Below are 72089 nucleotides of genomic sequence, written 5' to 3'. Positions count from 1 at the left end.
CCTTTTTATTTTTCTCCCTCCTAGAGAAGGAAGAGTACCTTAGGGGATACGGATGTAGAAGAGTCTCCCCCTTAGAGAGCCTCCCACAAGATCTTCTCGAGCCATAGGAGGATCAAAGTGCAGCAAGCTTGGAGCAACCATGTGATCTCCCTCACACTCCTTCTCCCTCACTAAGCCCACCTTCTCCTTCCTCTCTCTTAGTCACACACCAAAAAAACAAAACTTTTTGATACTTAAAACAGGCACTACAAAACCTTAAAAATTTCAAATTAGTCGTTACTATCGTACAGTACGATCCAATATCATACAATATGATTAGTGCAAAATGGCCTTTGTCTTGGTACGAAGGTTTATGAACAGGCCAAATTTTTTGAATATAATCGTATTGTATGATATAAACTTGTACTGTACGATATGTGAAATCCTTCTATTCGTACAGAACGATTGTCGGGATGATGAAAACTCATCTCTATACATTATAGGGTATGACCTACTTCATACAGTATGATTAGTCAAAATTAAGGGATCATCCAATACGAAGTCTGGGATGATCAAAAATAGCCTCGATTGATCATACAGTACGAACGGTATCATACAATATGATAACCAATCAGAAATTAATCATTGATTTATCCACCAATCACGGGCTTATTTTAAGTAAGTATTCAAAATAACTCGTATAGTTCGAATTGAGTCATACAGTATGAATGATTATTAAACTTACTTAAATTTCTCTAGCGGCTAGGACTTTTAATTAGTAACACATCGTATAGTATGATATCCATCGTACAGTATGACTTGTTCATAGATAACCGTTTCAGCAAGATTAGATCATACAGTATAATATAAACTCGTATAGTATAACCATACTTAATTCTTTTTGTATGTGTGTATGGTAGCTCAGTCTTACATGCAATTTGTGGACAAACTCAAGAAAATAAAAAATAAAAATAAATGAAAAATTATAATGTTATAAACTCACACACTATTATAACCATACTTAAATCTTTTTGTTGTCATGAGTAACTTATAATCTCCCTAAAATGTTAGTACTCACATATAAGAGCAGAAATTAAAAGTATTCAATGATAGTTATTCCAACGAAATTATTTGTCATCATCAAAATCTTAGACTAGGGGTTATCGATTGCAATAATCTCCCCCTTTTTGATGATGTCAAATAATATTGGTTATAAGCAAATTTGCAAGGTATTTTTTAATTAATTAAAATATCATGAAATAAACAGGAAAAGAAAAATGCATTTCATTGAAGTTAAACATAAGTAAACATAAGCAAAAGCAAAAAACATAAGTAGGACATACAAACTATAACAGACTTCTCCCCCTTTTAACATCACCAAAAAGAGGAGTCACAAACAACACTAAGAAAGGAAGCACAAAACAAATATACTTCAGAAGGGAGGATCCTGATCACTTGGAGGTGTAGGTGGTTGTGATTGGAAATATTGGTGGATTGACTCAAATTGGTGATCAATTGAAGTGAAGCGTTTCCCAAACCATCACATGTCTTCCTTATGTTGCTGATATTGTTCTTGTATGTGAGTGTCAAGATGACTCTGGAGTTTGTCGAATCGTTCAACCAAGTCATCATGAGGGTAGGCTAGTGCAGGTCCTCGGGGTGGTGCATGCTGTCTTTGTGGAACAGGAGCAGCTTCTCCTTGTTCTTCATCAAAGTCTTGTTCTTCAGGCCCTTGCCCCCGATGAAATAGAATATAGAAAGAGGCATCCGTATAAAAAATTGGTAGATTATCAGGTTCACCGGGATAGGTAAATTGGTATTTGTTTTGAAGGATGTAACCTATAAGGTGGCCAAGGGCTAGATTTTATTTCCTATAGGTGGTAGGGATGCGAACAACGGTCATGTTTTGGATATAATCAATAATCAAATCCGCCTCATTAAATTTTGTGTTTGACATTATAAGGTAGGTAACGATTGATAAGATTGGGGACATGAGAATTTGGTCTCCCGTTTTAGGTATGATTGAAGTATGAAGGACGTGCTGAATAATTCAGGCATTTTGATTTAAGGATTGAACAAGAGGCTGGTGTTGATAGAAAGCTACATTCCTAAGGGCTATATTTGCAGCACTCCAATCAAAATCATTTGAGAGGAAGGAATGAGATATAGGGCCTTCGTTAGATAGCCCAATATATTGGGCGATGTCAGCCTTAGTGATTTCTACGCGTTATCGACAGACAAAATAGTGGAAGGTTAGGGTGTCGACAGTGTAGGTCATGTTGGTTAGGAATTCAAATAAGAGTTTTGAATTATACAGGAAGGCCAGGGTACGATGGAATTGGAAAGTGGTGGATGCAAAGAGGTTCATTACCTCAAAGTTTAAAGCAGCTTGATTCAACATTCGAGAGGGTGTAATTTTGCAGGCCTTGAATTTGTGAAAGGCCTCTTCATTTTTGGAGGTCAGAAAATGGTCGTTGGGATTGTGAGAGGAAGACGAGCTTCTAATGATGAGACGACCGTGCTTGCTAGAGCTTGACATTTCGTGAAGGCAGGTTATACTAAGTGAAGTGAAGGATGAATGAGTGAAACAAGCTTCATATATGTCCAATTTATAGAATTTTGGACATATCGTACAGTACGATCTGGGATAATACAGTACAATGGGGCAATATTGTTGTCTGAACAATTAGTTTAAAAAGGTGGTAAAATCGTATAGTACGATGCATATCGTACAATATGATCAGAAGGATTTCGATCGTCCTGATGTTCGTCGGTATGACCTTTGATGAAAAGTGTTATACAATACGAACAAGTATTCGTACATTACATGGCTATTATATCATACCAACCACCATTAAGTCGTCTTTATCCATTGAGCTAATGTGGATCGTATAGTATAAAGAGAAGGTATCGTACAGTATGATGAGCCATAAATGTCATACCAAATGGATTAAAGTCATCCCAATCTATTGCTGACGTGGCTCGTACAATATGAAGAGGAGCTATCGTATAATACGATATGCTATAATGTTATAACGAACGAATTGAATGACCATATATCTGTATCATATAGTATGATGGGGATCGTACAGTATGATCAACAGAAATGATGTTTGAGTCTGGGTTGTGATTTATGTAGTTTTTATAAATCGTATAGTACGGTAGTGGATCATACAGTATGATAAAGAAAATGGCAATCTTTGTTTTTTTGTGTAGTGAGTGTGTGATGATTAGGAACAACCTTAGAAGAATTATTTTTTTAAATTATGCATTAATGTCTATGACACCTAGTATTGTCCTCAAAGTGCTAAAGGTGTCATAGGCTAGTGGTTTCATGAAGATGTCTTCCAATTGATCTCCTATAGCTAGGTGATGTAATTCTATATCTCCTTTAGCAATATGATCTCTTATGAAATGGCGTCTAATGACTATAGGTTTTGTTCGAGAGTGTTGGATTGAATTTTTAGAAATACAAATTTCACTTGTTCTATCACACATGTTTGAGATGGTTCCTACAAGTAATCCAAGATCAAGAAGTTGTTGTTTCAACCATAGTACTTGTATAACTCAACTTCCTACTGCAATATATTCTGCCTCGGCCATGGAAAGGGCTGCCAAATTTTGCTTCCTACTGGACCAAGAAACTGAAGAATGTCCTATGAATTGGCAGGTACCATAGGTGTTTTTTTTATCTACCCTACATCCTGCAAAATCAGAATCTGAGTACCCTAATATTTCAAAGGAAGTGTTATTCCTAGGATACCAAATTCTTAAGTTCATGGTGCCTAGTAGATATCTAAGCATTCTCTTGATCGCAGTTAAGTGAGACTCTTTAGGATCAGCTTGAAAATTGGCACAAAGGCACACACTAAGCATTATATCCTATCTATTAGCAGTTAGGTAAAGGAGAGATATGATCATTCCTCTATATTTTTTATGGTCTATTGATTTTTTATTCGGGTCTTTGTCTAGTTGAATTATAGATCTCATTGGAGTGTTCATGGGCTTAGCATTATCTATTTCATATTTTTTCAGAACATCCTTAATGTATTTTGTTTGGCTAAGAAATGTTCCATTATCCATTTATTTTACACTAAAGCCAAGAAAGTAATTAAGCTCTCCCATCATGCTCATTTCAAACTCATTACTCATCATTTTTGAAAATTCATCACATAAATTTTTATCTGAATATCCAAATAGAATGTTATCCACATAAATTTGAATAAAGAGAATTTCATCTTTAACCTTTTGTATAAAGGGTGTAGTGTCCACAGTACCCTTTACAAATCCTCTATCCAGTAAGAATGAGCTAAGTCTTTCATACCAAGCTCTAGGTGCTTGCATTAACCCATATAGTGCCTTTTTTAATTTGAATAAATGGTTTGGAAATTGTGAACTTTTAAATCTGGGGGGTTGCTCAACATAAATATTCTCCTTGATCACCCCATTCAAAAAAGCACTCTTTATGTCCATTTGATATAGTTTAAAACTTTTAAAGCAAGAAAAAGCTAAGAGCACTCTTATGGCTTCTAGTCTAGCTACTAGGGTAAAGGTTTCTTCAAAGTCTATTCCCTCAATTTAGTTGCACCCCTTAGCTACTAGTCTAGCTTTATTTCTTATTATGGTTCCTGAGTCTTTCACCTTATTTTTAAAAATCCATTTTGTTCCAACTAGTCTCTGCTCTTTACATTTCTTGTCTAACTCCCAAACATCATTCCTGGTGAATTGGTTTAATTCTTCTTGCATTGCTAGGATAAAAAATTCATCTCCTAAAGCTTGATCTATACTTGTGGGTTTTATCATAGAGATGAATGTTGAATGACTAACTTCTTTTCGAAGTTCGTGCCTAGTTCTCACACCTTCTGATGGGTCTCCTAAAATTAATTCTTTAGGATGACTAGAAGAGTATCTCTATTCTAGGCAAATCTTCTTGACGTTCTACCCTTTCTCCTATAGCCATAGTTTTTACTCCTTGAATATCCTTTATATCATCTTCTTCATTTTTAGATTCAGAGGGCTTATCTGTTTCATCAAATACTATATGGGTGGACTCTTCTACTACTAGAGTTCTCTTATTAAAGATTATATACACCTTACCTATAAATGAATAACCTAAGAAGACACCCTCATCAGACTTGGAATCAAATTTTCCTAAGAGAAGTTTGTCGTTGATTAAGATAAAGCACTTGCAACCAAAAACATATAAGTGTGAAAGATTTGGTGTCCGCCCTTAAGGAGTTCACAAGGAGTTTTATTCAGCTTTGATCTAATGTTCACCTTATTTAAGATATAACAAGCCATGTTTACTGCTTCTACCCAAAAATATCTAGGAAGGGTGTACTCATCTAACATTGTCCTAGCAGCATCTACCAAGGTTTTATTCTTTCTTTTTGCTATTCCATTTTATTGTGGTGCTCTAAGGGATGAGAAAATTTGCTTTATTCCTATCTCTTGACAGAATGATTCAAACTTTTTATTTTGAAACTCTCCACCATGATCACTAAGGATTATTGAGATTTCACATCCTAATTTTTGTTGCATCCAAGTGGAGAATATCTTAAATTCCTCAAACGACACATTCTTATGTGTTAGGAATTTTATGCAAGTGAATCTAGTGAAGTCGTCTATAATCACAAATCCATAATTTTTTTCTACCTAGGCTAGCTGTGATAACGAGTCCAAATAAATCCATATGAAGGATTTCTAATGGTCTAGAGGTGATTACATCTTTGATTGAATGAAAGGATTATTTGATTTGTTTTCCTAGTTGGTAGGCATTGCATAGATGTTCCTTAGTGAAGTCTAACTTAGGTATGCATCTAATTAGGTGTTTTAGAGTGATGTTTCTAAGTATTTTCATACTAGCATGCCATGGTCTATTATGCCACAGCCACGAGTCATCTACTATTATTTTTAAGCAAAATGAATTTGAACTGTCAATGAAATCAAGATCTAACATGTAAATATTATTCATTTGTTTTCCTTCTAAAATAAATTTATTATTTAAATTAATCAGGCATTTGTCAAAAAGAAATTTTATGTCAAAACCTTTATCACATAATTGAATAATGCTTAGTAAGTTATGCTTTAAACCATCAACTAATAAAACATTTTTAATTAAAAAATTCTTAGCATTACCAACAATACCTGAGCCCACCACTTTCCTGGTGGTGTTGTCTCCCAATGTTACTTTGCCTCCGATCCTGGTCTCTAGTAAAATAAACTTCTTCATATCTCCAATCATATGTCGCGAGCAGCCACTATCCTGGTACCACATGCTCTCACTAGGTCTTTTGTGAGAGCACCCCTATAATTTCATTTAATGGTTAGATTTGGGAACCCAAGTGAGTTTGGATTCCTCCTTATGCTTACATGAATGAGATGTATGCATGCTATGTTGTGATGGATGCAATTTAGGTCTCCATACTAGGTGTGTCTTACAGTGAATCATGCATGTGCAAGCTATATGACCTAGCATGCCATAAGAGAAGCACCTAACATCAAGAAATTGGTTCACTTACCTATGTTGGTGGTGATGCCTCTTCCTAAAGTTGTGTGAAGCATGTAGTGCTAAGGGTTTGCTAGATTAGGCTAATGTGGGTGATGTCTTCTCTTTTTCTAGTTCCTTAATTTTTTCTTTAAATGTGTTATTTTAATATGTCAATCCATCAACTTCCCATTTCAACAGATGCTCATTGTGATCTAATTCCAAAGAAAGTTTGTCTAGTCTATCAAAATCCTTTTCTAGTTCAATATGCATTGTTTTCAAGGATTCATGTGCTTCTGTTAATTCAATATTCTTCTTATTTAATGCATCATACTCATCAAGCAGGGACATATGATCTCTATCTAAATAAAAAAAATTTAACTAAGTTAGTATGCTCGGTTTGTAAAGTACTAAAATTAATATTAAGACTAGCATGCATCTTTTTAACTTCCTATACGAGTCATAGATTTTCTCAGAAATAAGCAGTAAATCTTCATATGAAAGTTAACATACCTCATATTGATATGATTGATCAAGATTATCATTAGCCATTAGACACAAATTTATTACCTCCTCCTTTGCTTCTTCTTTTGATGATTTTGAGGCAGGGTCGGCCCAAAATGCTTTTTGTGCCTTCATCTTCCCCTTCTTATATTTAGCTTTATCCTCGGCTTTTTCCTTAAATGGTTGACTCTTTAAGTTGGGGCAAATAGCTCGAAGGTGACCGAATTTTCTGTACTCAAAATAAATTGTATCAGATGAAACTTTAGTAGTTCTGGAGCTTTTACCTTTATTATAATTGTTCTTTTGACGCCTTTGTTTTCTTTTCAAAAAGTTCTTGAACTACCGGTTCATCAAGGCTATATCATCTTCTTCTTCCGCTGCAGAACTATTACTTTTTGAGTTATTTACTTTCAATGCCACCATCTGCTCCTTTTTACCTACATCACTTTGCCTTTGACTCACTCCTTGCTCGTATGCAATGAGTGAACCAAGCAATTTATCAATAGAATAAACATTTAGATATTTAGATTCAGTGATAGTAGTAATTTTAGCATCATAGGAACTAAGTAAGCATCTAAGAATTTTATTAACTTTTTTAGAATTTGAATTTTCTTTACCTAATATATGCAAGGATGTCACAATTTGGGTGAACCTAGTGTACATGTCAGATATTATTTTGGTAGGTTTCATACGGAAGAGTTCATAATCAAGCAATAGAATGTTAAGTCTAGATGATTTAACTTTACTAGTTCCTTCGTACGTGATGCACAGTCCATCCCGAATCTCCTTACCAGTAGCACAGGTAGACACCTCATATAGTCCTCATATTTTAAAGCACAAAAGAAATAGTTTAAGCACTTTGCATTTAGCTGAGCCGAATCCATATCCTCATTACTCCATTCATTAAAAGGTACTTGAGTTTTCACTCCATTCACAAGTTAAATGGTGCAACGTAACCATCATTGACCAACATCCACATATGAAGTCTATAGACTATAAAAAGTAGACATTCTAATTTTCCAGAAATCAAACGGGATATTATCAAAAAGAGGTGGACGGGTTATTGAATAACCATATGCGGTAGTACGATTGCCAAAATGAGGCATGATTGATTTTCAAGGTTTTATAAAACATTATTTTTGAAACCCCGCTCTGATACCAATTGAAATTACGAGATGCGTCAAGGGGGGGGGGTGAATTAAAAATAATTGTTGCAATAAAAAATCCTAAATAGGAATTCTAATATTTTTTTGTGTTTTTAAAATTTTAAGCAGTAAAATTTAAATAATGCAAAAGCGAGTGCTTGATACACAATTTGAAACAACAAATTTCACAATAATTTTCACCAAGAAATTATAATGAAAATAAAGTGCAACTGAAAATAAAAAGCAGTAAGGGAAAAATCACACCAAAGATTTTATAGTGGTTTGGTCACTTGACCTACGTCCACTCCCCGGAGTCCTCCACTCCAGGAATTTTACTACTAAATAATAGTTCTTCTTTTGTCCCCTCAGCAAGCCGGAGAAACCCTTATAAACCTCACTTTCACAAACCCAGCGTAGTGAAGTGCAAAGCACTTTGTCACCCTCTTAGCGACGGCAGCGTACCTTCTCATTTTCTCCCTCCTGGAGAAGGCAGTGTACCTTGGAGGACACGGATGTAGAAGAGTCTCCCCCTCAGAGATCCTCCCACAAGATCTTCTAGGGCCACATGAGGAGCAAAGTGCAGCAAGCTTTGAGCAACCATGTGATCTCTCTTACACTCCTTCCTCACCAAGCCCACCTTCTCCTTCCTCTCTCAAACTAAAAAAAAAAAAAAACTTCTCAAGAGCTCTCTCCCAAGAATCCCTCTCTAATCATATTCCTCTCTCTTAGTCACACACCAAAAAAATAGAACTTTTTGATACTTAAAATGGGCTCCAAAAAACCCTAAAAATTTTAAATTAGCCATTACTATCATACAGTATGATCCAATATTATATAGTATGATTAGTACAAAATAGCCTTCATCCTGGTATGAAGGTTTATGAATAGGCCAAAAATTCTAAATACAATCATACGATATAAACTCATACTGTATGATATGTGAAATCCTTTTGTTCGTACAGGACGATTGCCAGGATGATGAAAACTCATCTTTGTACATCATAGGGTATTACCTAATTCATACAGTATGATTAGTCAAAATCAAGGGATCGTCCAGTACGAAGTTTGGGGCGATAAAAAATAGCCTTGGTTAATCGTACAGTATGATAACAAATCAGAAACTAATCCTTGATTTATCAACTAATCACGGGCTTATTTTAAGTAAGTATTCAAAATAACTCGTATAGTATGAATTGAGTCATACATTATGAAGGATTATTAAACTTACTTAAGTTTCACTGGTGACTAGGGTTTTTGATTAGTAACACATCGTACAGTATGATATCCATCATACAGTACAATATATATTGTACAGTACGACTTATTCACAGATTGTCATTTCAGCTAGATCAGATCGTACAGTACGATATAAACTAGTACAGTATGATCAACAGAGAAAGAGAAAAAAGATCTATATTTTTAAAACCCTCTCCCCCTGTGTGCGTGCATGGTTGCTTAGTCTTACATGCAATTTATGGCCAGACTCAAGAAAACAAAAGATAAAAATAAATGAAAAATTATAATGTTATAAACTCACAAACTACTTTACCCAGTCTTGTGTCATCTTATTGTCCTGAGTAACTTATGACCTCCCTGAAATGTTAGAACTCACAAACAAGAGCAAAAATTAAAAGTATTCATTGAATAGTAATTCAAATGACATTATTTGTCATCATCAAAATCTCAGACTAGGGATTATGAATTGCGACAATAAGTTTTTTGCATGTGCTAAAATGTTAAGTCCCCTTGAAATTAAAAGAGCATGACCAAGTGTGACTGTAATTTTAATTTGAGTAAATATACAACTGCTTGTGATGTGTTTTAATTATAATTTCCTAGGATAGACAAGCAAATTATCTTAATGTCTAATCTTTTAATTTTTCTATATGTAATTTAATATAATCATGTTATGAAAGTTTGATTTTGAGATGGGATGTTAATCATCCAGTTTGAAATCCAAAAAGAAGGGAACCATCCACTGGAGGAGAGTTCTTCTTCATTTAGATGTTCAAGCTAGGATAATTTGAAAATCCAAAGAGAAAAGAAATACCCCTAGGGAGGAGTTTCTTTACATTTGAATATTTGGATCTAACGAATCCAAGGAGCTTGCAAAAGGAAAGAAAAAGAAGAAGTGAAGATGTCAAGAACATCCCATTCTAAAAAATGACTTGCATCATTTTTAGGATTAGAATATAGGTTATTATCAGTGGTACCTGGGCCCTTTTAATTTCTATGGACCCTGAGTTATAATTAAGTGGCACTTGTCACATGGACTTTAAATTTATTTAATAATTTATTGATTGTTTACATTGCTTGTGCCTTAAAAATTACATACTTCTTTCAGTTTTTTTCTTGCATCTCACTTTTAATTTCGCTTAGAAATCCTAAGAGGCTCGTGAGGATATGCTAAAAACATTTTATACTCAAATTAAACAAAAAATATCATGCTTACATAAAAATTTAATCAATTTTAAGAAGTAAGCACAAGAATGGCTAGTGAGTTCACATGCATCATATTAAACTTTAACTTCCTAATTAGACATCTTCCCACCTGCGGGATCTTGCAAAACACTTAGCATTTTATGGTGTCATCTTATCAAGGGGATGTTGTGTATTCTCTAAGGAAAAATATATTTTTAAATTTTTAGAAATTTCTTCATATCATTTATGCATTTAAGGTCAATTAGTATAGATTGTCTTAAAAATAACTAAATTAATAAAATTTTAATTGCATTTTAAATCATAATAACTCTACATAAATAGAGGGGCCATTTAGGACATTCTTTAAACGTCGGCCTAAAATTTCTCAAAAACTTAAACAATATCCCTACCTATATTTCATAAAATATTGGATACATGAATTTAAAGTGCCTGAGTGGTTAGCTGGCTTCCCAATCTAGGCTAGGATTGTTGAGTCCAGTAATTAGGTTGTTAAGCCTAAGTAAATGTCCCAAGGCTACCAAGAGGGGGGTGAATTGGTAGTTTTTAAAATTTTAAACCCTCTTAATAATAAAGTTGAACCGAAATAAAATTTTCTTTTAAAATTGCATAAATATAACTCATTCAAATAGCAACTATTCAAACAAGGATAAGCCCAGATTTATACTACATTAGCTAGGTTCAGGCCACTATAGTTTAGTGTACAAAATAAACCTAGTATTTGGGATGGACCCAAAATTACAAGTCCCTAATTTCGAGAATAAAACCCCATTATTATAATAAAATGGCAATTTGAATTAAAATTCCTCTCTAATCTATAATTTAAAGCCCAATATGTAAGATAAACTGAGACAATTTTGAATTATTTCAAAATCCCAAAATGTCTCCTACTTCTTCTCAGTTGGCCTCCAGAATTAAGTGCTCAAATTTGATCCAATCCTTGTTTAAATTTCATCCTCACTCTCTTTGATATCACTCCTTGAGAATTCAAAAATAAAATTTGTACCATTATTTTATTGTAGAGTTTTTATAGGAAACTAATGTTTCTTATGATGTAATTAACTATAATAGTTTGTGCTCGTAGGAGATTTAAATACCCTAGGTCAATTTTAAAATTAAATTAATTCTCTTTGAAAAAAAATAAAATCAATGACAATCATAATCGTCATATTCATATGATAGGTAATAGACTGTACTTTCTTTCCTTAAAAAAGATATATCATTTATTATCATAATTTTGAATATGAAATAAATGATAATTTATCTAGATTATTATAGTCAAATACTTGATCAAACCTCATTTTGACCCTTCGAGGTCATATGTAGTTCTTCCCTAAATTTTAGTATGATAATCAGGACGTGCTCACAGTTTTGTTATATGAACCCATTAGGGAATGATATTTTTGCCTCTCGATTTGATATATTATTCATAATGATGAGTTTTACTTAAAACAAAAATTCTAGAAATTATAATTTTCCTAAATAAATTTAATTCCAATTTATTTTACATCTTTCTAAAACAAGCAAGCATCTTTAAAAAATACCTTTATACTCATCTCCTCAATGAGCTCTTTCCCCTTTGCTTAACCTCAAACAGAATGCAGAATAAGTATGAGCCAACATAACTCAATAGGTTACACCCACCACTCTAATTTTCAAATATTTCACTTATTATAAATTTAAATGAATTTAAAAATAACTAACTGTATAGTGCAAAACAATGGTTACAGTTATTAAAAATCTAAAAAATAATATAGAGAAAGTAAATAAATTAAGTACTCTATATTTTAGAATAGAAAAATAACAAATTTGCCTCATGCACTTATTCCTCCCATTAGAAATAGGCCTTTATGACACCCAATACTTAGCACATATATGATATTTAAAAATTTTAAGCCCTTTTGACTCATTGTGTATTTAGCACTAGAACTTCAACCAAACATTAAATCTCCTTAGAATCACACATTTTAAGCATGTAAGCGCATATAACATTATATTATAGTAAAAGAAATATAAATAAACCAAATGCAAAATTTCATAGAATGCTTTATTAGTAGTAAACAAAATTAACTAATAAACATAATTTCATAATTTTAAAATATCACCAGATTACCAGGGATTATTTTAAACCTTATTTTGAAGCATTTACCATTCCATAGTCTTACTTTTATGGATCAAAATTATTGCCTAAAACTATACATTTTTAAAATTACTTAGTGACAATTTATAGGAAATATAACAAAATGTCTAGAACCATTATATCTATAATATACTGAAAAACAAAAAGTTATACAGTGAAAGTTTTGTAGGCACCAAGTTATTATTATTTTTTATAAATAAAATTATAAATTAAATCAGAAAAAATCCAATATTCTCATATTTGTGAAAACTGAGATACATTTAACTTTCCAAAATCTAGACAATTTTAGAAGTAAGCTAACAATAAAATATGGACCAAAGGTGCCAATAACTTAACTTTCTCTCACTAAAATTGTCCTTCTCTCTCTCTAGCCAGCTAAAGGGGCAAGGTTTTAATATTTTTGATAAAATAAAGTGAAATGGATTTTTTTTATTTATAAGAATTTAATCTAGCATTGCAGTTCTACCCAAAATAAAATTAGAAAGAATTATCTATTTGTCTTTTTAATCATTTAATAGAGCTTCCATAAATCATTAATAAAAATCTATATATCTCGTGAAAGCATCTAAAATCATAAATATAATATTTTACTATATTCATTCTCTCAAAATTATATATTATAGTTAAGAGATTAGTAAAATTAATAATTTATCTATAGCTCATAACTATAAAAGAATAAAAGAAAATACAAAGGAAAATCAAAGAAAAACTTGAGGATTTCTAATAACCTCACTCCACCTAGCCTAATCCCTTACCTGACCTGAAATCATTAAAATCTATATAATGAGTTAAAAAAGCTCAATATTAACTCATATTTATTAAAGCTTCCAATGTAAGGCTTAAAGAATCAATATGCATGCTCAGTTCAGTCAATATAATCAATAACATTCAAGCTCATCAGTGATTAGTTACCATTCATAACGCGCAAAAGGATTAATAAAAAAAATCAATAAAATATTTTAATAAAAAGTATTGATCAATAGTTAATAAATGAATAAATAAATTCATAAAGTAATCATACAAAAATCATTAACAATTAGTAAAGAAATAAAAATATATAAATGTCAATATTATCACTCTTATCTATCTTATATTTTTCAATCATGTGTATCATATGCAGTGAATACATGTATTTGTACCCACCATTATCTATTTATCAATGTTATATATGAACATTATAGTCCTATTTATCAATAATATTAAGGTATACACGATTCAATATATGATTCAACAAAGCAATACATCCAGCTTTAATGTTGCATTTCATCCTTCCATTTATTCATTCATATCATAATATCATATTATTATCATTTTCATTTTCATTATAGGTGGCTTTCACTATTTATTAAGAGTCATCACTCTCTGCCAATTGGTATAAGCAATCATTAGTTATAGGTTACAACCAGGATAACACCACCGACCATATTTAAAAGAAAGCATATTGATCCACCCTCTTACACAGGATATTATTTTTTAAGAGCCAACTTGTATTAATTTATAGTGTTGATAGCCATCTTTACTTGCTTTCAAGAAATGCATCTTAATATATGAAATGCCCAGTTCTATAAAATGTAGGAAAATCTATATATCAGCTGATAACTTCAAAAATTATAACTTTCATTTTACCTGGTGTAATTTAATAATATTATAGTAAAACATATTCATAAAATATGTATCTATTGTATACAAAATGTTACTTGATAAAGTGTGATAAATTAGGAGAAAATATATTTTTATTGATTTAAGAGAGAATAATTCCATTAAACTCAAAATCATTGAAAACTAAAAAAGTGATTTAAGTGACTTATAATGATGAGAAGAAACCTCCAGATAAAATTAATGAGCAAAATTCCCTAAATGCCTTCTATCTTTTCTCTCTCACTCTCTCTCTCTCTCTCTCTCTCTCTCTCTCTCTCTCTCTCTCTCTCTCTATCGCTCTCTCTCTCTCTCTCTTTCTCTCTCTCTCTCTCTCTATCTCTCTCTCTTTGTCTCTCTTCCTTCCTCTCCCTCTCTCATTCTTCCTTACTAAGCAAGTCACAATGGTGAGGGGAGGAGGAGGCTTAACGATTCAATTTTTATAATTTAATATATGTAAAAACTTTGTTAGTGCCCTAGCACCGTAGTGCTCAGAATATACACCATAGTGCCAATTTTAGAATTATTATAGAATGTAGCATCGAGCACCATAGTGTGAATTTCCAGCACTTCTATGGTATCATCATATTTCCACAACACTCTAAAGCAAAACACTGATGCTCTGAGTTCAAATTGAAATTCAATTTTTAACAATTTTCCTATTATTAAGTTATTACAATAGCACTCACCATACAACACTATAGAATTCTCCATTATATAGCATAACATTGTAGTGCCCAACTCCAACACTGTAGTATTATTTTATTTTCTAAAAATCATTGGAGAGATCAATGATGTAGTGCTTCCAAGCTAACATTGCAATGCTCCCAAGAGAAAATTTTTTAATTTTTTATACACGCACATAGACCCAGTGACCTACTTCAAAATAGATTTAAATACACTCATATATACAAAATACTCATAGACACATGTAGAAGACATGAATGCAAAAGTTACACTTTATTTCTCTAACCATATCGGGATATAATAAGTGCATTTATACATGAATTTAGTAGGTGTTACACATCATATGAGGTTACAAAACTTGAAATCACTTAGCTATTTAAATAATCCCAACTTAAAAATAAAATTCTTTGTTAACAACCGTAAATAACAACTTCTAAAGCTTAGCCTAGTTATCACTAATTGAGGAAAGAAAATTTAAGATCCTTAGATATATAAGTTTTAAGGAGTAAGTTGGAAAGATAGATAACTTATCATCTTTAGCACTTTAGAGAATACATATTAGAAGAAAGTGAATAAGATAACCCAATTATATGAAACAAGAGTTACTCAATGTTATGTTTAAAATTATAGTGTTTTATTTTATAAATTTTTGCTTGAAATAGCGCCTAAATTATTATCTTGTGTTGGAAATCCTTAAGAAAGATGCCATATATAGAAGAATTAATGGAGCAACATGATGCCACACATCGTAGTTCCACAACATATGGACTAAAAAATAGATCAAAATAGAGATCTCAATGCCACAACACTTATAGAGAGAAAATGGAGGCTAAGATAGAGAGCTCAGTACCATAACACCTTGATTTTGAATGATACAATGCCAATTTTAATGCCACAACACCCTTGATTAGATGTTAATATGGAGAACATGACATAACGGTGCTGAAATAAATGTAGAGGCAAATTACCAATCAGAGTGCTACAATGCCAAACCACCTAAATGCCTTGGTGATGGTAATTATTGATGTTAGAGGATAAAGTGATGTGATAGTTCATTCATGGTGCAATTGAACCATAATTCATCAATGTCACAATGCTAGTTCACTAAGGAGCACCGCAACATCACATATAGCCTGCACTATGACACTTCAATCAATTATGAAGGTTACTTTTTGCTTTAAATATAAATAGATGAATAAATTTCTATGTGGGGAGGATGGGTTATTATCAGTTGTCCTATGTAATTTAGTAGAGTAGATTAGGGAGAGAGAAAGAGAGAGAGAGAGAGAGAGAGAGAGAGAGAGAGAGAGAGAGAGAGAGAGAGAGAGAGTGTGTGTGTGTGTGTGTGTGTGTACAAGTGGAAGGATAATTCTTGAGTGGAGGGGAACTTATATTCCTTACAAGGAAATCCTTATTCTATCTTTATTACCCTATTGTTTTAAACTTCCATGTTATTTATTAATAGAGTTTGTGACTGTTAGTTGTATTGCAATGAAGTTTAGTGGATAATTTCTTTTTTCTTGTAAAATTATGATGTGATGTGGTGATATGTTTAATGTATATTAGGTCTATGATATAAAATATACATGTTATTTTTTGTTCTTCTTGCTCAATATAGTTGTGGTATGACTATCCACAAATTTCAAACCTTGCATTATCTATTACCTCGATGGAGGCATAGTGAAAAAAGTAAAGAAGCTTGAAGAAAATTCATGAAAGTATAGACATATGACTTTTAGGGTTTTGGGATCTCTAAGTAGATGTGTATTTTTGAATGTGTGATTAAATAAAGGTTAATCATACATTTACTAGGTTATAATTAACTCAATAGAGGTTAGACTTATTTATACTCTAATCCATAATAAAAAAAATAATATAGCTATTTACATTACACATATTAAAACAAATTAATCATAATTTTAGATTTCATTATAAATTGGAAAAAATCTAAAAAGATCTTTGGTTTACTTCTTTGCCTTAGCAAAATTATTATGTGAAAGATAAATCTTGGGAGTAAAAGAATTGGTATTTAACTTTAAAAGATCGGCATAGTAATTCCTCGAGGGAATGATACTTTACTCAATTATTATATAACTTGAATTACTCGTGCACTTGTGTAGCACTGCATCAATATGATCAACTTTTTGGCACCATTGTTGGGGAATTGACACTTGATTTTGTTAAGTTAATATTAGTTTTAAGATCATGAATTTTAGGTTAGTGAAAGGGGATGAGATAATTAAGAAGTTGAGGTTGCAAATTATGATATGTTCGAGACTATATAGGTATTTTCTAGTTCATATTAAATCATGGATATTTTTTTGTATTTCTTGTTATAGTTTCCAACCATATTTATAGTGTATAAATTTTATTGTATATACATTTTGGTGATGAATCACAAAGAAAATAATTATGGATGATTTTATTATCTGTTGATTAGAAGTTAATTCATAGCTCTATAATTTATTTTAAATTAAAAAAATTAAAAAAGTCTCCAAACTTAGATCTTTGGCTTAGTCTATCACAATTCAACATTATTTGACATGTTATATCTTTGGGTCATATTAGGTTGGGTTGTTATAGTGGCTATACTTAGGAGTGATACTTAAGTTGTGATTAAATTATTGAAAATAATTAGTTTTTTTTTTCTACATTTAGATCACCTATAGTGTTTATCAGTGATGGAGGATGCCACTTTTACAATAAAAGAATTGAGACATATTAGCTAAATTGGGGATTTAATATATAATTGTTTTTTCTTATCAGCCCCTCACGGGCAAGATGAAATTTTAAATAGGGAGATCAATTATATTTTGGAGAAAATGATCAATGTAAACAATAAATATTAGGTTTTGATTGACAAATTAATTCATATTGATAATAGTAGACCATGACTAAAAGTGGATTGCAGAAATGGCTATCCCTAGGAATGATACTCCTATTGTGATTAAATTATCAAAAAAATATTTTTATAGATTTGTAACACCTAGAGTAATTATCAATAATGGAGGAAGACATTTTTGTAATAAAGGAATTGAGATATTAGTAGCTATGTTTGGATCCAATATAGAAATGCTACTGCTTATCAATCATCTACTAAATGGCTAGGCTAAAGTTTCTAACAGGGATATTATAAAATTTTTGGAGAAAATGGTCAATCAAAATAGGAAAGATCGAGCTTTGAAGTTGGATTGAGATATGGGATTCTATAACAACTTTCAAGACACCCATAGGAATGTTCCCCTATGGATTATTATATGGAAAAGCTTAACACTTACCCTTCAAATTAGATCAAAAGGAGTTTTGGGAAGTTAATTATATGAATTATAATCTTAAGGATGTAGGAAAAAAGGTTATTAAAGTTAAATGAATTGGAAGCTTACAAAAATGCTAAATTTTATAAGAAATAAATTAAGAAATGTCATGATCATAAGTTGATTAAGAAGGAATTTTCTCTTATATAGGGAGTGCTTTTATTTAACTTAAGATTGAAATAATTTTATGGGAAGTTGAAGTCTAGGGGGCCTAGACCATTTACTATAGTCAAGCTTTAATTTTATGGTGTAGTTGAAATTGAAGATAGAAAACTACCCAAATATTTAAAGTGAATAGTCAGAGAATTAAGCCTTGATTAGGAGGGGAGATACACTGCTTTAGGGTTTAGGGTTGGCTCTAAACTAAAGTTTGGCATAGTCATGCTGAAAACTATAAACCAAGCACTACTTGGGAGACAACCCAAGAAAGTATGTTTATGTTTGTGATTTCTATATGATTATGTGCTTAGGAATGTATGAATATTATTGTTTTGTATGTATCTTAGAAAACCCTATTAGATGAGACTCCTAAACAGTGTCGTGGCACCACTATTTTAGTCTCGCATCACCATAAACTTTAGCATTATAGTATTATTCATTTTAGCGTCGCAATGCTAGTCTTTCTATATTAATTGAATTTGATGAAGCACTATAATGTCACATTTTTAAGTAAAATAATGATAAAACACTTCTTATAGAAAGTGATAATGATCAATTCAAATGACTAACATTAGAAATCCTAAAGCAAGCTTGACAACACTATATGTCATAGCGTCACAATGCTATAATGACATTTGGAAGGATTTTTGTGAAAATTAAAAAGAGAACCTTGATTAGTTGATGCTAATTTGACTAAGATAGTGTAATAGCACAACCTTGTGCAGCACCGTGGTGGCTAATCTTATTATATACAAGGGTGTAGGGGATTTGGATGTTTTATTACACTTTGAAACTTCTTAAGCCCTTAGCATTCTCTCTCTCTCTCTCTCTCTCTCTCTCTCTCTCTCTCTCTCTCTCTCAATTAAATGGCACCCATGGTCAGTGGCTAAAAGAAGAAGAGGAATTCCTCATCTTTTGACTCCTAAAGTACATTAGTGTAGAAGTTAGAGAAAGGTACAATATTTTTATTATGCATAAAAATTTAATCCTTGAGGGAGGATTTGGGAGTCCAAGGGGAATGGTATAAATGATGATAGTACAACAAGGGTGGGAGCTATTTACTAAGGAGCTCATATTAGTCATTATCCCTATGGTTTAAGAATTCCTCTTTAACATGCAATGTGTTATGCCATCAATGTTTGTGCTATTAATAAAATATGTGGTTTCGAACTTGACTCATATTTTCTTGTATCTATGATTTAAAGTATGATTCATATTTCAATCTTGCTAAACTTCAACCTAAAAATTTACAACAAAGGAAATAATAATCAAGTGATTAATAACTACAAAATTTAGAAAATAATAATTGATTAAGTTAATAACAACTAATAATTTTATGAAAGCTAATAATTCATTATAATAAAGAGAAATTACTAAATCACCTAAGCACTTAGCTGATTTTCTTCAGATTAATCGACTAAAAGCTTATATAGCATGGAATATTTACTTTAGTCTTAAAAGCATAATTTAGGTGTGTACTTATTGAATAATAAACATTCCATAGACCTTAGCACACACTGATTTAAATAGAATAATCAAAAGGTATTCAAAATTATTAAGATGTACTTAGCAAAAGAAAAATAAAAAAGTTGATAAAGTAGATAAAAAAAAAAAGAAAAAAAAAGTGGTATTAAAAGTTGGAAGTTAAGTACTAACAAATCAAAAATTGGTGCCTATTCTTCTAGTATCACATGCTAAAGTCTTAAGATGTTCAACCCTAAGAAAAAGTAAAAGGATTGTGGTGAATTAGGAAACATGGATTATGTCTGTAAGAATAAATAAATATGAAATTCCTATAAGCTTGAACTCATTAAAACCTCTTGAAGTCAATTAAAACTCAAAAGTACACTTATAGGTTTTTTTTTTAAAAGATAAATTAATGGAAATAAAATATTAGACTATTATTGGTTACACTAAATTTATTTTTAACAAATTGTGCACTTGTTTAATTCATTGTTGTTATGTGTTAAGCTTCAAATTGAAAACTGTATGCTAAAAAAATGAATCATGGCATCATAACTTACAGTTGGTGAAACTTGTTTTGTGTAGAAATTTTCTAAAGAAACAATGTGAAAATTATTTTAGCCTTGCATGAAAGTGCCATCATTTTAGCACCACAATGTAATCAAATAGAGAGCCCAATCTTTGCAGGGCAAAAGAATCTAGTGCATCCGCACCTCATGAGACATATTTCAATACTAAGATAGAGAGCTTGGCATCATAGTGCTGAACATCTAGTGCCACAATGCCAAAAATCTAATGTCGTAATGCTCTGAAGAGTATATTTTGATGTTAAAGATAAAGAGCTTACATCGTAGTGCCATTGTTGCAGTACCACGTTGCCAATTTTCTTTAACACCATAACACCAAGTCTTCCCAACACCATAGTGGTGTGCAAGTATAATTACCTATACAAAGAGACATGTTGATTCATGAAGAATCATAGTAATCCATATAGAGTGGCACAATGCCAAATCTTCCCAGCATTGCAGTGCTACATTCATAATGGAACACTGCAATGTTGCACTTTGGTTATTGTGGTGTTGTAGTTAATTAGGGAATTATTTTATGCATGAAATGTAAATAAGGGAAATTTTCTCGTTAGAGAGACTTCTTTCTCATATTTTCCTACATTTAATAGAATTCAGGTAGTTAGAGTGACAGAGTGTGAAAGTAGAATTGGGTGCTGCCCTTAAGATGAAGGAAATACTTGATTATAACATAGAATTTATGGTTCTATCTTTCTAATTTTGTACTTTTTTTATTTAAAATTTAAATGAATGTTATGGATTCTATTTTATTTAAAATGTAATTTGGAGGCTAGAAATCTTTTAATTTTATGACTTGATTTTTGTGTTGTGTGCAATATAGATTAGGTCTACGCTCTTATATTGCAAAAAAATGTTTCATGTTTCCCCAAACTTTATTTAGTTATGTTTTGATCATTCACAAATGTGATTTATGTCATTGATGGAGGTGTAGTGGAATAAATAGAGAAGCTTGAACAAAATCTTAAAAACATAAACATGTACATTTTTAAGGTTTTGGGATCAATAAGGAGATGTTGTCCATATAGTCAAACGTGTGATTAGCATAGAGTACATATAATAATAACTTCATTAGGATTATGATGAGCTCAATAGAGATAAGGATTTATTACTGCTCCGATTCAAAATTGAATTTCGTAGACCACTTTTGTATGAATAGAAATATCAAATCAACCATAAATCTAGCTTTAATAAAATTAGAAAACCTTTTTAAAAGTAGTGTAGTTTTCTTTTACTATGTGATAATGCTTTTTGACATGTGGTAAGATAAATTTAGTGATTTACAAAAATTAGTACTTAACTTGATAAAAATAGCTAACTTCTTCCTCCTAGGAATGATATTTTTCTTACCAATTTATCACTTGAGATGGCATGTGTATTTTCATATCAGTCCATTAGCTAGTCACAATGTTTGTATTTGGAGATGATATGCTATTCTTAATGCAATATTTGATCACAAAAGTAGGAGCACCCAAATCAATGAGTAGGCAAACCTATGAGCAAGTTCCGAGGATGAGGAGCTTGATTTCTATAGAAGTTGTTAATGATTTGTGATTGCCAACAAGATGAGTTTAGTGGTAAACCAATCATGGTAGGGTAAGCTAAGGGCTCCATAAGTTGATGCTTTTCTCTTATTGAGTAAGGGGAAGATAATCGCTCTAAGAGAGAGCGAATGACTGAGGTCACTCAGAGGAGGAACGAGAGACGGAAGCAGTGATCCAAGTGAGTGGTGAGTTTTTATCCTGATGAGAAATCCACGGCTCACCCCATAGAGAGCGCTCTCCTTGGTAGGCCTTAGTGATAAGCACCTCATGATTACTCCAAGCGAGCTTCTATGAATTCTAGGGAAGTAGTGCCTCATTTTAGGAAAGTTTCGTCTATAGGCCCCCCTTGTGAAAGTACAAGGAGGTTGTTAGACCTCAATGAACTGTCCTTAAGGCTCACTAATATGGAAGTAATGCTATCACTTGATGTGAAAGCTAGTACACCTATCAAAAGTGACAAAGATGGTGATAATAATCTTATTAGTAGAACATAATATCAATCACAAATTTTTCAACCAAGATGTTATAATAGAAAATAAAATGCAAAAAAATAAATTACAGAAAATAAAATCAGAAAGAACACATTAAATTTTGTAGTGGTTCTGTCAAATCATGACCTACGTCCACACCCCCGAGTCACCCACTCTGGGTATTACTCTATCACTATAGTGCATCTCCTTTAGCCCCCACAACTAGGCTGAGAAGTCCTTACAAACTCTCTTCCACCAACTTGGTGCGGCAGAGGACCCTACTCCTTTCATAGGTAGAGAACCTTGACTTCTTTTCACCCTTCTAATGAGACAGAGAACCTGTACTCCTTTTCACCCTCCTAGCAAGGAAGAAAAACTTAAATCACTTTCACTTTCTCTAGTGCAACGGAGTAATCGGGTCCTTTGACATCAAAGAGATCTTCTACTTCCCAAAACTTCTCTCGAGACAAACCTTGAATCCGATGGTACTAAGATGCAAGCTTGCTAGAGCAACCTTGTGAAACCCCCTCCATACTCCCTAGAACCCCACAAGGATCTTCTCCCTCTCAAATTCCACCCTTTCCTCTCTCCCTTTTAAGACTCTTTCTTCAAGTTTTCTTCAAAAGAACGAAGACTCAATTAATGCCAAAGACACTTATGATATCTTTGGAGAAAGCTTAAATGGAGGGCTTCAAAAATCCTAAAAAATTATCTCATCTGTCAAATATCGTACAGTACGATCTTAGGATCATTCACTACGATGTGCAGATTTGACCTTTTAGTATTGTACGATCACTAATTAGTACATCATTAATAGTTTAATTTGCCCGTTAGTACTTTATAATCATCAGTGCAAATGACCTATCATATAGTACGATTAGTTCAACTAAAATATAGTTCGTCCATGATGAATTATGGTATGACCAAAATCATCTATGTTGATCATATAGTACGATCAAGTTCATATAATATGATCAGAATATCAGAATTAAATAGATTCGATTGACTAATCACAAAATTAAATTAGACAATATTTTAAACATGGTACAATATAATTTGATTTGTATAATATGATTAGAATAACTTTTCAAATTCAAATTTTACCTAATTTAATAGACGGTATGCTTTCTAATTATAACAGATTGTCCGGTATGATGTGGTGTTCGTATTGTACGATTAGTTATATTTAAAAAATATTTTTTCCAAGAAAAATAAATATTTTAATTAATTTTTGTAACACCAGGTCTTATAGTATGAACCATATCATACAGTATAATGTACAGAAAAATTAAAATAATTAAAATTAGCTTTGCACCCCTTGTGTGTGTGTGTGTGTATACGAGCACCAAGCTAACATACACCCTTATAGGATTTTTACTCAAGAAATTAAAAATAAATAAATAAAAAATTATAGACTTTTTCAGGATAACCAATTCTATCTCATCTTGAGCCCTGAATCTTCAAAGAACGGTGCATGGTGTAACTGAAATGATAATCCACATACAAAAAAATATGCTATACAAATACTATGTGAAATAAAGAGGTAATCAATAATATTTATAATCATCAAAATCATAAACTCAGAAGCCCGAGTTGCAACAGCTTGATGGGCCGATGGCTAGTTCCTCACCATAGCCTATTAGGTGCCTCAGGAGGAGGAGGGGGAGGAAGATTTTTAACATTCTCGAATTGAGCATCCTCACAAGAGAGAGATCACAAAGAAGAACCACTGGAGGAGAAAAAGAGAGATGTTATTTCATTCTCTGTAATCTAAAGCTCTAGCTTTCCAACTATTTATATGTGGCCTGGGTAATAAAGATTTCGTCTATATTCAAATAATCCATTATCTTCTCTATCTCTTTTTCTTCATTTCTATACTAACTATATTTTCCTCTCGTGCTCTCTACTTACCGATGGCATATGATATGGCCAGATACACCATCGGGCAAAATGGGATTCAACACTGTCGAACGCCACCCACCATCGCCGTTGGAGGCCCATTGCCTCTGGCCGCCACCACCACCGATCATCACAATCTCTTTACTTTACAATGCATTTATTTTACTTCAAAAAAAAAAAACCTCATGTATTCATTTTATATTCATCTAAATTACTCTAAAATATTCATTTTAGAATTTCTTTTATATTACATTTTTTCAGCCCACTTAATAGTCGTCGAGTAAAAACTGAAGTGTTTTCTATGAGAATGCTAAAAAAAATGTTTTTATTAAAACGCTTTCAACAAAACGTTTTTAGTTTAAAAATTAGAAATTAATTTTTCTGTTTTGCATTTTTTTTTTTCGCGCTCCTTCTTAAATATCATCATTAAATGCTAGTAATCAAACCTTTACCTAATTAATTTTAGGCTACAGCTTGAAGAGAGCGAGAAAGCTCCGAGCAGGACTGTAGCTACATTGTTACCCAAAATGGTTTGGAAGAGCGAGATAAGAAAGGTCATGGTGATGGTTTTACCGGTGCTTCTGTTGTGTTGGGAGCATAATGCATCGGTTTTGTGCTTGCTGGAGTTTACCAGAGAAGATTTCCCTTTGGATTTCGTTTTTGGAGCAGGAACCTCAGCATTCCAGGTTATCTTTTATCTTCTTTGGCTATTTTCCTTTTGAGGGCTGATAAGCGTAATGGATTCCAATCCATAAACTCTGTTGCTTGGCAAAATATACAAAAATTCTACTGGAAGAATACAACCTCATCATGCTTTCGAAAATGTACCGTAATCACATGAACCCTTTCCAATTGGTCCCATGGAAAAAAGTTTACCCTCCATAGAAACGTTTATATCTTACATTTTTTTTTGTTTGGAGGAATGCTAAATCGAGCCACTTCTATCGGTTTGTGACTTGAGTAGTTGCTTGTGGGGTAAGAAGTCTTAGTCGGAGAGATTTGCTGCGGCTTTATATGTTTGCTACGCCGCTGTTGTTTCCATCGGTTTTCCCGTTGTCCTGACTGCCCTGCTTGTTGCTTTCCCATGATGCTGTGTGCGAATGTTTTGAGTTCCCAACAGGTTTATTCTGGTTTATACCAAGCAGAAGGTTTTACTTTTTCCCCATTTTACTTCATGCAGATCAGTTTGGGTTCAAAGTACTTGAAATGTCTAGTTCAGAATTACTCAAGCACTTATAAGGTAGTGACAAACACCATGGGCCAACCCAACCCCTTTTTCCAGGACCTCATGGATTTCACTTATGTCCTGGTAAATTATTGGTGTATTCATATATGCCTATGAGGATAGTACACAGGTATCCAAAAGATCCTTGAATGGGACTTAGCTTAAACGATCACATTTCCTAGTAGTACTCGCCTTGAAGAAAAGAAGTTGGCGAACAAACTAGTGGGCACCATTTTGTTGAAAGGTGGTCACTCTCCCAGCATGGCCATCATAGGTAAATACCTCAACTGGTCATTCCAAGCAATTGCCACAACCCACTAGAATTGTCACTCATCCAGATCGCTTCGAGCTACAGATGTCACTCGTCATAGCAGGAGTTCTTCATCCACAGACATTCGTCATTGCTAGAGTCACTTGATAACCCTCGACATCATCATCCCAATTATAGGAATTTGAGCACCTCAAATGCTATAATTACAATTTCTTCTTCATTCAGATGGTCCTTAGTCTTCAACCTCTCGCTACCAAGGGAACTTGTCCTTTGCTTTTAGTGGTCAAAATTTCTCCTAAGATGAACTCGCCACCACTTCCAAAGGGTTCAATTCCATGGGACCGCCTCATACATTGAGGCATGATGACTTGCTCTTTATACTTGCACATGAAGACTAGCCTAGAGGACTTTCCTCGGGACCTAAAGTCATATTATAAGTAGAGATCCGTGTTGGGGGTGATTAGCTAAGCCATGTATACATGTTAGTCTATAATGAGTTACATCATATGTTGTACTTTGTACTATTTTAAGGTGTAATTTTTCATGCAGCCCTTAATACACAATAACTAAAGAATGAAGGGCATACTTGAGATATTTTTGGACCCTTGACATCTTCTTAAGTCTTTGTGGAAGTTTTGATTTTCTACTTTCTAGTTCTTTTCCTAGATTCCCCATTATTTTCTCATATAACCCACAACATATATGCTCTCCATACTAACTTGAAACCCACTCAGCTCCCCTAACTCTCACCTCAAGGTTGCTTGCAAGTAAGGTCAGGTGTTATTTATAGAAAAAAATCAAATCCAATATCCTTGAAGGTGCTGTAAATGTGGATCGATGCTCGTGACTAGAAGAGAAGCTCACCTTGAAGAGCAAAACAACCTCAAGCCTTTGGTAAACATTGAGAACCCCACGTACACCACTGATCGTGATTTGATGGAGATAGAGAAAAGACTCACAAAAAGGATCCAAGATGCATTAAGAAGAATACAAAGAAACACTCCAATAAAGAACACACTCAAAGGATCCTTTGGCCCAACAATTTGCTGCAGAAGTCCGAAAACAAGGGTGCTCACCTCAATGCCCAACGTAGTCCGCACTTGCACCTTTTTTAGTGATGAAGAATACTACCCGCCTCAGAAGATAAGGAGAACGGAACTCAGCTAACCAACACTTTTTTCTAGGCAGTTAGTCAAGACAAGACTACCTCCAAAATTAGAGATGCCTAATTTGGAAGCTTATTGGAGAAGGATCGGCCTCGTTGATCATGTTGCTTACTTTGTGTTGGCAACTTTGCTTGTTGACGTAGATAATGCTTTGAAGTGCTTGTTGTTTTTTACAGCCTTTAATGAGTCGGCCCTTAAGAGGTTCAGTCGCGTACTGTTAGGCTTGATCACTTCATAGGCTCAATTCAAAAGGATACTTGTTGCCTTGCTTGCGAGTTTCTAGAAACCACTAACAAGGTTTAAAATTGCGTAAATAAGCTTTGAGGTGTTTTTTGTCCGTGATGCGAGGCGTATGCCTCATGTACGAAGAATTGCGTAAATAAGAATTTAAGTATTTTAACAGATAAATAACAGTAAGAGTCTATCATAAAATAAAAATATCTAAATGAGAAGTTAAATTAGTGAAAAACAATAAAATAGATGTAATATATGCATCTCATAGTATAATTAAAAGTACAAAATCACAAATATAAATATATCAAAACTCCCAAAGTACAAATAAGAAAGAACATTTAAAATCCAATCATGTCCCATCATTAAATGGGTTTATAAGGGAGGCATCTTCATCTCTAATTATATCTATGAATGTTAAATCTTCATCATTTTCAATGTTACCCACTTTTCTCTTCCCTGTTCAATATGAATGATTAGTGTGTTGTTAATTGCATATATTTAAAATGTAATAGCATATAAAAAATTGTGAGATACCTTTGTTTGCTTGTTGTGCTATAGTACTAGTGGATGTGTGTGGTGTGGTACTAGTGGATGTGCCCGCTTGATTTTCTTCACCCCTCAAGACATTCACACTTAGTTCCTCTAGCTGCAGATCTGATAATGGTAAATCTATCTCATCATCTATGAACCACTCATTATCAGACGTCACATTATCACACACCAAAGGGTTCTCATCATCCTTCAACCTCTTGTTCCTCAACCTTTTATCTCTCAACCTCTTATTCTGTATAATATACATAAGGGAGTTCATTTTGAGTGTTGAAAGTCAATTTATTCTCTTCATTTGTACTTGAATATATGTGCTCCAGTTTTGCTCACACCCAGAGGAGGAACAAGTGAGGCCCAAAACTCTAATTGCAAAACACTATAACTCAGGGGTGGAATCACTAAATCCCTGATGTTCTTGTCCGGAAACAAGAGCCTCACCGGTGAGAGGCAGTGCCGGCGGGAGAGGCGGCGGAATCGTGCGGGAGAGCCGGATCGTGCGTCGTCTGCATGCTTCCTGCGCGACTTTGGTTCAGGTCTTTGGGTAAGCGGGTATAAGGAAGAAGAGAAGAGGGTTTTTTTTAAGTGAGTGGGCCCCCAAATTAGAGGCATACACCTCATATGAAATTGCGCAACAGGGCTATTGAGGCGCGCCTCAATCTACTTGAGGCGTACGCCTCGTGAAGCCTAAAAATTACTTAGGCTTTGAGGCTGATTTGGAGCAAATTGCGCAGAGGCGCGCCTCTTATTGCGCAATTTTAAACTATGATATTAGGCTAAGTTATGTATCAATGAGAGTTTGTAATGAGTCACATCTTTTGCTGCACTTTGTACTATTTTCCATTTTCTTATGTGTGGCTTTTCATATGGCCTTCAACTCCCTATAAACAAAGGGTAAAGGGGAATACTTTAGACTTTTTCGACCTTTTGAATCTTTATGGCTGTTCTGATTTTCGACTTTCCATTTTTTTCTCTAGATTCCCCATTATTCTCTCATAGAACTCGTAACATATATAATCTCCATGCTTACCTAAAACTTAATTGGCTCCCTCAACTCTCATCTCAAGATTTCTTACTAGTAAGATCAGGTGTCAGCCATAGACAAAATCGTGTCTAATAGTATCATCTAGTACCTTGTTGAAGCCTCCTGACATGAACTGAAATAGCATAGGAAGATTGGTTTTATGAGTTATTATTCTCATGATTATTAATGAATGAATGTATGCTTTTAGATAAAAGGTTTATTAACTTTTCAAGTTACTCCATAGTAGGCCAAGTACAGTTTAATCCTTGTTCAATTTACCCATCATACGGCAGTGCATGGAAATGCACCCAACAACGTTCTTCATGCTTCAGATTCGCATGTATTTTTGTCTTCTCATTTACATACTTTTAACTTGCAGAGATTTTTATAATGCATTGCACATTTTTTGCAGTATGAGGGTGCTTGGGCTGAGGATGGAAAGACCCCGAGTATCTGGGATACTTTCACACACGCAGGTGATTCTCCATTCTCCTTAATATCAAGGTTTTTATACTAATTATGAATAAACCGTAATTGCTAATGTACAAGTTATTGATACATTAGCATGCATGTTCATTTGAACTAAAAATTTAGTGGTATGGTGAAATGAAAAGAGTGGTCTATTCATATGGAATTGACATTTACCATAAAAAAGTTCAAAAAAAAAAAAAAAGAGAGAGAAAAACCTAAATTCTGTGGTAGTCTAGCTGAATGAATTGCTTTTCAGGGTTGGTTGGTGAAAGCATTACTGATGTGGCTTCTGATGGTTATCACAAATACAAGGTATGCTTTCCCTGCCATGAAATTTATATGAGGAATGCTTCTCACACTTACTCAAGCTAAGAGCTTCTAATAGACATAAGGGGTCTAGGGTTGGCTTCCTAAGGGTCCTGGATACTACCTAGGTTAAATTAGGGTTAACCTAGCTTGAGGATCTCAATGGTCCTCCTATAGGGAAGGACCCTATGGTTTTAAATTTTCTATGGTTAGCCAAATCTAAGTCAATAGAAATCCACTTACGAAGGTCTTATGAGGGAGACCCTACACTAATGAAACAAATTTAAGCACGAAGGATAATGTCAACCTTTCTAAAAAATGAGATAAACATTCAATTTTTTTCTTAGAAATTGCAACAAATGTAATAACAACCGTGCAAAATAAGGTGCTTGAGTTCTTTTTTAGGGTGCAGAGTATGCTTTAGTTACTACATGATTATTTTTCTTGCTATTTAATGGCAGTCATATTGTCTCATGCACTAACTTGATATCTCAAAATTTTGCAGGGAGACATCACTCTCATGAGTGATACTGGGCTTGAAGCTTATAGATTATCCATCTCTTGGCCAAGGCTCTTACCAAGTATGTTGTGGATGAATAACGCTGTAGACGGATTTTTGGTTTATATCACTGATTATAAATCCCATAATTACCTTCAATTTGCCTAAAAGTACATATTCAGCTGTTTAATTCTTTAAACTGTTTACATTAATGACCTTTTAGCTTCTTTTGAAAAGGTGAAATTAGTCCGGTACATGTCGCATTTCACTAAAATAATTTACTGTGTGCTTAATTAGGTGAACTGGCCTCATCATGAGCCTTTTCTCGGTCTTATTCCATCTATTTGTGGCCGGCTAATCTGTTGACAAAGCATGGAAACCATATTAGTTTTCTAAAATTTTCATTTAGAAACTTCTGATTTTGATAAATGGTATGATTAATTATATAAAAGTAACATTTTTGAATTGTTCATTACCTATGATAAATTATTTGCTCTTAAAATGACCAAAATATCCCTCTTTTTGAGTGTATGCATGAAAAACATATATTGCTGTTTGATTCTAATCTATAGATGAGTGTTTAGTCATTCATTTTTAATTTTAGAACCTGTTAAGATGAACTTGCAGATACGTATGCTGAAGTATTTTGTTTTAATGTATGATCATATTGTACAGAAGGGAGAGGACCAGTGAATCCTAAAGGATTGGAGTATTACAACAACGTCATCGATGAGCTAATCAAGCATGGTATGCTTTGATATTTTTGGCACTTTGAAAGTTTCTGTTACGCAAGATGCCAAGTTACATACGTTGAACTGTCAAACTCAATTTCTCTTGTGATGAGAAAGAACTTTGACTCAGTAAAATTTAGCCTTTTAAGCTAAACTTCCAGCTGTCAAAATTTCTTTTCAAAAATCTAGGTTCGTATTCACAGTAAATGAGAGATCATCATTAATTATTATAACGAAAAATCACCACTCTTTTTTTTTTATCTTCCTAAAGTTAGATCTTGACTGATTTTATCATTTATTGTCTTCAAATGAAACAGGTATCCAGCCTCATGTCACTCTGCATCATTTGGATATTCCTCAAGTGCTTCAAGATGAGTATGGGGGGTGGCTAAGCCGAAAATTCATGTAAATGTTCATGTTTTATACATTACTGTTTATTGATAAGAATGTGGCCGGTATTTCTAAGTACCTCAATACATTTCACAGTGATGATTTCAAGGAACTTGCTGATGTCTGCTTTAGAGAATTTGGTGATAGGGTTTCATACTGGACCACCATGAATGAGCCCAACATCAATGCAATGTCTTCCTTTGATTATGGATATTTCCCTCCCAATCGTTGTTCATTTCCATTTGGTGATAATTGTACTAGAGGCAATTCTACTGTGGAGCCATATATTGCTGCCCATAATATGATATTGGCCCATTCTGCAGTAGTTCAGCTTTACAGGCAAAAATATCAGGTTGGATTTTTATGCTAAAGAGTTTTCTTTTTCATTTATGACTAAATTTTCTCTTTTTCATTTTTTTTCCTCTTTTTCATTTATGACTAAAATTTTCCTTTTGAGTTATTCAATCATCAATTTTTTACTAGTCTTCATAAAATTTGTCTTAGTCCATGTTTGCGGTAATTGTCAACAACTGGCTTAATATAAAAACTGCTTTGTATATTGATATAAGCATCGTTATATATTGGTTATGACCTGATCCAATGTATTGATAGAGTACCAGAAAAGGGGAAGGAAAGAGAGGATATGATTCAAAGAGGGTAGTTTAGAGAGAGATAGACGGGGAATTAGTAGGTGGAGGTTGTGTAATAGGAGATTCAGGTGAGGAAGGAGAATTTTAGGAAATAAGCTTAAAGGAGGGAAGTTTTAGTCAATCTTTGGTCCTATTCATGTTTCTTTAATTGGTCACTTAGCACTGAGGTATAGCTAATAAGATCCAAACATAGGTAAATCAATTGAACCAACTATTACACGTTGATTGGGAGTAGTGGAAGCTATGTTGCACCGATATGGATACGGCGACACGGATACGACACGATACGGATACGGGACACGTCAATTCTTAAAAATACAGGATGCGGGTACGGCGCGGACACGGTATTATATTTTATAAACCATATATAAAAATAAAGAAAATAATCAAAGCATAATATTTGAAATTACAAAAAAATGAAAACAACATCATTTGTAGCCTTGTAGCTTATAATATCAAACTATAAGCAAGTATTAAATGTCTACTACAACAACAAAAGCATAAACATAAATTGTCTAGCACATGAAGTTTTAACTATTCAATAGAATGAAAGATATGATTAGCTTCTTCAGTGGTTTGTCTTTGAACTTCTATATCATCTTCAATAAATATCATAGCTTCTAATTCAGGCTCATCAAGTAAAAGATTAGTAATTTCTAATATTCTCATATCATCAAGAGACTCAAATCCATCTTGAAAATGAGAGAACCTTGCTCGCAGCCGCGAAAGTAAATATGACGCGTCTTTTTTTTTTCGGATTTCTTTTTGTTTTTCAACGGACACGCGTATCGGATACGCTTGTCCTTTTGAAATTAAATAGTATTTTAATTGGATGCAGCTTTGGTGTATCCGACAAGTATCAGTGGAGTATCGGAGGTGTATCTGTGTATCGGTGTATCAGATACAGCACGCCTTCATAAATAGGTGTATCGGTGCAACTTTGAGTGGAAGTAAAGTAAGCACTTGTTAGAAAAGAAAAATAAACAAAAGAAATGATGGAGATTCTTTCTCATTTTGGAAGTTTCAAGGGAAAGAAAATGTTCTCATCCGTCCTTTGATCTCGTGTTAACTTTGAGTTGAAAGAAAAGAAAAAAATGCAAATATAAATTCAATATTCATCAACAAATGTAGGGGTGAGTTTTCGACTCAGTCGATGGCTTAATCATAATGTAGCAATTATGAGGTGGAAATATGCCTACTTTTACTTAGAATATTCATAATAAATCACTTGTGGAGTCTAGTGGCAAGAGAACTATTCTTTCTCTTCTTGCTTGGGCTCCCTTCCTCCGCCCCTTCAATGAAGAATAAGAGGTCTATTTATAGTTTTTCGAGAGTGGCATGGCCAGTAAATAAGAGGAAGATCAAGGGTGAATTTGGAGTGGTTTGAATATACGACCGATGTTGAATCACTCAATCATGGACCATTCATTGGATATTTGAATGTCTTAATGATATCAGAATTTGATTATCTTGGGCTCGTTGGATTCATCTCGTCCAGCCACTCGATCGACTATAAACATGTAATGTTTGGAAATTGTTTGGTAATCCAATTTATGGTTTGACCCTTCCAAATATGCTTCAAGTTTTCGATTTTGACCCATTTGGGCTCGGAATGAGTTGAATTTGGTGACGTTGGGATTGTATTTTTGAGATGTCCAGTTCGACTGTAAGTTTGCTGAAATTGGAGTTCAAATTGTCTCCGATTTAATTTTTGAATTTTTTAACGTAATGTTAACACAAGCTAAGATATTAACTTTGAAGTAAATTTAAAATTCAATTTAAAATTTGATAAAAACAGAAAGTAAAAGAAAAAAAAACTTAAAACTTAAAATCAAACTAGAATCTTATTTAATTTAAATATTAATTAAATTAAAACTCAAATTTAATTAAATAACATTTAATTAGAAAAACATTTAAATAAATTTTAAACTTTTAAATCAAATTATTTTAGCAATCAATTTAAATAATTGAATAATTTTAAAATACATATAAAATTCAAACTAATAAATTGAACAATTAAATTTTAATTAAAACTTAAACTTTAATTAATTAATTCAATTTATTAATTAAAACAACTAAAATCAAACCGAAAGAAAATGCAAAATCAATGTTTTTCACTATCCAACCTATGCACATACTATGGCTGTCAAACGACAGCTCTCCAACTAAGCAGCTCTCACAATAACTCTCTTAGCAAAACAAACCCTCGAAACTACACTCTCAACAATAGCCTCAACAACATCTGCCTGTGTGCTCTTTGAACATTCTAAGCTCTCCAATCTGCTTCAAGTATCACGAGCACCTGAAAACAAGACAAAAGTTAACACATAATAAATAAAATTAATAATGGAAAGAGTAAAACTACTGCTAAAGCAAAACGCTACAAGTATAAAACAAACAGTACACTACTGAAAGCTAGAGTAGAGAACAACTACTAGTTAGTAAGTGTCAAAATAGCAATGACTGCATGCTAGCACTGAAGCAAGGCTGGCAAAACAAGACGCTGATGCTAGTGTCAAAATGACAAAGTGTGTAAAGATATGTTCTCACTAATCTAAGCCCTATAGATCACTTCTAATAGAAGCTGTAAATCCTACGGTAACTATTTCATTAAGTATATCCATTACGTGAAGTGATAAATACCTGAAATTCTCCTGGTCACTTTCAATAAAAGCCGTAAGTTTGACTTTGAAGGGAAAATGTCAAGTTAATAACATAATCTTAGACCCCTCTAATGGGCATACTAGTCTATGGAGCTAGGTTGTAAGCCCCACTATATGGGCATCTTAGCCTATAAGGTTAAGTTGTAATACCAGCCATTAGGGCTACATTCAAATGAAAGCCGTAATCCCCTACCCTAATCCAATCACACGGCTACTTTTAAATGAAAGTCATAAGCTTCGATCCAAATCCAAATTACGGGCAAATGCTAAACGGGGTTGTAAAACCTTATTCAAATTTAAATTATGGGCAACTTCTAACTATAGTCATAAGTCCCTAACCAAAGTAAATAACGAATATATATCCACTTCAGTTTACTTGGGATTCCTAAGAGGAGGTAATTCATGGTTGCTAATCAGATTCCTTGGACACTATGATCAATGGTCGCTAGTGTTGGTAGACTGAACCCTACAGTATTCCCAGGATGATGGAACCATGGGATCTTGATCAGGTCTACCTTCATCCCCCATAACCAGGGTTTAGAACATTCACACACTGTTGCACACACATCTGCACTTCATGCACATAATAAACATAATTTCATCCTTAATTGAGAGTGCACTACTACGCGTTAGAATGGGTAATTAACTATGAGGACTTGCGCTTATAGGAAGTAGGACTCAGATCTAATAAACCCTAACACTATTCTCATAGAAATCTGGTTAATTTAAAACTCAATCTACCTCAGAAAAATAAGGACCTTAAACTTGTGAAAGCGAGGTTCACGCCTTCTTTTTCTGAGCGGAACAAATATGTTTAAGTGGCTCTTTGATTGCAAGTATTTCAAATACATTTACATTTGAAATGTAGTATAAATTAAATATATTGTTTTTAAATATGTAAGGTTATTTGATTAGTTGTAAAATAAATCAAGTCGGAACAACTTCAAACCCTAATAATAAGAGATAGAGATGCATGTTTGTTGGTTGATAGTGAATTGGTTCGGTGCAAGCAGGTTCATTTTTTTTTCTTTCTATTACATTTATAGTGCTTTCACTAGGGTTCGAGTAGGGTTTGGAGAAGGATAGATATGGAAGTATAATGCAAGTGCTGAGGTGTTGTTATAGTGATTAAGGAGGCCCTCTGCACAAATGGGCTTGTGGATGCCTTTCTTGAGAGTCGTGGAAATATCTAGGAATAGGACGGAATATGTTTTTTCTTTTAGAAGAATAAGTAGCATTGCTGTCGTTACAAATTTTATTAATTATGATTCTCTCTTTTATTTCTGCCGATTTCATAAAGAAAGAAAATCTTCCTTTCTCTTGAAACTCCAGTTTTCACTTCTTTGCAACTCATAACTCTAATTTAAAATGAAAAAAGGAATACTTATTAATTCATCTCTTTTCCCTCCCATTTTTTCCAAATTAGATGTTAAATTACACAATCATGATGGAAGAGAATGAATTGAAAGGAAGTTCAACAACGTGGAAAGCCATATCGATGCGTAATCAATAAAGTCTATTATTTTGCTGATAATATGTACCATATGAGCTTGTGATCAATGTTTCAATGCTTTTGTCTAAGTCACAAATTGATGGCTTTGCATGATACTTGTAGAATAATCTTCAATAGTTAGATCAACCAATTATGTAAATTAATATCATATTGTTCTACATTTAGAATGACCTTGACATCTTCATTTTGTTTTTGAATTAGGCCATCCAAAAAGGTCAGATTGGCATCAACATCTACAGTATTTGGTTCACCCCGCTGACAAGCTCCATCGAAGATGCTTTTGCAACAACGACCGCACTCGACTTCATACTAGGATGGTGAGTTATTGTTTGGAATCTATTTGTATTTGTTTTTGTATATATACATGCTTGCCCACATACATGTAATTTTCTCTACAAAATTATGCGAATTTTATTTTTAAATTTGCATGATTAACTGCATACATATCCATACACCTTTTCGAAAATCCGATTTTTCTTGCAAAAAATTTCAGTGACAAAAAAGTCAAAAATTGTTGCGTGTTGGATTGGTTTTGTTGAGGATGATGCTTGCATTTAAATTGTTTGATTGATAGGGGAAGGAGGCTTTTATTAGAAGAACTACAAAGATGCTTAGGTGAGTAAGGGAAGCGTGACTAATATTAAATGCACTCCAAAGCCGTGTAGGAAGAATTGAGAGAGAGAGAGAGAGAATTCCTTGACTATATTGTATTCCTCATCAATAATAATTTTTTTAAGTATCATCTAGTTATAAGAACTTTTTTATGGGAAGTAATAACAACAAAGGAAAACCAAAGTGTAGGAAGCGCTAGATACACCAATGGAAAACTTGTTTTTAGTCAAAACCTTATGCATATAGGTGAGGGCTAATCATATAAAATTTCAACCCCAACATATTTTACATCCATCTGGTCTAATACTAAACCCAATACTCTCAAGCTTAAGAATCTCCCTCTAACGTGGAAGCTCTCCACATTGGCATCACTACCCACTAACAAATGTTTTTAACACCATCAAGTTTCATGCACTAAGGCCACTCTACCATATGGATCTATCGTAGAAGTCACCTACCCTTTAACTAGCTTAATTATGGTAGAAGGTGGTTGAACTGTATGGGAGATACAAATAATATGAACTAGTCAATTCTAACAAAAACATAAGTGTTGACCTCCATATATTCATCAAATTAGCACGAATGAAGACGACAGTTTAGCAGGTGACACGTTACTAAAGTGCTCAAACAACCTCTAATTATCAAACGAACTGCACTATTGCGATCAGAACGTCAAATTCATTTAAGGGAGGTGATGAGTGTAAATAATGTTATTTTTATGCATTAATTTGTCAGTGAAAACGTGTTATTTTAGTTGTATGATGGAAAATGCAAAAAAGGAGTAAAATTTTTAAGTATGGTACAGCGCCGCGACATCGGACACAATACCGTCGCAGCGCCATCATTGACACTGCCGGGGCGCCCAAATATGGACATAGAAATGCCCAATCTCTATTTGACAACACCGTAACGTCGGAGAAGTTAGCACTACAAAGCCCAATTTTTTCTGTATAACGCCACTAAGTCAGAGGAGTGCCACGTGGATGTTGCAGCGCTCAAACGTCAGTAGCTCCATAGTGTTACAGTCATAACTATTCAGGCCACGATTTGCCAGCAAAGCAACTTGTCGATTCATTAAATAGTGGGCCCATGTCAGCAAGCTGCCACAGCGAAGAAACCCCTTCAGTGTTGCGATGTTAGTTCATTTTTTGGGCACCACAACACAACTATCTCGAGCGCCACTGCGCCAAAATCCGTTTTCTATATTTTTCTATAAATAGTATGTCTGTAATGTTAGTAGGGGATTTCAGTCACTTAGTAAAATTCAGACTTCAGAGTCTCTGTAAAATTTTCATAGGAGTGACCACTAAGGGAATTCAAGGAGCCCTAGATTCACATCTTTAGAGTATTTGATCAGTGTTTGTGAATGTAATTTTGTAAGTTCAAAGAGGAGTGTAGAGGAGAACGTTGAACCATATGGTGACATCTTTTCATTTGTGCTTTCTTTCTTGTATGTTATTAATGAAACGAGTTTGCTCCAATTGTTCTCATGGCTGGCTAATTCCCAAAATTTTGGATTGATGGTATAAATTAAATAGGGAATACTAATCGTTTCTCTTAATCTTTAAATTAATGATACAATGTTTTTATTATACCAGGTCTTCTTTTAATGCACATAGTAGCCATATGTATAGTTAATATCTGATGTAATGTGAAGTCTAAGAATAGGAAAGCAGACACAACCAAGTATGTTTGATTGGTATGATGCAAGCATAGGCATAGTCCTTGTCATCTATCAAATTTAAACAGATGGATTATCATGAGGGGATGATTAACAGTACATGCTTTACTTACTCTTCTAAGATTTTCATAGGATGACAGACTATAGGAGTTTAAAATGTTATTAAGAGTGGAATGCATTAAACCCGTCCTTTGTCTCTTTGTGCTTGACTTTGCGAACAATGATGCTTATACTCTGAATAATATCACATTTATTAAGAAAATTAGTAGAAAACATATTAATTTTATATTTTATCAATCCAAAAGATTTTATTCATATAAGTGTATTTTTTACTATGTTATTGATTTTACTGAAGTGATTGAATCTCCACTAAACCTTCTTTTTATTGAGTTGTGGTTGAAGCAGACAATATTAGTATTTGCAGGAAACATTCTTCCTCGTGGGATTGATACTCTACTCTATTATTATATTACTTGATTCGGTAGGTATACTTGTGTATAGTAAGTGGGATTTTTATAATTTTGTATATTAAAGAAAACCTAAGTATTGTTTAAGAATTGAGAGAGTTTTAAATCATATTCACAATTCTTTAGGTTACTCCACTGCCCCCATCAGGAGGACATCTCGCAGCCGAATCGAGAAAAAAAGATCAAAATCAGCAACTAACACCCAAACATTATGCGCGACGCTGCCCAAATCATGTCCGATAACAAATACTAAATAGATGATTCGGTTGGTGAAATAGCAGTTATACGTTGAACCATTTAATCCTTACACTACAAAAAACACGCTATTACCGGCGGTTCTGTTACCAGTGTATCAAATCCGTAGGTAACAGAGTAAATCTTCCGGAAATTCTACCTTTCAGGCGAAATACAGGCTAAAACTAGTTCGATGGTAATTCGCGCATCAGAAAATCGAAACCGATGGTATGTTTCATCCAGAAATGATTCCGGCGGCGTTTCCGACGCAAAAATTTTAGAAATAATCGTTTTCTGAGGTAGTGAATTCCTGCGATTATTCCTCCTGTATTTCCGGCAGATAACTTACGCCGGTAAAACCGGCGGAGAATCTGCCGCCTTTAGTCGTCGCACTATTATCGACGGAATGCCGGTGGTATATCCGCCGGTACTTCCAGCGAAATCATACGTCGGAAATGACGATCCACTTTTGTCGTATCGTTTGTCTGGTGGTCGTTCCGGCAAATAATATTTTGCCGGAAATATGTAGCAGAAAGAAAAACAAATTATCACTTGACTTCTAAAACTGATTTCCACAAACCTGCATAGTAAAAAATGTAATACAATATATATTAAAATATATACTCAACAACAAACACATCCAGCTCTAATCAAAGAACATCATCAAACATACACTCGTTAACAAAAACAAGAATAATATCATTAGTAAACATCAACAAATATCTAACAATAAACAAGTTCATATGTCCATAAAATAATCAAGTAAACATGTCCACAAATACACAATTACAGATGTCCACGTCATTAAAATAAATAACATCTACTCTGATTCAGTCTCCTCCTCTCCCTCCTCTCTTGATGCTGTCCTCCCACTCATCTGCTCCCTTATCTTTAGCATTTCCTCTAAAAATTGAGTTTGTTGCATCTGCATCTGCTGTTGCATCTCCATTTGCTGTTGTATCTGCATCTGCCAGTCAGTTTGTGATTTCCTTACCTGCTCTAGCTTGACTGTAAGGGAAACTATCTGTTGGGTATATAAATACTCTTGATTGATCATCTTTATAGAATGACATGCATCTATACACAACAATATATCTTTGTATATGTCAAAGCAAGCTTGGAAATCAACTTCTTAGTCCGATATAAATTTGTAGGAATAATATTATCTGTCGGGTTGGTATCTTTAAGCAGTCTAATGAATTGATTAAAACATTCACGGGGTACATTATATTCTACCTTGATGCTTAATATTTTAACAGTAATTGATAACTCTGAGTGAGTAGTGCACCCCTTTCATATTGGTTGTTAGGAAGAATGCAACAAATCATAAAAAATTTGTGTCTCCTTATTAGGCGACTCTTATGTATATTGTTCAAATTATGCTCCAGTTGCATCATGAACTAAATCCTCAAAATCAGGTCGGATATTTTCTTCCTCAGCTAAATTATAACTTGTCGACGGGCCTCATTGAGAATCGAATTGTGGTTCATACTCACCATGAAAAGTCCAATATCAATATTCTGGCATGAAGCCTCGACGATATAGATCAACAATTATGTCATTTGGGTTTAGGTGCACCTGATTTTTATGTTTAAAACATGGGCAACGAAGCTTTCCATCTGAGATGAAGCTGGGCAATTGAGAAGCTATATGAATGAAAAAATTCACCCCTTTATTGAAATCATCCGTTAATGTCTTTCGGTCTTGCGCCAATCGATTATACATCCAACTTCTTTGAGTTCTGATACCCAGAATATAACCTACATATAATATGAATATATAAAATAATGTTTTAACACTGTAATCTTATCAGCCACTGTTGCCACTCAAATCTTTTCACATATATACTTATTTCACACTATCTCTAAAAGTGAAACGACTAATCCACCTGAGCTTCCTCATCTCTACAACACTTAACTTAAATTTATGCTTCCCTATTAATGGCCAACATTATGCGCCATAAAACATTGCAGGTCTCCTCATCATCTTATAAAATTTTCCCTTAAGTTTGAGGGGTACTTTTCTATCTCACAACAAGCTTGATGCATTCCTCCACTTCAACCATCCAACTTGAATTCTACTACTAATATCCCCAACTATTTCACCATCACTTTGAACAATAGACCAAAGATATCTAAAACACGTATTTTTATTAATGACTTGATTGCCCAAAGTAACAATCCCACCACTAGAACTATTATTACTAAAATTACACTTCATGTATTAGATTTTAGATCTACTCAAACAAAAACTTTTAGACTCTAAGGATGACCTCCATAATTCAAGTTTTTCTTAAACTCCCTCTCCAATCTTATCAACAAGAAGAATATCATCAATAAAAGGCATATACTAAGATACATCCTCTTGCAAATGTCTAGTAACAACATCCATGACTAAAAGAAAAAAAAAATGAGCTTAGGGTTGTTTGGTATCAGATTTACAACGGGATTTAAGTCGGATTTATGCTAAATCTAGCCAAACGGTCTGTGCGCACATTAAATCTGGGTAAATCCCGGATTTAAGGCGGATTTAAGGATTTACGGCTTAAATCCCGGATTTACTAAATCCCTCGTTTCGGCGGATTTATGGGATTTGACCGAAGAAGCGTGTGAAAGGGAGAAAGTTACCTTCACAACCAGCGAGCTCTCATTTTTGCTTCCGATAAAAATGTCCTAACTTCCAATCCGACAGTAAGGGAAAGTAGTCGAAGGAGTGAAGTCGAACAGCCACGAAGGAGCCGAAGAAGCGACGAATGCAATCTCTATACCTCTTGCGGAATAACAAACCCGAATAACAACGACGAAAAGAGAAGATGAAAGGAAAACCCTAGAGAGGGTAAGATAGGTGAAGGCGAGGGTTCGATCGGATGCGAGATGAATGATAAGTCAGACGGCAGACGGGTCGTAATAAGGACTATGCCGACGTATTTTCTGGCAGCTTAACCGCGGTTATTTTACTGGCGGAAACTATGTCGGTATCATTTTTTTGAGTTTAAGTAGTCCGACAAAATTTGCGCCGATAATGCCGTCGGATATTACTGGCGGATAAAGTGTCGGAATCCTTTAATATACCGGCGAATAGCCGGTGGAATATGCACCAATTTCTTAGGGGCGGAAATTGTGTCGGACATTTCTCCATTAATTTACCGGCATTAATTTCGTCGATATTGCCGCCGGTATTACCGACATAAAACTTTCCGCTGGAACGTTTGACGGTAATAACGATTTTCCTGTAGTGTTATTCTATTCTATTTTAGGCATGCTCAAGGTTACGTTACAATGAATTTTCAGTTCAGAGAAGTTCCATAAGAAGGAAAGGAAATCATGTTAGTTATAATTCAGCAGTGCTGAATAACCACTGTAGCATAATTCGACACGGTATCGAAGAGAGAATTTCGGCACAGTGCATTGAAGGGTGGATTGACTTATGCAATGCAGGAGAGTTCGGCTGTGCAGGTATTAACAGTATAGTTGAATGAAAATTATTTGAAAACTGTCACGAAGATTTGGATGTGATTAATTTAGAACTATGTGATGAATTATTATTTGATGTAAGTGTGCAAAATAATTGAGGAAACAGTGAAGGAAGATTAACAGGGTAGGTTGGACGAAAATTATTTCAGTGAAAAAATATTAAGAGGGAAAGTTTAGAGGAGGTACGAATTATAATGTTTGTTGTTATCTTTTATATTACTTAAATTCAGTAAAGTTTCTAAAGATGATAATCCAATCGTATTGGAGGATTCATAAGATATATACAGAAAGAAGGTTTTAGGATAGTTTATCAAAGAAAAATGTTGTGTGGTGTGGAATTAGAAGAGGTAGTTAATCATAAAGGTAAGTAATATAATTATCTTAAAAATATAATTAGTTTTATTTATAAACATGGAGAGCTAGTTTTGAATGCATTAAAAGGAAAAATGATATTAAGTTGTTCAATATCTAGAAAAGGATTATACAGTCAAATTTTCAAGTATGAATAATCATTTATATAATTTAATCATGTGAGTTTAAAATAAAGTTTATTATGTTCATTTAAATATTTTCGTAATTGATAATATTTTGAAAAGAGATCCGTCTCCTTACATATTGTATGCATATTCTTTTTATGCAGATTATAATAGAGATCATTATGAAAACATGTAACAATACAAGTACGAATTATGAATATATGAAGTTTAGTGAATATCAATTTAAGGGGCTGTTTGGTTGTCTGAAAAAGAAATGCAGTGTAAAATAAATACAATGTAAAGTAAATGTAATGCATTTCGAATATTTTGCTCTGTTTGGCTGTCTGCAAAAGAAACGCAGGAGTTTTATTTCCCTTGTTTGGTGAGGTATATCCAGATAAAGTAAAATTAACTTTTTTTAATTATTTTTTATAGGGAAGAGAACTACCTTCGATTTAAATTTGACTTAAAAATATTAAATTTGACTTATATTTAAATATAAATTTTAATTTAAATTTAAATATATTTGGAAAGTTTAAAAAAATATATTTAAACTTTGACTTAAAAAGATTTCTTTAAAATTTTTTTAAATCTACACTAAAAAAATCATATATATCCTGAACTCCGGCCATCCTCTCGCAAGCACTCCGGCAAGCCACCGCCGCCTCGCCTTCTCTAATCCTCAGCTCCGCCGGACACCTCTGGTTCAAATCCACCACACACCCAGTCGCTGCACACCTCCCCTTCCCCCCTTCGACGATCATCGCCAAGTTGAATCCATCAACAAGGCTAACATCGTAGAAATCAATATTGTTTCGCTCTCCTCACCCTCCGCCACCGTTGCTGTCTTCACGATCTGGTCGTGCGCCGCCTCGTCATATCTCGGTAGAGCATTCTCCCCTGACAGTCCCACTCCGGCTCCCATCGCCGCAGCAGCCACCTGCCTCACCAGCTCGTCCGGCCGGCACATCGCCTCTTCGGGCTGTTCAAAATTCTTCATTTCCACACAGGTGAAGTTCAGCACCGCGCCGTGTCGCCCAAGCATCTCGGCGATGGGCTTGTGGTGGAATCGTGTGTTGTAGTACCCGGCGGTGAGCTCTGGAGCATGGGACCTCGTGCCGTAGTGCCAGTGGATGCCGGCGACCTTTACGGAAATCTTAACGCCAGTGCCGGCGAAAATAGCAGTGGCGGCTGAGAGAACCCGTTCGCCGTGGTCGAGAAGAAGGCCGGAGTACCAGGAGAGAAGAACGAAGGAGAATAGTACTATGAGTGTTTAGCTCTGTGTTTTTGGGAGCAGACGAGGCACGTTTTTGGAGAGATTTGAGGAGTTGATAGAGGCGGAGGCGGATCCGATGAAAATGTCGAACTTCCGATCTGACAGGCGAAGGGAACTTCGTCGAAGGAGCGAAGTCGAACAAGATTGGAACGTCGTCGAATGATCGAAGTCGAAGAAGAACGAAGGAGCCTCTCGTGCAATGAAGCCGAACAGCAGGACGACGACGACGATGCCAACATTTCTTCCGATGAATTTAAAACCCGCTCATATTGGACGGGTTTCTAATTCGCTCAAAACAGACTCCCTAATACACGCCTAATACTTCAGATGATTTCCTTTTATTCCGCTCAAAATTAACCAAACAACCAAATTTAATAAATACATGTAATTGTTTTAATTTACACGCCTAATTCAGGCAACCAAACAGCCCCTAAGTAAAATTTGACTATAAAATGATGTACAACTTACAATTGTAGATTAGACAAAAGGGTTCCCATGCATGCACTGTATTGTATGTGGGGCAAAATGGACCCCTAAAGAGTCAAAAGGGACCTCTATATTGTTTAATGTCGATAATGTCAGTTCTACATTGGATCCATTAAACATACTGATGAAAATTTAGCCAAATCTCTAAAATGCTAATATTGATATTTTGTATAGACTTCAAAAGAATTAAAGGTTAATGCTAAATGTGATTTTATATTATTTTATAAATAATGTTAAGTTGTTTAATTTATGATTTCAATGTTGTGAATTTAATAATGCAATTTAATTATTATTTAATTTGCAAAACTTATTGAGCCTCATAGCTCACAAGTTCTTTTTGTTATTACAGGAAAATGTCAATACATAATAAGTTGCAAGTTATTTTGTTTTCTACGCTAGTATTTACCTCTATTTATAAATATACAACTGAAGTATGTAGGCAGTTTAGTTGTGTACTGTTTTGAATTTCTTAGTGGCTTTGTAAATCTTTATGTTGTGAAATTTGGATTTATTAGATTCTTCCGTTTATGTAGTAAATGTAATGTTGTTGGATGTTTATATAAATATTCAAGTGATGAAAAGTATCATATATTCAGATGATGAAAAATGTTATGTTTATTTTCATGACACTTTATAATATTGATTAGGGGTATTATGGGGTGTTACATAACGTAATTAGGGTAAATGATTTTTATTGTTGTTGTCTAGTTTCAAGTGATTTAGGTATCTACGGATATAGTGCGATTAGTTGGATCTTATTTGAGGTTAAAACACTATTGCGAGTCCAGAAGTCATTAATTTGGGACAACCGAGTAAAAGCGGGCACCAATTCATCCCTTTCGATGCCTCTAGATGCTTGTTTTTTATTTTGCCTAAATTATATATATATATATAGGTTCGTCCCCTGTTGCTGGGTGTTGGTTCCAGTCCCCTGTATTGCTTCTTTGGGTTCCTCCTTGGCTGTTTTCCCGTGGCTGCTTCTACCCAGTTCCTATGCTATCTTTTGGGTGTTGTTTTGGCATGAATGCAGAGCTGTTTGGGTGCTGTTTTGCTTTGATTTCTGGACAGAATTCTGGATTGAATTTTGGCCTTCTATATTCCATAATTTATTGGGATTAATTAGTGGTATGATGGCTGTTTGGCCCTTTTCTTTACCTATATATAAGAGATATTTGTGGTTGTTTTAGAGAGTTTTTAGAGATGATATATGGCTGATTTTTGGACATGAAAACCTGAGAGTTTTTGGAAAAGCTTGAGAGCTTGTTTCACTTCTTCTTCTTCTACTTGTTGGGAAGGCTTGCGAGCTTCTCCACTCTTCGTCTTGGACTTCTAACCCCTTTCTTCTATTTGCAAGTTCGACGCCACCTGTATGCTTTTTCTCAAAGAAATGCAACTTTAGGAATGTTTGTTTATGTTTGTGTTTGTAAGCATCAAGAGTTGTAAGGTGTCGTTTTGTCTTTATCTTATAAAAGTTAAAATTTGTCTAATTTTTAGTATTTCATGTAATTTTACATTTCCTAGGAAGCGTATGTTTTTGCTTGCAAAAATTTGGGGCTTTTCCAAATTTTTTCTTGCATCAATTTGGTATCAGAGCAGGTTTGTCGAGTGACTCTTGATGAGTCATAATAGTTGTTGTGTGAGTCTTGTTATCAAGTGATTTAAATTTTGGTTAGTCTTCTTTTAGAAAAAAAATGAAAAAAGATAAAAACAGTGATCCAGTGGTGGATGGAAGTTAGTAAGAAAATCTCGAAGAAAATGTTCCAATGGATTGGTGGATTCCGACGCAAGGAGATTCAACAGATCCACTGCAAAATGAACTATACAAGCTTCAGTGGAAGATGCATTTGAGTACGGAGTAGTACATGAAGAAGAAACGACTTCTACAAGAACAATTCATGCTAGAGCGAGAGAATATCCTGAAGAAATATGAGGATGAAATTCATGAGCTTGAAGTGTCTCCTTTGCCTCGTCAAAAGAAACCTAAAACAACCTCATCGGGAGATGAGCTTTTCCAACCGGAGGAGAATTGACGTAGGCAAGGGGGGTGTCAAAATAAGTTGGGTTTTAAGTATTGGGAGCCACTTGGTTCTAGCTCATAAATGCTTAGTTTCTGCTTAAGTCAGCTCATTAATGAGCTTCTACTATTTTATCAGCTCATTAATGCAATTAATTATATTCATTTCCCCTTACTTTGGCTCTTTGGTTTCCCCCTCATTGGTTCTTCCCCCCATGGCCGGTTCTCTTCCCCTTTTTTGTGCTCCCTCGGTTTCTTCCTGGTGCTGTTCCCGTGGCTGGTTCGTCCCCTTTTGCTGGGTGCTAGTTCCAGTCCCATGTATTGCTTCTTCTGGTTCCTCCCTGGTTGTTTTCCCGTGGCTGCTTCTACCCGGTTCCTATGTTGTCTTTTGGGTGCTGTTTTGGCATGAATATAGGGCTGTTTGGGTGCTGGTTTGGTGTGATTTCTGGACAGAATTCTGGATTGACTTTTGGCCTTCTATATTCCATGATTTATTGGGATTAATTAGTGGTATGATGGCTGTTTGGCTCCCCTTTCTTTACCTACATATAAAAGATGTTTGCTGTTGTTTCTAAGAGTTTTTAGAGATAATATATGGCTGATTTTTTGACATGAAAACCTGAGGGTTTTTGGAAAAGCTTGAGAGCTTTTTCCACTTCTTCTTCTTCTACTTCTTGGGAAGGCTTGCGAGCTTCTCCACTCTTCGCCTTGGACTTCTAACCCCTTTCTTCTATCCGCAAGTTCGACGCACCCGTATCATTCTTCTCAAAGAAATGCAACTTTAGGAATCTTTGTTTATGTTTATTTTCATAAGTTTGTAAGAGTCGTTTTTATCTTATAAAAGTTGAAATTTGTCTAATTCTTAGTATTTCATGTAGTTTTCTATTTCCTAGGAAGCATATGTTTTTGCTTTTAAAAATTTGGGGCTTTTTCAAATTTTTGCTTGCATCATATATGGTCTCCAGCAGGAGAGAAATTAGAGTTCTCCCTCTTCCTCTTACTCCCTCTCTCTGTTGTTTTTCTATTTATAAAGCTCCATCTGTTTTCTATCCCCTTCTGTGGGCTTGAGTGCATGTCCATGCATTCTTTAACTATATCAGTATTTATATGTAGTAGGTTGGTATTGTGGTTCCAGGATTTTGAACCCGCTGGTGTTTGGAGACTACCCTGAGATAATGAAGAAAAATGCTGGCTCAAGGCTCCCATCTTTCACTAGTTTTGAATCCCAACAAGTGAAGGGCTCGTATGACTTCATTGGTCTTAACTATTACTACGCATTGTATGCGACTTATGACCCCAATATTTCCAAGGCAGATCTTCGAGATATAACTCTAGACATGTTTGCTAAATTCACTGGTATGCTTGTACTTGAGTTTTGTTTTAATTTATTTATATTGTTGTTTGGAGATAACCCTATATTTTAAAAGTTGGCATGCAATTCTTTTGCAGACATGAAGGATGGTACACCCATAAGCAGGGTGAGATTTCATGAACCTGCCAATTTAACTTGAGCTACTTTTTCTTTATTTTAGATTGTTATCTTATTATGGGATTCTAATATTTGTGTGTAAAACCAGATTCTTCCGCCCAGTCACCCCACAAAAGATTTTCATAGCCTTTGGAAATTGCTATATTATCTCAAAAACACGTATAACAACCCTTCCATCTACATCCATGAGAATGGTAAGTCAATATTTAACCCATGGGGTTGTAGTTTGAAGATTTTGCAATTTTGTTATTATTATTTATTTTTTGAAATAAAATAAAATATATTTGATATCTTATAAATGTGTTGTTTTTGTTTATTTATGCAATGATGTCGGTAATTGATGAAGCGATTATGACAGTGGTGGCATCTGATGATGATAAATATTTTTAAAGCGTTCAAAACAAGTAAAAGTTATTTTAAGTGTTTTTAATAATAAAAAAATCAAAAAAAGTTATGGATGAAAGAGTTGCTTAAAATTAGAAGATAAATATTAAAATGTATATAGCATTTAAATATAATTAGAAAATAATATTGGGTACAATTTTTTTCAGTATTTGTTTGTTTCCAATACTATTTAAACATTCCCTATTTTGAGATTTTTATTAAAATTTTGACCAATTTTCTTTTTATTCTAACAGAAAACTATATCAAGATAATACAGTTGCTTTCCATTATATAGATATTGACAAATGATTAAGGTTTTGTTTGAGATTGCTTAAATCTTTTTAAAGTAGCTTTTTAGTAAAAAAGTTTTTGAACTAAAAGTTTTTTTACTAAAAAGCTGCTTTAAAGAATAGTAAGAAAGTTGTCCTAAAAAAGCCTAAGAATGGTATATAACCACCAAATTTAAAGAAAGTCTGATTACCATGATAACGGTTGAATTATGTTTAGTGTAATGGTATGAATTTTCTTTCAGATTAAACCAGTGTTTAAGCTTTTACTTTTGTCATTCCTATTGCTGCTTGATTGTTATTTATGTTATTTAGGGTTTGGTTTTGGAGTTGTCGACACAATTAATGACTTAGGAAGGATATCCTTTTTAAGCGGTTTCATTGGAAGCGTGCTTGATTCTATAAGGTAATCTTGCAAGCCATTGATCTTAAATAATAGGATCCTTATTAAATATCATGTAAACTATTATTTTGTCTCCATTGCTTGCAGGGATGGATCGGATGTGAGGGGATACTTTATTTGGGCCTTTTTGGATGTTTATGAATGGATAACTGGGCTTACAGAAAGATTTGGGCTCTACCATGTAAATTTTGAGGACACTGAACTTGAGAGAACACCTAGGCTTTCAGCCGACTGGTACCGAAACTTCCTTAAAGATGGAGGAAAAATCATGATAGAAAAACTTTGCCAGCAAAGGGCAAAAGCTCAGTCGTCACAGTAAACAGTTATTTTCTAATGTTTTGAATCATTCTGTAACGTTCAGGAATTGTCATAATTTTTCAAACTTATCATTTTGCTCAGAGAGACTGTTTAATTTGCTTCGGATAAGAGAATTCTGATATATTGAATGTTGTTGAACTTGCTCAAAAATGCTCCAGAAATTTTTGGAAGCTAGTGGCAATTTCCATGAGAATATTTTGGGAAGTCTTTAGCTTTTATTCAGTCATTTGTAAATTTATGGATTGCCAGCATACGGTTCTTAAGAAGTCTTTTAACCCATGTAAAAATCCTGGTTTGTTTTTCTATCATCAAATGATTCTATAAAAGCATTAACAATTCACCATTGGACTCTCTTTTGATAATTTCAAAATTAAGGTTTTGTTTGAGATAGATTTTTATATTGCTTCTTAAAACAGAGTGTTAGTATAAAAAATTTAATTTTTGTATTAAAATTATGTTTTAAAAAGCAATAAAAAAGTAACCCCAAACAAATCCAAGGCTTAGGCTTCGTTCGGGACGGCTTTCTTATTGCTTCTTAAAGTAGCTTTCTAGTACAAAATTTTAAATTTTAATATTAAGAAGTTGGTTTAAGAAGCAGAAAAAAATAGTCACAAATAAGCCCTTATGGATAGCTTTTGGCTATTATTTTTTTTATTGCTTTCATATCTCCTTGATAATTTTATAATTATGCTTGTTCATTATAGGGCATTTTTGTGAAGGCGGTCTTTTAATAATATTTTTCTACTATACAAGAATCTAGTCACAAAAAATTCATTTCCTTTTATTTATCCACAAAAGTATACGTTACTGATTCTTGAAATTAGTCCTCGGGAACACAGAAAAATAGTGGGAAATACAAAAATGCCAAAACTATTTAAAAATCTAATACAAAAAAAAAAACACATATACACCAGCCTGACTTGGAAAAATAGCCTTATGTCTCTCATTGAAAAATAAATAAACATACAGTGCAGAAAAGAAAGTAATAGGACTCTATCCCTTATGTCTCTCGTTCAGAATTCCAAATCCTTATGCCTCCCATTCAGAACTCTTAGCCCTCTCGCCTTTCAGTACTCTCAACAATATTATAATTTTCACAATAGAATTCTACAGATATATATGTATATATGTATAACAAAACTCCAAACATAACTCTTGATGAACTCCTTAAATGAAGACAAAATATCATCAAGAGATGTTTAATATATAAATCATGCCACATAATATTACAGCTTAGCAATTAAACATATATATTAAAAAAATTAAAATAATTAAAAAAATAAATAAGGCTATTTACAAAATTTTAGAGACTTGCCCTCTCGGGAAAATTTTAGCGGTTAAACCCAATTAGGGGTGCAAACGAGTCGAGTCGAGCTCCCCAAGTCGAGCTCGACTTCCAGGTACCGAGCTCAAGCTCGACCTCTAACTCGAGTCGAGCTCAATATCCGAGCTTGAGCATGACTCATTTCATTGTCGAGCAGCTCACTTGTTGAGCTTAATTCGAGCTCAAAACGTCGTTGTGTAACGGAAAGGGATGGATTCAGATTACGGAATTCCTAGCGAGCTCGCGTCCCTGTCTTGCTGACATCCGTCGTCGTCGCGTCCGTTATCGTCCCAAGATCACTCATCATCGTCGTGTTCGCTGTCTCGTACTTTGTTGTCGTGTTTGCTATCGATTTCGCTTATGTCATCGTCATCGCATTTGCTGTCGAGGTCGGGTGTTGTCGTCTGTCGTCGTGTTCCCAGTCGAGGTCGGGTCCGTAGTTGCGTTAGCTATCGAGGTTGGGTTCATCGTCATCCGTTGTCACGTTCCCAATCGAGGTCGGGTCTCTCATCATTCGTCGACACATTCGCTGGCGAGGTCGCGTCCGTTTTCGTGTTCACAGTCGAGCTACTCGTAGAGTCGACGAGTCGAGTCTGACGCCTGTTCGAGCTCGATCTTGATAAGCCTTCGAGCTCGATAAGCTCGACTCGTCGAGCCTGTTACCGAGTCGAGTCCGAGCCGACTTGCGAGTCGGCTTGAATCTTCTGCACTCCTAGGGCTAAGCATCCATTTTAATTTTTCTTGAACGATTTATAAAAAATTAAAAGAGATATATGAAAAATTGCAATTTTATCCCAAGAATTTTATAAATATAATAATCAGTAAAGCTGAAAATTTAATAAATAATAATTTGAATATATTTATTTATTATTAAAAAATAATTTTGAGTTTATAGGAGATGAATACAATTGAATAGAGTTTTTTTGTTGGACTAATATAAGTTTCACGCTCAAAAAAATTGTTCGTGTTTTTTTTATTTATTTAATGAATGAATTGAACACCAACTTAGATGAAAGCATTGAGGCTGGATTGGTGGTTTTTGGCGGTGCGAAAACCCTAAGAACATCTCCAAGCGAACGGTTGTTTGTCGTTCTTCCATCGTTCCAACCGAGCGGCATTTCTTACACGATTTTCATCGCGGATGAATAGTGCGACGCCAATATTGGTGTTGCACTGTTCATCTTCACCATTTTTTGTGTCTACCGAACTTGCTGAAGAAACGCGCGAAAGAAGCGAACAACCGTTACGGGGCTCCAACTCGAGGTCAAACTCGAGTCTATCTCAAAATCTGAGCTCGAGCTTGACTCATTTCACTGTCGAGCAGCTCGTTGAGCTCAATTCGAGCTCAAAACATCATTTTGTAACGGAAAGGGATGGATTCAGATTACGGAATTCCTCGCGAGCTCGTGTCCCTATCGTGCCGACGTCCGTCGTCCTCGCGTCCGTTATTGTCTTGAGGTCACTCATCATCGGCATGTTCGCTGTCTCGTAGTTTGTTGTTGTGTTTGCTGTCGAGCTTTCTTATGTCGTCGTCGTCGCATTTGCTGTCGAGGTCGGGTGTCGTTGTCTGTCGTCGTGCTCCCAGTCAAGGCCGGGTCCGTAGTCGCGTTAGCTATCGAGGTCGGGTTCATCGTCGTTCGTCATCACGTTCCAAGTTGAGGTCTGGTCTGTCATTGTCCGTCAACGCATTCGCTGGCGAGGTCGCGTCCGTTGTCGTGTTCCTATTCGAGCTACTCGCCGAGCCTGTTACCGAGTCGAGTCCGAGCTGGCTTGACTCGGTTGCACCCCTAAACCCAATACAATATAACAAAATTTCACTAACTTGGAATTATACCAAATTATTAAAGATTGTGCATAATTATATTTCAGAGGTTTAGTTGTTATACAATCTTATTTTTTAATGCCTAAATATTTTTCTATAATTTTATAAAAATAAGTGTTTCAAAATTAAATACCCCACATAAATTTCAAAGAAAAAAAAACCTAAATGACCAGAATTATATTCTCTATAACATATCAGATGTTATATTGTAAAAGTTTTTCTGTTAAAAGTTATTTTAGTTTAAGCACTAGAAATTCATATTTTAAATTAGAAAAAACACAAAATTATTAAAAAATAAGATATGCAAATGCAACATAGATTGAGACAACTTTTAAAGCTAGGTTGTCAACTGAAAACGGCCTGAAAAGGCTCAAAACAGACTTTGTCTCTCTAGGAATCTCTCCCTTTCTCTCACTAGGCAACAACTTAAATGAAATGCATTGAATGGAATAATGGATTTGGATATTTTAAATATTAAAATTCGGTCTAGCACCGCGGAGCTCACTACAGCTCTCCCTCAAAGAGCCCACAGCACCGCGCCACCTCCATTGCCACCTTGCTAAATTAATTTACATTTTTTTTGAGAGCACCGGCACCGAAGCGCCACCAACCCATGCGACACAGTGCTTTAGAGGAAAATTTTAGATTTTCTCAAGCGTTCAAATAGACTATTGGGACCCATTTTTCAATCTCATGCAAACTCTCACATGCACCCAAAAAATTCTTAGACATATGCACAAAGGTTCAAATGCAAAAATTCTATAGATTACCTTGAATCTGATGGGTCATAAAGGGTTGACTGGTTCATCGACTTTACAGGTGCCACATATTCAAACTAAAGCCAAAATGAGAAGTCATTTTATATTAGAATTGGAGGAAATGCTAATGAGCCATATAAATAAAGAGTTAGCTGTAATACAATATTTATTATTTGTAGTTTTTACAATAGAGTACTGCTAGGATAAGTGATCTCCTAAAAAGTTATTGAGTGTTGGCATATTGAGTGTTTGCATTCATAGAGATGATGAAGAGAAATTTGATGCATTAATGATGCTTGAGCTATTTGTCACTTCTTGGATGGAAATTAATGCCATATAAAAATTAACTAGATGATTTTAATAAGTGAAAATTCTAAGGGTGTAAGTCTTCATATGTATATCTTAGGGTTTTTTGGTTATGTTAGATAAAGTTAGATAAATTATAAGGTTTAAGGATAATTAACATATGATAAGTTGCTTAAAATTGTTCAATGCTTATCATCACATTTACTTGGGAATTTATTTGGATTAATGTTCTATTTATTATTTTATTTTTCCATTTAATTATGTATGTAAAATAAGCTTAAATTATTTTATTTTATAATGATATTTACTTGGCTAATCATTATAATAATGAATATCTACATATATTAACAACTTCAAATGATTCTATGTAGTTCATTATTTATATTGAATAATTATATAAATAATCACCTAATTAGAGATAGTAAGCTTAATTTGAATATCAATAAATTTCTTTAATAGTGGTAGCCTTGTAGGTAAAATGCAACCTACCTCTCGCTGGACAACTTTAAGAATCTCTCTCTCTCTCTCTCTCTCTCTCTCTCTCTCTCTCTCTCTGTATATAATTATTTTTAAAATATATATATATATATATATATATATATATATATATATATATATATATCACTGTAGATGTTGTACATATCAGTGTAGAGATTGTTTACAATCATATAGGAGAGTATGTAGATGCGCGTATTCGAGTTGCATTCATTCGAAAGGGAGTTCGTTGGTGTTGAGCGTCTTTAGCCTAATGAAGGAGGTTTTTGTGTTTATTACTTAGGGTAGTGGATTTGTAATATGAGTGTTGAATTTAGTTTTGATATCATTGGTGTAAAATGATATAATTGGTATAGCTGGTGTTTTTTTTTTTTTGCAAATAAAAATTTTATTCCATAATAAGTAAAAGGTAGTACAAGAAGCATTGAAAATAAAAGTACATCCGATTAGGCCTTGAAATCATAAGAAGAACAAGAAATGACAGATAAGGAAGTAAGAGGTGATCCAAAAGCGGATTCAGGTTAGCAGCTCCCCGCAGTCATGCTCGGACCATCCATTGGTGACAAACACAGAGGAACTGCAACCATGGCAACCATCAAGCAATGACTTACCACCAAGGTTGCCAACAAGTAATGGCCAACAAGGTGAAAAGAAGAAAGCTACCTAATCATAGTCCAAAGTGCACGAAAAGCTCATTGCAACTGAAACGAAGATGGCAATCCAAAAGTTATTTCTTCTTAGCTTTACTTTTTCATTTTTTACCCCCATCAACGAGAATAAATTCATCATCCACATTGTCACCCATATCATCCACAACAACCTCACAAGAAGTGGAATAATCCTCCTCCAAATCTAGCCAATCATTTTAAACCAAAACCAACTTATTTGAGAACCAATTCAGATGAGCATTTAATTCAACACTAGACATCACAATAATAGGAATGTCCACACAATTTACAGAGCTATTCGAGCCAGGCAAACCCGAGAAAGTCATAGCCACAACAAAAGGAATACCAACCCTAGAACTAGATCCTGAATTTGCCTCAACCTCTGCACAAGAATATCCTTTAGAAAGATCCTTACCACTATTATTAACATCACAAGCACCTAACACTAAGTCAGGCAACACCTGACCAATCAGTTCAACTGCCAAGATATGAACCAGATTATCAACAGCAAATATCGGATTAGCATTAGGACTACCCGTAACCTTAGACATAGGTAAGGAAGAGGAAGGTAAAGGATCAACAGGTAATTCACAGCAGATAGGGGCGTTAGAGAGGCAAGCAGAACCATGACAGAACCATTATCCAGACAATTAAAAGAAGGGGAGAGCGGAGCAACAGGAGGAATAATACCCCCAACATAGAGGTCAACCCTAGCCTCCACAATAGCATCAGAAATCGATCGATTTTTCTTAACAGGTAAGGCAGTCGCAATAGGTTCCCCACTAAGAGCAGAAGAGATACAATTATTGGAGTCAAGATTAACCTTATCGATATGCTTATGAAGCAGGGCACCACATTCTGAATTGGTGTGACCAATAGACTTACAATTACCACAGTATTTGGGGAGATCCTCCATTTCAACTAACTAAACATAACCAAGCTTATCCAGGCCAAGATAGATGCGGTCCAGAAAATGTTTGGTAATGTAAAGCTCCACAAGCACATGCACCACAGATGAACGAGAGCCAACTGCAGTAACAAAGTTGGTTTCGAGGGGTTTATCGAACAAAGACCCCGGGCCATGGAGAATGCGGGAAGAGAAAAAATGAGGGCTCAAATTAGGAAAACATATCCATATAGGAATAACAGGGCATTCAATATTCACATCAAAATAAGGAAACCATTTGTAAGCTTTATATAGCAGCTAAACAAAAAATAAGAATGATGAGTGAAAACCATGTTGTAATCTAAATCATTGCTCAACTTGATCAAAACATGCTTAGCACTAAGCAATGTAATAGAAGAACTGCCATTCAATTTGAGATTAATTTTTTTTTTTTGAATAGCGACAATGGAAGGTCGATGATTCGGAAAAAAATAACTAAGGAAAACTCGAATGGTGCCGCTAAAGCGAGCACTTCATCATCAAAATTCAAAAGAGAAGACAAGCCACGATGAGTGACGGCTTTAAGGTCAAGAAAAGAAGGTGAAAGCGAATTAGTCTAAATTGCTTCAACACAAGACTGCGAAGAGGATTTACCACCAAGGAAAATAGGATCGTTCACACGATTAACCGCCATAATCATAAGAAGACCAAAAAACAAAACCAACAAAAGAGCTCAGTAAAAGAAGAAATACTAGAAGAAACTGGAGACTGGTGGCCAAATGAGGCCGGGGGGGCCGGCGGCCCCAAGAGAAGGAACCCTACCAGAGCGCTCGGGGAGAACAGAGAAAACATCTAACTCTAGTTTAGCTTGTGTTATTGTACAAATTTATCTAGTTTAGTCTTACAAGTTATATTACATACATATCTACCTTAATTTTATAACTTTACACCTTATTACATTTTCAAACCCAAGTAATCTTGTGTTGTATTTTTCTTTCTTCATACATATTTAGTATTATAATTAAACTTACATAGCTTTTAGTTTGCAAGTGTTATGTGGGATTTGAATTAGTAAAATTTGAGAGAAATTTAAAAATACACATCATACACTTGATTCAGCTCCTTGATGTGCCCTTAACTATAATTCTCTCAATCAGATACTTAACAAAATAATTCGTAAAAAAAATTGTCCTTCAAATTCATACTTGCACTCATAAAAATGTTTAGAAACTTGCTTATCATATTTGCTTCCATTTTTCTCATGTGACTTCTCATTTGTTTTAGCTGTTCTAGAGAAGTATGACATTTGGAATCTCCTTATTGCATTTATACAAGCATGTAATTCATAATGGATATCATATTATAGAGAAGGACTAAGACTTATACTAGGCTATATGATAAGTGCCACAACATAAGCATAATGTTGCAAGAACAAGTGAGAAGTTTCATGTCTATTGTATACTTGCATATACCTTCACAGGTTCCTAGGAAGTAATTAGTGGCTTGTGATGATGGAACTCGCATTTAGCTAAACCACAAGTGAACTCACCTATGCTCAATAGACGTTACTCACCCATGCCTATATAAAAAGGCCTTTTTTTTCATAGGGGTTGATTAAGGATCATTATGGGGCAAGTAACTTGCCACCACCATGAAAGAGTTTAGTCTTCAAGGCCACTCAAACTCATCAAGAGCAACTAACCTCATGGTATTCTTATGATAATAGTTTGGTGGTGATCTAGTGGTAGTGGCCAGTTAATGATCTGATGACAGTAGTTAGTAAATGGTTCTATGGAAATAGTTAGACGGTGTCAATTGATCAGTAGTTTGACAGAGCTTTGAGATTCTTCAAGTCTTTGAGCCCTCTTGAATCTTAAGTCAATATTTCTTTCATGTATATAATGGACCTCTATTTACAACTTAAAATAGTAGCATGCTTTGTGTATGTATATATCCAAAAAACACTATCAGATGGCCCGTATTGATTCTCTTAATCATAAACTACTCTCTTTATATTTAAGTGATTTAATAATATTTGAATTAGGCAATATTAGGCTTATCAGATTTATCTCATCAAGATGCTCAATTTGACTTTAGGCATAACATATTTTAAATCATTTTCCCTCTAATTTTTATCCAAATACTTTTAATTATATTTTAAGAGCTTGATTTGGGCATGTTTGGACTCAGATCATATTACTCTTCATGTTGATAAGCTCACCTCATCGAGAAATACAATTTGACAATCAGTATGATGAAATAAGAGCTTAGATGGCTCTAAATTTAATTTAATATTATTATTATTCTTAATTCAAGTATGCATCAAGATTTATGTTTGGTCAAAGTGCTTATTTGGATGTGTATTAATGATAGTAATATTTGAACTTTAAGTATTTTAATTTATTTGAGAAATTTAAGGAATATCTTTATTGTTTCTTTAACATGAAAGATCTTGACCAAGCTAATGTTATCTTAGGCATAACATTACTAAAATTTCTTGGTCCATTACTCCAACTCTCTCTTTCATTTAATTGATAACATATTAATGAAATTTCTTTATTCTATCCTAATAGATTTATCTTCTCTCAATAATTCTAGAATTGCTCTTATGAAGAATCTGTTGGACCCCATGAACCTAATGAGATAACTAAGATTTTTATGATCACGAACAGTATTAGTTGTGTTAGTTAAGCTAATAAATTGTGTTTTCTAGTCCATTCAAACTAACATTTATGATAAATTAGAAAAAGAAGATTGAATTATGTTGAGCACATTGGAAGGTAATCATATAAGCATAATCAATCAAAGGAAAAGAAGCACTTTTCATGAAAAATATCATCATAGTAATATAAATAGTATAATTTTATTTTTTATTAAGTCATATTGTATTTTTGTCAGGTATATGATTTTCCAACTAACCAAGTACATGTACACATACATGAGTAAAAATGTTAAAATTGAATATTAAAATAACATACTATATAAATTTGTTTGTATTGTGCAATGTGCATGCATAAAGACAATTTAAAATATTAATAGAAAATATAACTTTATAAAATTAATCATGTTTTATGACTATTATCGGACTATATAATCAGTTATATATAAATTTAACCCACCATTCATATGGTATTTTTATAAAAAGGGAGATTCAAATTTAAACAAAATGTATTGTATGATTATCAATGATATTCATTATTTATTACTTGAGAATTCAATAATATTTTTTAATATATGATTTGGATTGTACAGGTTGAACAAAAAAAAATATGCTGCAACAATTTAATCATTCATATAAAATCAAAAGAAAATAAACTTATCATTTTGTATGATATATATCATAGAGTCCCAATAAACATAGAATGGATATTAAGATTTCAGGTTGGATGAACTAAAAATATTGTATGATTTATTGATCAGACTATAGTTCAAATTGATAATTCTATTAATAAGCCTTTTTAAGGTTTTTTTTTAGAACCACCTAATAAGTACTAAACCTTTAAGAAACCATAAAGATTTTTTTTTTTTTTTTTTAAGTTTGTGAGATGTCCTTGGAGTTCTAAGTGCTAGTGAGAGTTTTTGAGAGCTTTGATAGAGTACTTAGCATCCTTACAAAAAGCTTTAGAGAGCATTGAGAGACGAGAGATTTGAGAAGCATGTCTTGAGTTATTGAGAAGATTTTTGAGTTTTAAGTGAGAGTTTCACATGTTTTTTTTAATCGTATAATTCATTCTTCTAGGTTGTAGCTTAGGCTCTCAGTGAAGAGATTTGATGAGTCTTATTGTAAAGGCTATGAAGACCTCAAGGAGGTCACTATATCTTGTGCATCAAGTTGACGAGGCTAATGTTTGAAGGTTTTTTGAGGAGAAGATTGGTGTAAGGGTTTCTCCATTATCATATGAAGGAGTGTCATAAATGTTATCGAGTTGAATGGTGCTTACCAAACACAAGATCAAAATTTGGAAACTTTTTAGAATTTATTAGTTTAAAATAGATCGCATGAGCACTAATTAACTTCCAACTGAATATAAAGTAAACTCATCCACAAATTTCTTTTTTGTTGCATTCATCTTTAAAATGTATATACAATAAAATATATACACTATAGTACATAGCTACATACAAAAAATAGAGCATAGAAATAAATGGTCATGACTGTAAAAAGATAAACAAAATCTATACTGACTCATAGAGATCAAAACCTAGGATCACAACTACTTAACTGACTCTTTACCTTTTCCTTGACCTAAAATATAATACATAAGAGGTGTGTGCTAACACAACTCATTAGGTCACATTCAATGATCTAAATTTTTAATAATCAATCTATTATGCATTTAATTGAATTTTAAAAGCAATTAATAATATTTCATTGTGTTTCATAGGATAATGTTTGTAGTTATAAAAAAAATAATAAATAATGCAAGCAAAATAAATAAATAATTATTCCATATATCAAAGCAAAAAGAAATAGAGTTTTCTTAGGCCCTTATGCCTCAAATCAAAAATAGATATCATAATTAAGGCCCTTATAACTCATATTGATACTATATTAAAAACATACACTTATGACTCCTAAATGATTTGCACCTATAAAATATTCAAAATATATCCTTATAACTCCATATGCATTTAGCACAACAGATCTTCCTCTATCATCAGATGTCCATAGAATCACATGCATATGGGTAGGCATCAGATTTAACAATTGAGCATAATTTTATAATTTCAAAATTTTATCAGATTACTAAGGATTATTTAGAATGTTATTTTCAAGATTTAAATGTACTATAATATTATTTTTAGAGATCATAAGTTTTTTTTTTTAATTTGCCAAAAATAGTGCACATTTCAAATTACATTGCAATTTTTTTTTAAAAAGAATATCTAATTATTCATAATGATCATATCTATAACATACAAAAGGTTACAATGAGAAATATTTAGTAAGTGAAAAGCTATCCTCATTTCTACGCTATGAAATTGTAAGTTAAATAAAATTTTTTCTAAAATTTTAATATTTTTTAAAATTGAGATACGCAGAATATAACCTAATTTTATTTGGACAATTTTTTGAACTAGGCTAATATTAGAAAATGAATTGAAGTGAATTTTCTCTCTCTAAAATGTTTCCCTTTATCTATAGATCGTGGCTCAAAGGAGGAGAATTTTGGATAACTAGAGATTTTTAATGGAAAATAATATTTTTATGAAAGTTTAATCTAGTGTTGCAGCACTCTAGGCAGGAGCAGCACTATGCTAGCCCTAATAAGAATAAATGAATCAAACTCGAGAGCTCAACACCATAATGCCGCCACCCTAACACCACGACACTCCCATGAGAAAAATCTAGAATTTCCATTCATGCACATGACCTGCAAAACCGACTTTAAAATAGATTCAGATATTTGCATGCATACATAACACTGACAAGTACATGCAAGAGGTGCTAAACATAGAAATGTCATTATATTTTCTTTACCAAACTAGCTTTGAATATGTGCTACTAAAAATTATTTCATTAAGTATTACAATCCTTCTATCATAAAAATTCTCATCCTTGATTGTTGCAACTCGGGTTCCCGAGTTTATAATTTTGTTGATTACAAATATTATTGATTACCTCTTTATTTCTTCTAGTATTTATAATGCATATATGTTTATATGTTGACTGACATTTCAGGTACACATACACAGTTCTTTGATGATTCAGAGCTCAAGATTGGATAGAATATGTTATGTTAAAAGAATATGTAATATTTATTTATTTATTTTTAATTTCTTGAGTGAAATCTTACAAGAGTGTATGTTTGCTGGTGATCGTGCACACACACACAAGGGGAGCAAAATTGATTTTAAATATTTTATTTTTTTGTACATCGTATTATATGATATGGATCATACTGTATGATATGGTATTACATAAACTAATTATAATATTTAATTTTTTTGATTTTTTTTTTGAAATACAAGTAATCATATAGAACGAACACCACATCATACTAGACGATCTGTTATAATTATAAACCCCGCCATTCATTAAATTAAGAAAAATTTTGAATTTGAAAAGTTATTCTATTCATATTGTACTAACCTAATCGTACTGTATGATGTTTAAAATATTTCATGATTTAATCTTGAGATTAATCAATTGAATTAGCTTAATTTTGATATTTTGATCGTATTGCGCAAATTTAATCGTATCGCATGATCAACAGAGATAATTTTGGTCATCTTATGATTCATCCTGGACGAACTATATTTTAGTTAAACTAATCATATTGATGATTGTGCAACACAAACAAGCAAATTAAACTATTCATATTGATATTCATAGTGATTATCGTATAGTACTAATAGTTTAAATTTTGCATATTATACAAGATGATCTTGTGATTATACTATACAATATTTGATGACTGAATTAAATTTTTAAGGTTTTTTAAAGCCCTCTATTTAAGGAAATATAAGGCTGAAAGAAGAAGTGGGTGTGTGAGAAAAAATGGCTGAAATCCTCAGAATTTAAAGAATCGGCCCAATCGTCCAGAACGATCGCAGAATAGTCCAGACCGATCGGGTACATTAATGACGTCCAAGCCGATTGGTAAAAAAGGAAGTCGTATCATCCAGGATGATCAAATATCGTCTGGGATGATAAGACATAGGCGATCATTCCGAGGAGTTAAGCCAGACGACTGTTGAAAAAGAAGATCATTTGAGATGATTTGGTGAATCGTCCAGGACGATGCATAATAATGGATCGTACCGACCAAATTTAAAATGTTTAAATCATATTGCCACATATATCATCCAAGATGAACAGGTGGATCGTCCAGGATGATTCTTCAATTATGGATTGTACTTGGCCAAATTTAAAGATGCTAAATGTATTGCCACGTGTATCGTCCAGGATGAACATGTTGATTGTACGAGCCAATTTCCCATAATTGAGCAAGAATTGTGAGGATCATCCAGGACGAGGAGGATCATCCAGGACTATCAAAAATAATTAAAATAGAAGGTAATCATATTATCCAGGATGATCATGAATCGTCCAGGACGATCAGAAGTAGAATAATCAAAAATAGCCATGAGATGGTGGATGAAGAGTGAATTAAACGGATCATCTAGGATGATATTAATATCGACCGGCATAATGTGAGAAAAAGTTTAAAATTAGATAATGGATGGAGATGATCAGAGAAGGCCCAAACACATGAAAAAATCAATTAGAAATACGAAAAACACAAGAACAAAAGCAAAACAAAGTTTTTTTAATCAAAGCTTAAATATAATAAGTTTACCATGTGATTGAATTAAAAATTTATAAGAATCAATGAGTTAACATCATCAAAACTCAAAAAAGTGGTAAAACAACCGATCTTATTATCCCTAGCTCAGACTTCTCCCAGGAAAAACTTTTTTTGAAAATAAAGATCTAAATAAAAAAAATCAATTGGATAAGAAAAAGAAATCCATTCAAAACTTGGTTTCAAAAAAATATTTTATAAAATAATATATCAAAGTAATTAGTTATGATCAAAAATTCTGAAATCAAGCCTTTGAAAACTATCAAGTGACACATGAATTCTTCTAAGTTTTAAAAATTTTGAAGAGAAGAAGTTTGCTTTTAGTGGGCTCATTTTTCGCCTCTTGTCAATTTAATTGGCGCACTTTGATCATTTTTTGATTTTTGATATACTTAATATATATGTATATATATATATATTCAATTTGGCGTCATTGTGCATCTTTTGATTTTGGGATCATTGGCCACTTTTTTTATTTAATTTTGAAAGCTAGGTCCCCTTTTCAAAATTCTTAAATATTCTTAGTTGTGATTATATCTTACAGATATTAGAGAAAAAAAGCTCACTCTCTAATATAAGGAAGAATGAATCACAAAACAAAATAAAAAATTATATGATAAATGCAATGACAAGATTTTGAAAATTTTAAAGATAAAATAAAGATTTTGAACATTATATATATAATATAGATTACTATAGCAAGATGAAAAAAAATCTCAATTGTATAATCCAGTTGTAGATTTGAGATAGACTTTTATTTGGAAAAGAAAATTACACCACTAAAAGAAGTTAGAGAAAAAGGAAACAATCAACAGTGTTTTCCTCTTTAACTGATTTGGAGATGTCAAACCTTGACTATAAATTTTCAAAAAATAAAAATAAGGCATAAGATATCAATTCAATATTGATTAAAAAAAAGAAAACAAATGAAAAAATAACATAAGTGAAAAAATAAACAAAGAAAGAACTAAAAAAAAACAAATGTAAAAGAGACAAAAAATTAGAAATAAATAAAAATGAAGTTCTTGCATTTATGTCAATCACACCCAATCTGGTCCTTAAAGTGTTGAAAGTGTGGAAGGCCAGTGGTTTAGTAAAGATGTCAGTCAGTTGATTCCCAGTTGCCACATGATGTAACTCAATATCTCCTTTGGTCACATGGTCTCTAATAAAGTGATGCCTTATGTCAATGTGCTTAGTCCTTAAATGTTGGATAGGATTCTTAGAAATGTAGATGGCACTAGTGTTGTCACAAAGAACTGAAATTGTGCCTATAGGTATCATAAATCCAGAACTTACTACTTCAACCAAAGGACTTGGGCCACACAGCACCCTAAAGCAATGTAGTCAGCTTCAGTAGTGGAAAGAGCAACAGAGTTTTGCTTCCTACTAGACCAGGAGATTAAAGACTGTTCTATGAATTGACAAGTTCAAAAGTGCTCTTTCTATCCACCTTACAACTTATAAAATCAGAATCAGAATATCCAATAATCTCAAAAGAAGTGATGTTCCTAGGATACCAGATTCCTAAGTTTTGGGTTCCTAAGAGGTATCTAAAAATCCTCTTAACTACAGTCAGGTGGGATCCTTTAGGATCAGCTTGAAATCTAGCATAGAGATAAACACTAAACACTATATTAGGTCGGCTAGCAGTCAGGTAAATTAAAGATCCAATCATCCCTCTGTGCTTCTTTTGATCAACTGATTTTCAAATTGGGTCCTTATCCAACTGAATACTGGAGGTCATGGGAGTATTAATTGGCTTGGTTTTATCCATTTCAAACTTTTTCAATATATCCTTTATATATTTTGTTTGATTTAGAAAGGTTACATCATTCAGTTGTCTTATGCTAAATCCCAAAAAGTAGGACAACTCTTCCATCATACTCATTTCAAACTTCCTACTCATTATTTTAGAAAAATCATCACATAGCCTTTTATCATAAGATCCAAAAAGTATATCATCGATATAGATCTGAATAATGAGTAAATCATCTTTTACTTTTTCTCAAAAAAGGGTGTTGTCTACACTCCCCTTAACAAACTCCCTCTCTAGTAAGAATGTGCAAAGTCTCTCATACCAAGCTCTGGGTGCCTGCTTTAATCCATAAGACCTTTTTTAATTTGAAAATATGATTTGAAAATTAGGAACTCTCAAAACCTAGGGGTTGCTCTATAAACACATCCTCTTTTATTACCCCATTTAAAAAGGCACTCTTAACGTCTATTTATAAAAGCTTAAATCCCTTATAGTAGGCAAAGGCTAATAGCACTCTAATGGCTTCCAATCTAGCTACAAAGGCAAAGGTCTTCTCAAAATTTATCCCTTCTATTTGGTTGTACCCCTCAGCCACTAATTTTTCCTTATTCCTAACCACCACTGCAGAATCATTCATTTTATTATTAAAGACCCATTTGGTTCCAACTATACTTTATCCCTTTGGTCTTTCTACATGCTCCCAAACTTTATTCCTAATAAATTGGTTTAACTCCTCTTGCATGGCTAAGATCCAAAACTCATCAGAAAGAGCTTGGTTGATGTTGGTGAGTTCAGTCATTGAGATAAAGACAGAGTGGTTCACTTCCTTCCTAAGTCCATACTTAGTCCTAACACCTTCAGAAGGGTCTAATAAGACCAGTTCTTTAGGATGACTTGAAGAATATCTCTAATCTCTAGGCAAGGTGTGTGTAGGTTTAACCCTTTCCTCCAGATCTATATTTTCTACTCCTTGGGTAATCTCACATACTCCTTCAGTATTTTGGGGGCTCTACCCGCTTCTCCAAATTTTTAACTCCAGTGGTATTCTCTCCAACTACATATTCCTCCTCAACTCTAGACTTCTTAGGATCAGATTCATCAAACACTACATGAGTTATCTCCTCCACCACCAATATCCTCTTATTAAACACCCTAAAGGATTTCCCCACACTTGAATATCCTAAGATCACTCCTTCATTAGATTTTGGGTCAAATTCCCTAATTGTGACTTCCCATTATTAAGAATCAAAACCTTACAACCAAAGACATGGAGGTAGGAAAGATTGAGTTTCCTACCCTTAAAGATCTCATAGGGTGTCTTATCTAAGTTGACTCTAACATTCACCCTATTCAAACATAACAAGCTATGTTTACCGCTTCAGCCCAAAAGTATTTTGGAAGTGAATACTCAGCAAGCATGGCTCTAGTGGCTTCAACTAAAGTATGGTTCTTCCTTTCAGCTACCCCATTCTATTGTGTGGTCTTAGGAGCTGAGAAGTTATGACTAATCCCCTTATCCTCATATAAGTCTCTAAATCTCTCATTTTCAAACTCCCCCGCATGGTCACTATAGATGTTCAAGATCTCACAACCTAGCTTTTTCTGAATCCAAGTGAAGAAGGATCTAAACTCATCAAAAGACTCGTTCTTATGTGACATAAATCTAATCCAAATAAATCTTGAGTAGTCATCGATGATCATAAAATCATAATTTTTTCCTTCTAAGCTGGCAGTGCTAATGGGTCCAAACAGATCCATATGAAGACTTCTAAAAGTCTAGAGGTGTTAATGTCCTTAATAGAGTGAAAAGAGGAATGAACTTCTTCTCTAATTGGCATGCATTACAAAGGTGGTTTTTAGAGAATTTAAGCTTGGGGACACATCTAATTAGGTCTTTCTGGGTTATTTTCCTAAGGGTTTTCATACTGGCATGACATAACCTCCTATGTCACAACCATAAATCATCAGCAACAATTTTTAAGCAAAATAAAGCAGCACTTTTAATATTATTTAAGCCAAGTATGTAAACATTATTGATCCACATTCCCTATAAAATAGTGTTGTTATTTAAGCTTATAATACAAGTATTTATCATGAATTTTATGATGAAGCCCTTATCATAAAGCTGACTAATATTGAGCAAGTTGTTTTCAGTCCATCTACAAGCAAAATATTTTCAATCAAAAGGTTCTTAGAGTTTCCAATTATACCTGCGCCTATCACTTTTTTGGTGGTGTTGTCTCAGAGAGTAACCTTGCCTCCAGCCCTGGCCTCCAGCGAAATAAATTGATTAGGATGTCCAGTTATGTGTTGTGAGCATTCGCTGTCCAGTTACTACATACTCTCACGAGGCCTTTTGTAAGAGTAAGCCTCTTCTTGGTCACTCTGGCCAAGATTTTTGTCTACCACCAAGCACAAGTTTGTAGTCTCCTCTTCATCTTCAATCTCAAAGGATTTAGATGCAGAATCTGCCTAGAACTTCTTTAGGAACTTCTTCTTATTCTTTTTGAACTTAGGTTTCTCCTCACCCTTCTCCATGTTAGGATGAGTCTTTAGAGTAGGACAATCAGCTTTAACGTGTCTTGACTTCATGCATTCAAAATAAATAATATCGTTAGAACTCTTAAAATTTTTATTTCTCTTACCTTTATTCCACTTTTGATGGTTCTTTTGCTTCTTCCTTAGAAAGCTTTTGAATTGCCTTGTAATTTAGGAAACATCATCGCTTTCAGACCAGGAAGAATTAATGTCCATGTTGTTGGCCTTCAGCGCCACAATTTTCTCCTTCTTTTTCTCACCTGCATCAAGATTTCTTTGATTCACCCCTTGCTCGTAAGCAATCAGTGATCCAAGCAAGTTAACAATCGAATAAGTATTCAAATCTTTAGATTCAATAATTATAGTAATCTTAGCATCAAAAGAGGAAGGCAAGCATCTTAAAATTTTATTCACTTTTTCATAGTTAGTGAGTTCTCGTTCTAAGACATACAAAGAGGTAACAATTTAAGTAAATCTTGTATACATCAAAAAAATTGATTCAGAAGATTTCATACAAAAAAGTTTATAATCATGCAATAAGATATTCAATCGAGATTACTTAACTTCATTTGTTCCTTCATAAGTAATACATAATCTATCCAAAATCTCTTTACCACTGCACAAGTAGAAACACACATGTAGTCTTCAGATTTTAAAGCACAAAAAAAAAATAGTTCAAATATTTTGCATTAAGTTGTGTTAAATCCCTATCATCAAAAGTCCATTTAGTAAAAGGACGTTTAGTTTTAATTCTATTAATTTCACGTGAAGGAGGTGAATATCCTTCTTTAACAAGCATCCACATGCGATAATCAATTGATTGGAAAAATGTTGGCATGAGAGTTTTCAAAAAATCAAAAGGAATATTGTCAAACAAAGATGGTTGGGTAATAGAATACCCTTCTGCAGTATTACGATTATCAAAGTTAGCCATATATTGAAATTCAAAAATTTTTAAAAACTCATTTTTATGAATCCCGCTCTGATACCACTTAAAAGTTTGTTAGAGATGTTAAGCCCTTATGAACTAGCCCGAGGCTAACAAAAAGGGGGGGAGGGTGAATTGGTGTTTTAAAAAATCTTTCATGATAAAAAATAAAAATTAAACCAACCAAAATTCACCACAATGAAAATCAAAGTGTGGAAATTAAATGCGAAAAAAATAGTAGTAAAGAACACAGAGATTTATAGTGGTTCGGTCAACTCGACCTACGTCCACTCCCCAGAGGTGCCCTCCGAGTATTGCACTAAACTCAGTGACTTTCCTTTTGCTCCCATAGCAAGACAGAGAAGCCTTTATAAAATCTCCTTTCCACTGACATCGATGAGGCACAGAACCCAACTCCTTTTTCTTCCTCCTGAAGCAGACATAGTATCTTGATAAATTACTGAAGTGAACCTCTCTTGAACCTCCAAGAAGAAGGGACAACGATCAGAGAAGATGACTTGGATCCTTGCTTGGAGCAACCCTTATGAAACCCCTCATAAACTCCCCCTCATAATATCCTCTCCCTCTTTCCCTCTATCTCCCTCTCCTTTAGGCTCTCTCTCCTTTAGGCCCTCTCAGGTCAAGACAGTAGCAAAAGATGAGATCTTGGGATGAACAAGAGCTCTTAAATAGAAGAGTTTCATAATAGCTCTTATTTTATACAAACTGACTTTATCGTCCAAGATGATATAAATATCATCCTGGATGATCATCATAAATTTTTCTCAATCAGCCCGGACAGTTTGGGACGATTAGAGTATTTTTGTTCATATCATCCTGATCGATATCATATTGTCTTGTACGATCAGTACAAATTCTTGAATATCGTCCAGAAAATTGCACTGAATGGATGCCTGGATGATGAAAAAATAGCTTGATTATCTAGGTCGATCTCACGATCATCCTAGATGATTAGTTCAAATCCATGTAACTCATCCAAAACATCGCCCTGAATAGAAGTTGTCTGATGTTTGATCGTCCAGGAGCAACCAAGTTTTTTGACTCAATCAAAGCTTAATTACTTGGCTGATCGTCCAGCAAAACTCACTACTTGGCTGATCCTGCGATCGTCTTGGCTGATCCTGCGATCGTCCAGAATGATATGATCGACTCAATCAAAGCTTAATTACTTTCCTAAATTTCTAGATTAATTTAGGCATAATTGAAGGATATCGTTCAGGCCGATGTCCTGGATGATGATTAAAAAATAAAGATGCATATATAATTCTGGTGGGTGATTCTTTCTGATTTGAGCCTATCATCCTGGCCGATATGAATATCGTCCAAGATGATATGCTTAATGACGGCTGCCTTAACCAGGATGCCCTAATTAGGGTTTTTATTTTTAACAGATCGTCTAGGATGATGTCTGGATCGTCCTAGACAATGTGATCAAAATAGAGAACTCCAACTAATCAGATAGAAAATTTCTCGCATGCGTGTGTGTGCAAGGTTACTTAGCATCAGGAACCATATCATTTACAGTAGACTCAAGAAAGAGAAAAAATTACAAACTGACTCAGACCTAGTCTACCATCTTGGGTTGGCTTGAGTTATACTCAATCTTGTGGACCTAAAATGTTAGTAGGCAAGGTAGTCGTAGAAAACCATAAATGTTTGCTATCATCAAAATTATAATTCATAAAATAAGATTTGTAACAAGTAGGTTGATCCATGCACTAGCTTTGTGTAGTGTGTCTCTTCATAGGCAATAGATTAGGCTTGAGTTCTTCAACATAGTATAGGATTTCATATTTGAATTTTATTTGCTATTTCAAAAATTCCATAATCAAATTCTAATATGCATGTATGAAATAAAATAAAACCATTCAAAATCTTTTTTATTATATATTCCATTAATAAAGTTTATAGGTTGGGATCCTCAAGCTGCACCAAAAAATATAACATTTGTTGTTACTTGATTAACAATCATAAGAAGTAAATACAATGGGTACATAAATCAGTAAGATTAATGAAGTTACAATTAACACAAAAATAGCTAATTGGAAAGTAATAGTCATGTTTGTAATCCACCAAACTACCAACAAATGAACTATACAATTGGATCCCTTGCTTAGTAAAATTGTAAAAAATGTTGGGCTACGTATCTTGAGGTCGCTTTGGTCCTCTTGCCCTTTTTTACGAAGCCATGAATGGATTGATGGAATGTAGGCATTAAATTACAAATCTTATAAAAAGAAAATTCTATTTTAAAAGTATTTTCAAATAAGATATGTGATGTTTAAAAATTAAATGAACTTGAAGTTAATCCCTAGGGCCTTATCCCATAATTAATCTATATTTATTTTTACATCCTCTTCTTTGATGTGAGGTATATAGGCTAGAATCCTTAGCCTATGGGGATGCATATCCTAAGAAGCTTTGATCCTCATGGCCTTTATTACGATGCCATGTACCTCATGAGTAAAGGGAGAAAGGTCCAAGGTTTTCATAGGTCATCCCCTTTTAGAGATCTAAAGCCACCTTCACTAGCCTAATCATCCCTATTCCTCAATCATGTAAGTGTTAAACCTTAGCTATCACAAAACACTTGTGTAGTGAGTTTTCCATTCTTATGTCACCCTTTTAAAATTGATCAACCTTAGACATAGGAAGCTTAAGATTTTGTGGTGGAAAATAGGCCCAGTTTAGTGTGTCACCTATCTCGAGTCTTAGGAAACTAAGGAAGGATTAATCGCTCATGTATCCATATAATCATTTTAACTTTAATTAGGTTTATGATTGAAGATGAGCCACTTTCCCCTTAATTCCTTATAACTCTAGCATAGATTAGGGCTCATATATTTTGGACTTTCTTTATAAAAATTATAACCTTAAAAATTAAAATTATAATTAACTCACCATAAATAACTAATCACTTAAAGAGAAATCACTGGGTTAATAAATTAAATAATATAAACTTGACCTTGAAACTTAAATCCTTCACCTAAATTATGGTAGTCAACTAACACTAAATTTATGACACTAAGGTAGAGGATAAGATACATTTTATAAGCATCCTAAAGTAGAGTGTAGTTAGTATAATATTTTCCAATTTCTTTATTTTTTCACTCTTCATGTGTTATGATGTGATGTTGTGTTTTTTTATTATAGTTTGGATTACTTATTCATGTGATTTTCTTTTTATTTAGATTAATGAGTAGGCACTTGCTCTTAAGTGGTTAGATATTTTTAAACATATCTTCTATTAGTGGCCACATTCTCAAGGGGCTAATAAGATATTTTATTTATCATTATAAATTCTCTCTCTAATAGGTACCGTGAGAATTCCTAAGCCTTTGGGAATGTGGTCCTAAGGACTAAGTTTGGATATGAATATAATGCTTTATCATAAATGTGTTAACCTCTATTTTATAAGTATGTTATATAATTTTCTCTTTACATATGTAATTTTAGTTAGGAATACTATGTAGGAAAATGAGTATTTTAGAAGGAAGGAGGAAAAAATATATGAAGATCAATCAAAACCCATATG

The 72089-nt window shown here is 33.7% G+C and overlaps 1 protein-coding gene across 1 annotated transcript; it reads left to right on the top strand.

Moving 5' to 3' along the window:
* Window positions 1-24961: 24961 nt before the first annotated feature.
* On the top strand, window positions 24962-49819 carry LOC110115815 (beta-glucosidase 22). Its single transcript, XM_020849183.2, has 13 exons — window positions 24962-25136; window positions 29329-29392; window positions 29644-29699; window positions 30199-30274; window positions 30868-30939; window positions 31241-31328; window positions 31410-31665; window positions 36341-36456; window positions 47994-48214; window positions 48308-48336; window positions 48436-48541; window positions 49334-49424; window positions 49509-49819. The coding sequence occupies exons 1-13, from the start codon at window positions 24978-24980 to the stop codon at window positions 49738-49740; spliced, it is 1566 nt and encodes a 521-aa protein (XP_020704842.1). The 5' UTR covers window positions 24962-24977; the 3' UTR covers window positions 49741-49819.
* The last annotated feature ends 22270 nt before the right edge of the window (window positions 49820-72089 follow it).

This window comes from Dendrobium catenatum, unplaced genomic scaffold (genome assembly GCF_001605985.2).
Source record: "Dendrobium catenatum unplaced genomic scaffold, ASM160598v2 original_scaffold_112679, whole genome shotgun sequence".
NCBI lineage: Eukaryota > Viridiplantae > Streptophyta > Magnoliopsida > Asparagales > Orchidaceae > Dendrobium > Dendrobium catenatum.
The sequence above is the reverse complement of the archived record's forward strand: the minus strand, read 5'-3'. Positions and strand labels throughout refer to the sequence as shown.

What these genes read in the sequence shown, in the direction of transcription:
- LOC110115815 (XM_020849183.2), top strand. Translation starts at nt 24,978, where the DNA reads ATGGTTTGGAAGAGCGAGATAAGAAAGGTCATGGTGATGGTTTTACCG. An exon ending in CGATGAGCTAATCAAGCATG is followed by an intron (nt 30,940 to 31,240) that starts GTATGCTTTGAT and finishes CAAATGAAACAG; the next exon opens with GTATCCAGCCTCATGTCACT. An exon ending in AGCGTGCTTGATTCTATAAG is followed by an intron (nt 49,425 to 49,508) that starts GTAATCTTGCAA and finishes CATTGCTTGCAG; the next exon opens with GGATGGATCGGATGTGAGGG.